This window comes from Amphiura filiformis, chromosome 14, assembly GCF_039555335.1.
Source record: "Amphiura filiformis chromosome 14, Afil_fr2py, whole genome shotgun sequence".
Classification (NCBI taxonomy): Eukaryota; Metazoa; Echinodermata; class Ophiuroidea; order Amphilepidida; family Amphiuridae; genus Amphiura; species Amphiura filiformis.
The window spans coordinates 54347999-54420087 of record NC_092641.1 but is presented as its reverse complement, the minus strand read 5'-3'; the positions used below and the strand labels follow the sequence as shown (position 1 = coordinate 54420087).

The following is a 72089-nucleotide window of genomic DNA, read 5'->3' as shown; positions in this document are numbered from 1 at the left end:
TTGGTATTATTGAACATAATCAGCCGAAATGGGTAGTATTATACATTGTAGGTGAGAAATATAAACGTCCTATTAATTATATCTCTCTCTTCCATAGAGTCATATACTTTATATATTTAAGGTTACTCTTATAGTAAACTTGTTTTCCATGTACTTAAAGTTACTCTTAGTAAACTTATATTCCATTATATTTCTATAGCAGGGATGACCAACCTGTTGCAGTGTCCAATGCAGTCCACAAAACCAAAACCATTCATAAATTTTATAAGTAAGGAAAATTAATATAAATAAATGAAACTAAATGGGAACATAAATGTAGCCTCTATTTTTAACATTATAGTTTTACTGTGTTTGTATATAGTGTTATATTTAGTGTACCATATATGACCTATTTAGCTCTCTGGGTGAATGCGAGTGTTATGAAATTTAATTAAAAAAAACAAAAACAAAAAACAACCCACAATACATCCCTGCCCACATGGTTTTCCTTTGATTGGGCAATTCAAGTTAAATTCATATACCCCCCTATGGAAGACACAGTCTGACACAGATTCCAAATGGAGTCACCCATTCAGGTAGCCCTATTTCACATTACACTCGCTGTACTGTGTGGAAGATTAAGGTCATGTCTTCCATACGGTGTCTATGGATTTTAACTGGAATTGTCCATTTTTAACAATTTTACGTTGGAAGTTCTGAGGTACACATGTACTCAAGTTTCGTTTGGTAGAGATGTGCCTCTGAGTCTGACCCATGTTTACACTAAATTGTCCAAGAAAATTGCACCCATTTTTACACCAGAGATCCAGATTTTTGTCACAATGTCACAAAATGTTTACAACATTTTATTTGGTGAAATTGAGGTATTTTCTTGAAACATCTGAAAAATGACTCATGTTTGTACCAAAATTGTTGTAGAAAAAGCAGCTAATTAGGTCATATTCAGTATGTATATTTCTCTATATTTTTACTGCATGTATTTAATCTGTATTACTAGTAGATGATGATTATTGTAAGATAATTCTGGTGAAACATCATTAAGAGATACTGTGTAGCCCTTTTGAATCGACAGGGATGGTGGCTTGCACTCGGCAATATATGAAAGTAGCAGTTTTAGTGAGATATTTGACATTAGAAAGAGTCCCAAAAGGGGTGACCTGAGAAACTTTGGGTCAGACAAGTAGTCTTCTCCCAATTCTAACAAAAATTGTCATTTTCTAAGATATTTTCCCAAAATGTATTCATACATAAAACGGGATAATGGGTTGGCAGCATACCAATAAACCCACCAAAAGGGATACCGGTAATTAGTAAGAAGTTGGAAACTAAAATCAATATGGCTAAGCATCCCTGTCACCCATTTTTAGTGAGTAGTACCTCACCCATACCACATTACACCCATTACCCCTCTGATATGCAGCCTGTTGAGAGGTAGTCCTTTTCAGTAAAGGCATCATATGAGTAACGATAGTCCCAAATATGCAAATGAAGTTATGGTTACTGGCTAGAGTTGGGGTAGCCTTTTGCATATTGGGACTATCCAGATGATGGTGGATGCGATATCGCTATTTTAGCGTCGCCATTGGATTAACACATAATCATGAAATCTTCACAAACAATTCTAAATTTGTTATGTGGTGTCAAAGCAAAATTATCTTACTCTAAAACCGTTGGGGTTCTGCAAAGTACCCCACTGCAAGTATGTTAATTGTCCATTTATAATCGCTAACCGTGTATTGTGAATGGGGCTGTCAGCCCTGTATCTTCGCCAGCCTCGTACGTCCGTGTTGCGTGTCCTATGCCGCCTGGGACTATCATACATGTATGAGTATTGGCATTCTATTATATATACCAACTTGTAGTGAACAAAGTAAACCTTCTGTTTCTTTCCTTTTATTTTAACAAGACCAGCATGTTATCTTTTACCAAATCCGAATGTCACTGATTCAAACAAATATACTACCAGCATTTTTACGGTTGTCCATGGTGTATCTTTTGCATCTTGATTTAAATAGGTCATTCAAAAATTTCTGTCTTAACTGTCATAAACTGTCATGTAATTTCTCAAATTATTTTATTTGTCTCGTGCATGAGATCATTTTACAAACTTGAAAATTGTTGTAGTAGAACTTTTTGAATGATCCTATTTGATCAACCAAATTGTTGTCTTTTATTTGTTTGTCCAATCACATTTCAATTTTGTCTGTGTCTCCAGATTACCCAGTGTCGGTAACTCCCCCGGCCCGTCCCACCATGCAGACCGGACATCACCGGCTCCACCAGGGTCACCTCAACTAATCAACTCTCAGTCAGGGCTAGCTGCCAGCATAGCAGCGGGTACAGCGGCTGTAGCCAATGACCAACAGGATGGTCAACAGAACAACACAACTCCTAGTAATGTACAAGTGAAAGAGAAACCCTACACACAGGTGAGTCTGACCAGAGGTTGCTGTCATTGGGCCGTTCCAGTTGAGAACCATACACCCTCCTATAGAAGACATGATCTTAATTATCCACACAGGGAGTGTGAATTTTAAATGGGGTTACTGAATGGGTGACTCCATAGTCTCCATTTGAAATCTACTGTCTTAAATAGGGGGTGTATGGCTTTTAACTGGAATAGCCCATTCTGTCATTTTAAGTAAAAAGGCAGTAATTGCAAACCAGATACTGCCTTCTTAAGTCCGATTCAGACTCCATTGCTTTTAAAACTGAAATCTAAGCCAGCTTTTTATGAGCTCGGCAGTGAAGTTTTTCATTGTGCGGTGGAAATTTTGTCAGTGATATCGTGGTCGTGCACACTTGTGATTGGCTGCTGGAAAATCAAGGTCGGCAGAATGACCATAAAAGGAGATAGAGACCCCACATGCTTTTAAAACATTGCAGCACCATGCGGTACATTTTAATTTCATTGTGCGATGCTGCGATGTTTTTACAGTAGAGTCTGAATCAGACTTTTAATGGGAGACAGGTGCTATTAGAAGTGGAGTTGGCAACAGATATGCCAAGTGAAATACATAATAAAAGAGAAACCTGATTTCTTGATTGTAAACTTTGTTGCTCTATCAGCAAACCAAGTTTTTCATCAATAAACCTTGTTTTATGGTTGAGAAACCAAGTTTTCAAGTTTTTGGAAAACTTGTTTTATCGACCGAGAAACCAAGTTTGTCAAAAACTTGGATTTTCAAATCGAAAAACTAGGTTTATCAAATTGAGAAACCAGATTTCTCAAATGTGAAAGGCTTGGTTTTATCAACTGAGAAACAAAAATTTTCGAAAAACTTGGCTTCTCAATTCTAAAGGTTTCTCTCTTAGATTGTGCATTTAGTCTCCATGTACATCAGCACAAAGACAAAGGTTTAAGCAGGATCTAAATAGAGAGGTAAAGCATATCTTAAGAGTCCCAACATCATCTGTAAAGGACATAAAGCACATAGGCTGTATCAAACTGTTGCTATCCATTGGTTTTCAATGTACAGCCCAACTTCTTTTATATATTTGTGATAGACCAAGTTTATTCAAGGTCAATTTTAGAACGATAATTCCCGTTAAAATCATTAGGTAAACTAAAAACACACACTAAAATGACGAACTATGAACTAGAAACACTGACTTCTGGCTCACTTCCGGGTTTCTGATCCATATTTTCGCCAATTATTGACGCTATTATCGACCATGTGCGCAACTTGGTAAGCTTACTACACAAGATAGCATGGAAATATCGGCATTTTTTAAACATCTTGGTTGAAAAAAGTGGTGGGGCGTTTATTTGAGGGGGCGACTATTTGACGAAATACGGTAAGTGAAAAATCTGGATAAGGGAAAAAAAGTTGTTTGATTGTCCTCATCTGACCAACCCTAACCTGGAAAATCTGGAAAAAAATGGTTGTGTGTGAGCTGTACAAAAGAATACCGACTCTTTAATTGTTGAAATTCCAGAAAAAGTTTTATTCTTTCAAACATTTTTGACATTCCAAAAAGGTTTTTTTGAATGGTTTCTTTACACTTCTAAAATGTTTTGAAAACATGAATAAAGCAATATGCATTAGAAAAATATACCAATTCACACCAATTGGGCTATTACTTTTTAGAATACATGTATTGGAAATCTGATCGACCAACCCTACTTTGAAAATTTTCTGTAATGTTTACATTGTAAAAAATTGCTATACAAGCTGAAATTTGTGTAGCCTAAATGGGGAGCATTTTGCTCTGCTATACCAGGTAAATCCGCTTTACCCTACCCCTTGGAGGGGACTAATGGACAATCAAACAATTTCGATTGGTAAAAGTGAATTATGTGGAAGTGCTAAACTCAGTATAGGGCAATAACACTGAAATCTAGTATTTTAGGTAAGTTTTATGTCTGGTTTATTTTTTAAATCAAATTTGATAGCAGGCAAACCTCAATATCTAGCAGAGACACTGTGTGGATGTGGTTACAAATTTGTTTATAACTAGTTAGTGCCCCCAAAATGATTATCATGACACTGAGATCAACTTGTAAGTTCAAGTGATTGATTGTTTGCTGCTATCTCATAGAGTGACATTAAGGGATTTGTACCTAATTGATATAGTACATACACACTAGGCCCGGGTTGCCAAAGAAATTCAGCCCAAATTGTGGAACAGATTGATGAAAAAGTAGCCCAATTTTTGTCTTAGCCATTGATTTGTTTGGGAAAAATTACTTCGGTCAGTGTTTAAAATGTTTTAAAACGCCACCCAACTGGCCTGTGACACTAGGAAGAACAGATTGATTAAGTGTATTTTCAACTGATTGAGTGTCCCAGGTTAAAGAAGAAATAAAACAAACAAAAAACTAGAATAGCAAATGGTCACAAGTTGCAGGGGAAATCATCAAAGGTGGCCCAATTGGGCTATTAAATCGCAGATCAGGCAACACTGACAAGGCCTAGCCTAGTTTGGAACAGGAAATTAAGTAAGGAACTTAATACTTGACAAATTAAATTGATAACTTGCGACAGAGTCATTGTAATGACTAACTCAATACTGTCATGCGGATTTGTTTTGTTTTTGTTGGGAAAATAAGCATGAACCAGCTCTGATTCAGAAGCTTTTAATGTTTGATATGAGGGCCAATGGGCCTTTCTCCTTGCTCTGTAAGCCTAATACTTAGCAAGAAATGACAATGACAACTAGTTGAGTCAAATAATAGGATAGTGTAAAACCCTAGTGATTTATGGACACTTTTAAACCTCATTACTTCTTGAAGTTATTGATCTAATCTATATAAAAGTGTCATATTTAGAAGGATAAAAATCTGATAAACTGTGATATCAGATTTATGTAAAAATACTTAGTTTAAAAAAAAAATCTTTAAAAACAATGTGATTTGACCATAACAGCACAACAAAATATTTGTGATAGTATAATTTATTGTGTTTTTATTACTTTTCAAAAACTAAATGTGACGATCTAGGAGAGCATTTGTTAAATATTTTTATAATTTGACCTACTTTTTAGTATTTCCAGAAATATTCTAACTCAATACTGTCATGCGGATTTGTTTTGTTTTTGTTTCGGAAATTAAGCATGAACCAGCTCTGATTTAGATAATTCTCCATCCGCCACAGTTTTGATTTAAAAAAAAAAGATTTTTAAATTAAAAAACTTTTAAAAAAATCAAAGAAATCAGAAACCCTGCTTTGTTAATCAATCAATCAATCAATCAATCAATCAATCAATCAGTCTTTATTTCATTCAAAATACAACAATACAATAACAGCAAAAACAACACATTTGAATGAGGAGATGCTCAGAAGGCCAAAAAGGCCTGAACAAGCACCCCTTAACCTTAGCCTAAGTTTCTTAATTTGTCTAATAAAATACAATTACATACATACAAACACCCCCCCACCCTCTTTCATACATTCATGTAGAACGAACTAAGCAGGAAAAAATGATGAATAAAGAACATGCAGAATATAAGTGTAAGACAAATTAGGATTTCATAACATATGCCCACGTATATCGCAAAAGAAAGCTGACATTTTGTGAATATAGTATAAATGCTAAGAGATCATATTGGCCGATGGTTTGTATGGAGTGCCTCCCAAGCGGTGACGGAGGAGACTAAGATTCAAAAGCTTTTAATGCTGATATGAGGGAAGTTGGATCTTTCTCCATATTCTTTAATACTTTGCATTGGGTGCTTAGTTGTCACTCAAGATATTATATTGGGGTGTTTATTAGGGGTGGGGTACACTTGAGTTATACGTATAGCAGCAGGTTTAAAATACATTTATATTGTAAACAGCTTAACAAATTTTTTCTCACAAGTAAGCCTATTGATTGTTTTGTTTATATCCCAGGTCAGCGCCAGAGAAAGCCTTGAATTTGTGCGAGCACGCCAACAAGCCGAGCACACAGCGTGCTCAATGGCCCATTATGAGTTTATAAGCGAGAACGACTATGATGGGATATCTGAAACTGTCAACGAGGGGCAGATGAGTCGCAGCCAGAAAGACCGCCACCACTGCCTAACAATAGGCAACCCGGGCCCCAGGTGAGTGTAGGATAGTCATCAAAGAAAGCCACATTGGAATATTCCAGTTGAAATCCTTACACCCCCTATGGAAGATATTACCTTAATCTTCCATAGAAGGAGTGTGAGTTTCAAATTTTTTCTCTATTTGATATCTACACCCCCCTGTGTGGGAGATTAATATCATGTCTTCCATAGGGGGTGTATGGATTTCAACTGGAATAGCGCAATGAAGTGAATTAACACTTCCTACAAGCAAGTTAGATTTTTGCGAATCCCACCCCAGTGTGAATGTTCAATCATAGGCATATACAGCGCTCGAAATAAGGCGCGTCCTTGCGTCAAATACCCGTGAAAGTAGGCGCGGACCCGCACATTTCCTAGGGTACGGGTCCGCGTGACCCGTAAAAATTAAACCATGCAAAGAGCAGAAAATCCTAGTTTGAATGTTCCACAGGAAAATCTGGTTCACATTATAGGTCCAGCTCCCTGAGTACACTTTCATTTTAGTTTCCCATCAAGTTTTCAACCCGGGTTTTCAATTTTCTACAATCTACATACCGTGATCGCCGTAGCTAATTCTTTCTTTTGAAATATCAAAATTGGCGAGGACCCTTGAAATTTCAAAGGCAAGGGTCCAGAGAACCCTTTGATTTTTCTTCTTATTTCGAGACCTGGGCATATGTGACCCATCACATCGAAACACGGCAGTTGTCGGAAAACCACATTTAAAGATAATAAAGAAAAAGGGCCTCGATAAATAAAGAAAATAATAAGGAATTTGAACTCTATTTGTCACATAAAATCACCATTCTACATGCGACATTGATGAAAGAAGTATCATTTTAAAGCTGAAAAGCAGTCCTTTAACTTGGCAAAGAAACCTACAAGTTCATTTTTGACGACAACTGCCGTGTTTCGATATGATGGGTCACATATATCATACAATTTTGATTACAAAATTAAGACAAGCCATCAATTGAAGCAGGAGTGGGACTGTTCTCGGATTATGTCCTGTACCCTATTCTCAGTTTGTCAATCTGCCATTCACGACAGAGGCATCTGATAAGTAAATCAACCATATAGTGGTTCGGAGGCATGGCTCCAGTTAATAGTGAAACCTATTTTAGAATTTTAAATCTGACCTTCATAATATCAGGTTTGTTGATGATCAATGCTGGAAGGCTTTGATTTTGTTGGCAAAGAAGGTTTAAAGAAAATTGAGATTAAGGTGTGATCTTGTTGAAAAGTGAGATAGAAAGAATTTTTGCTGTTCTATGAACTTCTTAACAACCCCTTGTCGTTAAAAAAAAAAAAATATACATAGGATTTTGTAAAGTTGGTGTCAATTAAAAGCAAGTATTAAAGGGCAGATTTTCATTACCTTGGTGTATATCACCTGTTGCATCTAAACCCATCGTATGGAATCTATTATAATTCTGATTACAAATTGAGAGAAAATTGCCAGAGCTCCTGTACATTCCCCCTACTTCCCATCATTATAGTAAGCCAATAGTGTAATCAATCAAGATAGCCTTGTTTTATATTGATGGACATATCCTGATCAGGGGTGACTCAGTACAGATTTGTAGTATATGCATTAAACTTGCCAAACTTGGTTGTCAATTGTCCATATATGGATGAATCCACTTTTCCTAGAGATAGAGGGTTTTGAAGTTTGTTATTGTATAGAAGGGGTCATCTGAAAATATTGTTTAGGTTTGTTTTGTGATAAAACCATGACAATTTGAAATATCAAAACCCTGTATTGTAACATACTCCACATATAACAGGTGTTACTGTTAGTAAAAATTGTTCTATTGCAGTTGCAATCCATACCCCCCCCCCCCCCCATGGAAGACATTAGCTTAATCTGCCACACAGGGAGTGTGAATTTCAAATGGGTATACCTGAATGGGGGATTCCATTTGAAATCTACACCCCCTGTGTGGGAGATTAAGGTTATTCTTCCTACATTTGTATAAAAAATTAATCTGGTCAACCATTGAAACTTGTGTTTTTTAGATCAAATCACTGATGTTGCAACCAAAACCTTTGGTTTTGAGCTCAAATTGGATGGAGGGAGGCCCTAAGCCCCCACATTGTTTTCCAGTGAGGAAAATTGCTTGTTTAGCATGTTCAGTTCACTGAGTTAACCACTGTTGCCAATAACCAAGATCTGCACTATCAGAATGGTGGATTTTGAATTTTGAAGCTAGCACAGGTTTCATAAATTGTATCTACGGATTTTCCAGAGCAAAAACAAAACAAACAAAAAAACATCAAACAAATTTGACACATTTTGGGGACAACTAAAATGTTTTAGCAGAATCTAGCTTAGCTTAGAAGGACAACCTCCATTTTCCCCTTATATATTTCGGACACTGCTGCCAACCAACATCTGTCATCTTTAGCTGGAGTGGATCAGATTATACCAGGAAGGTCACAAGAACAATAATACTTAAATAGAATGTGTGTAATACAGGATATTTTATTTGACGACTTACATATAGTATGATTTGAACTTAGTAGAGTGCCCCTTACACGTCATGGTAGTAACAGTTGTTAGCAATCGCTTTAAAGTTATAAGCCTAAAGAAAATCTTTCCATTGAATTCAACCTTTCATGTTTAATTGAGTTTAGGCGTCTTATTGACTCGCACAACTGGATCAACTAGTAGTTCTTAGAAAATGGGAGCAACTTTGTGGTTGCCTCCTATAACCATGCCTATTGCAGAGGGAAGATGTGCAAAATCTGATTTTCACATTGTAATGTACCCGAATAAACTATATATTATACCCTGCGAAAAACAAGACCCAAGGCGCTGTATTTGAGATATTTAATAAAATCTGCCTAACAGATTCACCAATACTCATTCATGATACTAGGCTAGAGTCCAAAATTTACCGTTTTCTAAAATCCATTTTCCGTGTTGTAATCTGTGTTGTAAAATTTGTAAATCCGTGTCATGAATGAAGCTTAAAATGTATAAACAATGATATTAATGTCACAATAAAGTGTTCAATATCGCGATTAATATGCTCTGATTGGAATATTCTCACAATAATAGGCCGACTATTACAATTTTTGAAGGGATATAGGGGGTCATGTCTTGGTAATATACCTTTATTTCGGTATTATTAAACAGTATTTTTATTATAAAAATTGACATACACAACTCATGATTGTTTTTAACATTTATTTCTCTTATCTTTAAAACAATTTTTGTCACATCATACCAAAATGTCATTTTCCGTGTTGTACCTCCGATTCCGTGATTTTCTTCCGTTTTCCGTAAAAGCGGAAAACTTCGGACTCTACCCAAGGCACTGTATTTGAGATATTTAATATAATCTGCCTACAGTCAGTCTACTCTGAAGTACAAAGTACCGATGCGGACGCATACCTGCAGCAGAGACGCGGCACTGCGCACTGTTTACGCTCTGTATACGCGCGTGTTGTCACTTTGTACTTCAGAGTGGACAAACTGTATCAGATTTACCAATACTCATTCATGACCTAGGCACTGAAATGAATGGGCTATTCCAGTTGAAATTGATTCATTCACCCCTAATATGGAATGGACTATTCCAGTTGAAATTGATTCATTCACCCCTAATATGGAATGGGCTATTCCAGTTGAAATTGATTCATTCACCCCTAATATGGAAGACATGATTATGGACATGGTGCAATCTTTTCCTGTTCTTTTCTCTGGACTACCATTAAAACAATGTTTCCAAATTTTGAGTTGTGCTGCTCGATCAATTTTTATGACAGGCAAAAACAGGTATAGTAATGCCCCATATGATAGTATAATTACATTTCTACTAGTGTGGTTACCACTATTCACCACATTTTTGTTCACACTATCTAAACTTAAACATACCTCTGGCGTTAAATTTGACTGGGAAATTACACCCCTTTATTCTCCCACATAGGTATTGTGAATTTCATATGGGGCTACCTGAATGAATGACTCCATTAGAAATCTACACCCCCTGTGTGTGAGATTAACGTCATGTATTCCACAGGGGGTGTGTGGTTTTCAACTGTAATTGCCCAATGTTCCCCTTTGCCACCACTATCACATTGCCAACTGTAATTAAAAGTCTGAAAATTGACCTTCGTACTAGTATAATAGAATTTAAATCCATGCAGAAACTGGTAACGTCATACCCTTCAACCTTGTATATAAGGGAACAATCCAAAAGTTCAATGACGTCCTATAAACGAAAGTCCTTTGATGGGGGGTCAAAAAATCTGATTACGTTTTTAAAAAAAATAGTTAAAATATTGGTCAAAGTTGATCTTTTGAGGTTGGAATTTTCAATATTTTACACTTATGTTACAGGGAGGGAGGAAGGGAGGAGGTCATGCAGCCTCTTAACGAAAGCACTTTCCTTTATTGGACATCATCAAACATTTGGGTTGTTCCCTAACATTGGCAGTGATAGTGGATGAATTTGTCAGCTTATATGGCATCATAGTGATTGATAGGTTTGGCAAGGATTCAAATTACTCAGAGTATGAGTGCATCAGCCATTTATTGGTTGACACAGACCTTTATTAGGTGTCACTAGGCAGTACATGGTCACTTTGATAGAATCCATAAGTGCCAAACTGGCTTCTGGACATTGAGTGGTACAGATTGTCGGTAACCATTGTGGCCCCAAATTAATTTTATTGACCATTTCAAACAAAAAATTTAAGGACTTGTGCTAAGAATTGCATACCCTAGACATACCAAAATAAACCTTTGCAGCCAGGATCAACCCTTTCAAATATATATGGGTAGCACACAAGGACAGTTAAGCTATTTGGGTGGTTTTTCATAAGGGTCAAAAGTCCGATCCTCCAATACAGCATGTACCAACGGTCATTCTCCAATTCATCGGTCAGGGGGTAGCAATCTAGACTAAATCCTTTGTCATCAACACTGCGCATGTATGTGTATTATGTTGGACTCATGAAAATATTCCTGAGCGACTTTGGTCCTGCGCCATACCAGGACTTCCTATCGACGTCTGTGTCCTATCGCACCATTATGACAAGGTTGCGCTCTGCTATTCTAAAAATATGTGTTAAAAAAATACATTTCGTCACAACTTGCGCAGTCTCTGACATAACTGTGCTGACCTAAACCACTGGATACCGGATTTCTCAGGTGCCAACCCAGACACTTGACGATGAGGGGGCGGCAGTCTTGATAGCAACCATGGCAAATTGGCTATACACTGTAAAAGACAGTAGCACTAACACCGCTCTCTTTAGTCATTATACTGGCTTGAGCATTTTGTTTGAGCCTGGTCCCATCAGGACCCAAGTGTGTCTCCACATGGAGCGACCATTTAAACAAACAAACAAACATGGATTGTAGGCGGAGGATATTTGTCAGTATGTTGTGATCACATTGAATAACTTCTATTTTGTTTATGTTTATCTTGTAGCAGCAGGTTGCTAGTCCACCTCCTGGATGGCAGCAGGCGCCAATAGCAAGAGCAGCATTGTATGAGGAAATCAATGAAAACGATAGGCCACAGCCACCGCCAGGTGCAGCAGTAGCAGCAGCAACACCAGGTAATGATACTAACCCCATGGGCACTACTTTCTTCCTGACAGAGCTCCTGATTGGTTAATTACCTGATTAACCAATCAAAATAAAGCTTTTAGATCTCCTCTTCAGTCCTACTGACTATTCTTACCATAGCTCTGATTAGTTCAATGGTATAGCCCTCTTTGTAACCAATCAAATAAGTTCTTAGAGGTTGATAATTCAGCTGGTACTGTCCATGCAGGTTTCTGGAAATGTCATTGAAATTTTAAAACCATCAAAAATCATGTAAAGTCATGGATTTTTTATCTTATTTTGGTCACAAAGAGTTAGTATTGTTGAAGTCATTGACAAAACTTATGAAATTCTGGAAAAGTGAAAATGCAAATTTATTTAGTGTACAAAAGAGAGAGAGAGAGAGAGAGAGAGATTATTCATTAAGAGGGTCATACTCATACTGAACACTAGAAAAGCACGAACAATCTCATAACATGTTATACTCAGCGTAGTGTATATGGTCTCTACACATGCTGGGTGATTGTGAATAGAGTAAAAGGCACTTCATGGGTTATTCCAGTTGAATTCCATACACCCCCTGTGGAAGACATGAACTCAATCATCCACACAGGGGGTGTAGATTTCAAATGGAGTCGCCCATTCACGTAACCCTGTTTGAAATTCACACGTTCATATGGAAGACATGAGCTCAATCATCCACACAGGTGGTGTAGCTTTCAAATGGATTTGCCCATTCCAGGTGACCCCATTTGAAATTCACACTCCCTGTGTGGAAGGTTAATTATCTTGTCTTACAAAGGGGGTGTATGGATTTCAACTGGAATAGCATATTGTTGTATTCTTTGATGACTATCTTTGATGGTTTTCTTTGATAGCCCTATCTGGCAGTCATCAGTGTGTGGTTTACTTGATGAGTGAAGTGACCTTTAAATTTGAGATATTTCTGTGATGATATAAATTAAATTGTTTGTCAACTTAACTTTGCAGCTGCTGACGCTGATGAAGAAGATGATGATATGCAGCCCTATGCAGTCACCCAGAAATCCACCAGGCAAACAACTCGCACTGCCCAAAGAAGCGCCCCCAATGCCACAACAGGGGCAGTGTATGCTCAGGTTGACAAAGATAGAGGAGCCTCAGGCAAAGCCTCGGATCTGTACTCGCAAGTCAAAAGGCCCCCCGGAGGAAGTGTCCGAGCCGCTGGGAATCATGACATGAGGTCAAATGTCGAAGGTCCTCCGAGCCCACCTGCACCTGTCATGTCTACCAATCAACCGAGGGAAACGGATAATGAACTGTATGCCAAAGTACAGAAGATGCCCTCTGTAGATGGAGCGCAAAAAAGGATTAATGGGATGGAAGGTCATGGGGTCACATTGGGGTCATCTCCTCCAGAAGGAGTGGGACCTGACCAAAGTTATCAATCCATTGATGAGGTCATGAATGAAAATGGTGATCATAATGGAGTCGGGGCAGCAGGGTTGGTTTACGTGAGCCAGAATTCTGGTAAGCCACGGAATTGGAAGCCGAAGGAACACACTTATCAAGCTGTTGATAATAAGAATGTACATAAAAAAGGGAAGAAAGAAAAGAAAGATAAAAAGAAGGATCATCAGAACAATAGGACCCCATCACCTCAGCCACAAACTAATCCTTGGAAGCCTAGGTTTCCAGTACATCAGCATTCTGGTTATGAAGAGGTCAATGTGAACAATGCGCCTGTGCTACAAACGGTCGATAACGCCAACAAGAGATCAAGGTCGCGCACAAATAGCAGAGAACAAGTTCGGGTCAACGGTATCGGGAATCAGGAGACGAGAGTACGCACCAATAGCAGAGAGCAAGTTGGAAAACAAGACATGAGGATACGCACCAATAGTAGAGAGTACATCGGGAATCAGGACACCAGAATGCGCACTAACAGCAGAGAGCAAGTTAGGGTGAACGGAATCGTGCCGCAGCAGGGGAACCGATCACGAACAAATAGTCGGGAACCGGTGGTGCAAGATACAAGGGGGATAAGTCAAGAAAATGGGAATAATAATTGCAGTCAAGTTGAGTATTTCTTGCCAAGCTATGTGCAAGAAACAAGGTTATAAAAAGCACAGGATTGGAAGCATTCCCATCATGCAATGCAGTTTCCCACCCACCATTCAATATCTTGGGAATGAGACCGAACTACGCCATTGCCGATACACGCATTGTGACTGTGTATGCTTGACAATTCCAATGTGCACAGTGTAGATCTGCTCAACGTTGATAACATCACTCAGTTTCTTTGCAAAGAATCCTGGGAATTACTGGAGAGGTGAAATTTCAAATCAAAGTGCATTCTGGGAAGCTTGTAATTCATCCTCTGGTAATGAAGTTAATCAAACAAATTAAGAGAAACATTTCTTGCCTGTATGGTATACACAAGGCTCACATATGTGACTTATAATTATCTGGGCAAAATGAGGGGAAAGTTAAAAAAAAAAAAAATGAAAACAGATTTTACTTTTAGAATGTTTATAAAGTCCAATATTTCTTTCAGGTGTAAACACCTTTCAAATCACAAAAGAAAATGTATTTTTTAAGCCTCAGAATTAAATTTAAAGATGTGTAAGCATCTAGTAGGTCCATAAAATATCTTCAACAGGAGGAGTATGAATTTCAAATGGAATGAACTCATTAAGCAGCTCCATTTGAACTTAATACACCCTTTGAGAAAGATTCAAGCTGAATACCTGAATCTGCTACAGAGGGAGGGTAAGTTTCAAATAGAGTTGGCTAATGTGCTCATACCATTTGAAATTCATATGCCCCCTGTGGAAGATATTTCCAAAATCTTCAATGTGGATTTGAAATGGAATAGCGCAATAGGTTACATGACCAAGAGGAATGAGTCTAATGTGGGCAATTTTCAATTTTTTATTTTTTTCTAAGTTTTTTTGTTCATTATTCATTCACACTTCAAAAATTCTCTAGCATGGTCCAACCCATTCAAATTGGACTTCTGGATACACATTTACATGTGATTTTCTAACTTAAAAGAGATTTTGGCATCAGAAGAAAGTTCATATTTTTAGGCCTAAAATATAATAATCCGTTTACTGCGTTTAGTTGTTTTGAACAAAAAAGTGATAGCCTCATCCCCAAATGTGGTATACCACATACCGTTCTATGGGCTCTTGTGAAACATGTTTTTACTTCCAATATAAAAACGGCTGGTGCAATTTATCTCAAAACTTGGGAATTGGATTATTTTGGTGCAAGCCTCAATGTGAAGTACATAACACAATACGAAAAAATCTGACTACCTACATTTTAAAGAACAAAGTAAAACATAAGAATGTACTATTGCAGATATCTTTTTACAAATTAAGCATTCTGCTAACCGTCCAGCGCATATTATATTGCACAAGGTCCTATGCACACGGGTGATGTCTGGTGCCTATATGCGAAGGTTAACACTTAAAAGGAACCTTCCGAACGACTATATCACCAGTGTTTATCAAAATTTGAAATCAATAATTAGCGACATTAGGCTCATTCCGCTTGATGAGATAGATGAAATGAGAAAAACAGATCAAATATGTTAAGGTCTTGTAATTTGCACTCCTCTGCACATTCACATAACTCTGCTTCACAGTGAGGGATACCATAACTGTCAAATTATTATCGTAACTGTAGTGGAAAAAGAACTCGAGTGCATAAGGTATCGTCTATCAAAATGCATTTTAACAAAAATCTAAGCATTCGGATAGATAAGATTGTGATATTATCAAACAGAATTCTTAGGAACTGAAGTTAATATCAATTGGAAATTAAATTTGAAATCAAAATCAAAATGACCGAATAGCAATTGGACTCGAGCACTTTTTACACGACATTCAATTTGTCAAATGTAGATAATATGTTTACAATGTAAATAGTTTGAACAAATACGCAAGAAATTATATATATATTATACAGAAGAACCAAAAACTCAAATATATGATTTGAATATTCATGTACCTGTAGTGTATACATGTAATTTAAGTAGTAATTATACTGTTTTAACACAAAACTGAAACCACCGAAAAATATCAACTCTGTGAATCAGTTGGGCTATTCCAGTTGAAATCCATACACCCCCTATGGAAGACATGATGTTAATCTTCCACACACGGGAGTGATTTTCAAATGGGGTTACCAGAATGGGTGATTCCATTTTAAAATCTACACCCCTTGTGTGGGAGGTTATGATTATGTCTTCCATATGGGGTGTATGGATTTCAACAGGAATATCCAAATGAGTCAAATGGTCTCTTTATATTCAAAGCATGTCACAAAAACAAACAACCGCAAATACAGTCTGCCATATCTAAACTCTTTTGACCTTTTAGGCTATTCCAGTTGAAATCCATACACCCTGTATGGAAGACATTACTTTAACTTCCACACAGGAGATGTATATTTCAAATGGAGCTATCCATTTAGGTAACCCCATTTGAAATGTGTACTCCCTGTGTGGAAGATCAAGGTCATGTCTTTCATAGGGGGTGTATAGATTTCAACTGGAATAGCCTTTTGCACAGTCATCTCAATACCAGGTTCTATATACAAGGTTCTCCTAATGCGTGCGTAATTACATCATAAGCTTTGTAAAAGCCTTTTGGCATGTTGCTAGAAAAGCAAAAATGCAATTTTACACACGCATTTACAAGGAGAACCTACCATATTCCTCAAATAAACGCCCCCGGGGGAGTTGCATTTTCCAAACCGGGGGTATTAGAGGTAATTTTTAGCACAGCAATTCCTGTTAAAATCATTAGGTAAGCTTAAAAGTCACGCTAAAATGACAAACTAGAAACACTGACTTTTGGTTCACTTCCGGGTTTCCGATGCAGATTTTCGCCAATTATTGCTGCTATTATCGACCATGTGAGCAACTTGGTAAGCTTACTACACAAGATAGTATGGAAATATCAGCATTTTTGAAACACCTTGGTTGAAAAAAGTGGTGGGGGGGGGGCGTTTATTTGAGGGGGGCGACTATTTGAGGAAATCGCTAATTAAGGAAGTAAGATGGCAGATCCGTAGAAAGGGTCAATTAGCATTTACATAGTACATGGCTTACTGTTTCATCTAAAATGCACGCTTTCCTTAATCAGCACCTGTAGCAAGATTTTTGATGCATTTCCAAATTTAAAAAACAAACTAGACATTTGTATTAAAATTGTTTTATCAGTAAATGATATATGGTGCACGAACCCTTTTTTATTGCAAAATTAATAGATTGCAAATTTCTCACAACTATGAACATGCAAAAAAATATCTACCAGAATACGATTTGTGTATGTACCAGTTAAAAAGAATGTATTTTTGAAGAAAAAAGTGATTGATATATAATAATGAGTAATTATTAAGCTATTTTTAAGCTCATTATTATGAGAGTAATCATATGTGAACTATATTTAATCAAAAATGTAATGATGAATAGTGTATTAAATTTCTATATTGTAAACTTGTAATCTGTGAAAACTACTGAAATATTGGGCTAGTCGGGTTGAAATCTATACACTTCCTATGGAGAGGTGGGTCCACATGGGATAAAATCTGGCACATACCCTCCTAAGATTCCCTAAAACACAGGAAATTAAAGCTAAAAAGCTAAAATCAAGAAAAATCATGCCAAGTCAGCCCAATGAAAATGATAGCTGGATTATCCACCCAGCTACATACACTTTTAAGTACATATCATTAGATTTATAAAGTTTACTTCGAGGACTGTTAAATATCAAAAATATCAATTTTTAATCATTTGCCATAAAATTTGTATTACATTGCGAATTTAAAAAAAAAATCAAAATTATTTGATATCAGAATTCCTTAATGATATGAAATTTACACCCTCTGTGTGGAAGGTTGAAGGTCATGTCTTCTAAAGAGGTGTATGTATTTCAACTGGTATAGCCCATTGCCACCATGAGCTGTGAAAGAAATAATGTAAATGGATATTTAAGTAACAGATGCAAATGCCCATATATGGTGTGATCAAGCAAAATCAGTCCGAACATATTCAATTTTCAGTATTATATGATTGTAAACAGCATTTGCAAAGCTACATGTTGTAGAAAACCCAAGATATCAGCAGTTAAAAAGAGTTTCCCAAACAATAGGAAACAATTGGCTATATCTCAAAATCAATATTTCCAACTGATTTTGCTTGATTACATCACATTATATAAAGAGTAAATACCTCCATAACAATACAGAATTTACAGTTGGCATGTTTCACAAGCAAGGGATCCAAATTGGACTATTGCTGTTGAAATACATACACCCCCTGTGGAAAGTGACACTCACAGTATAGAAGATTAAGGTCATGTCTTCCATAGGGGGTGTATGGATTTCAAGTGGAATAGTCCAATTTTCCAGTTAGTCTTTGAACTGACAATTTGGGCCCAGATGGTACCATAGAGAGAGGAAAGGTGGCCTATAGCAAAACGTTAAGCAGTAACATTGTAATAAGATTAAAAGCCCAAGATCAAAATGATCAACAATTGCATTAATACTGTGAACCTAATGTGTCCATCCTCATTTTGCGTAAATATTTTAAGGCCCTTCACAATTGAGTCTTAGTTTCCTGTTTCATGGTTGAAAACAAGGGATGAGGCTACTTTTAATTATTAATTATTAATTATCTATTATTTTCTTTATTTTAAAACAAGTGGTCGCATCCTACATCAACATCAGAACATGCATTTAATTATTTTACAACTATGTTTGATTTTATGCATAAGTAATGGTAGAGTTATGTTCTTTGTTTATTCATCATTATAGTTGATACAAGCAAAGTCAGAAAGTAGCAAATGGAAGTCATTAAAAGTTATTTTAAAAGAGAAAATCCAAAATAAAAATAAAATAATTAAATATTTTGCAATTCTCTACTTTGGACGCGCGCGGGAAACAGGAAACTAAGAATTAATTGTAAAGGGCCTAATGGAAAATTAATATATTTCATTTAATACATTTTCCTTTGACATTTAAGTTTCCGACTCAAAATGAACTGTTTTTTATTGCTACATGTATGAGAAGAGGGCATGATTATTGTTTATAATGCCCTTAATTCTATTAATGAACCTCTAAATATATTTAATAGATAGATACCATTACAAGGCTGGAAACCAACACAGAATTGTAAGAATCTGATTGTTTTAAGGAGAAAATACACCAATTACTCTCAATTTCATTACATAGCATATTTTTAATTTTTATGTTTTTATAGCAGCTGTTTATATCGTTTTCTTTATTAATTTGCATATTTTTTGCTGTGTCAAATTCATACGATTAAATTATAAGTAATAATTTAATACATAGAAATTGTTTATTGTACAATATTATAGAATATCAAAATGCAAATAGATATATTATGATTTCTTTTGGTAGCTAATTCGATACTCATATGCATTACAACTGAGAAAATAGATGCCAGTAACTCATCTTCATATATGGAAGTTATAATACTAAATGTATCTGTAAATTTATGAATGAATCTGTCACAGATATCTTAAGTTTCTTACTTTTTTTACAAGCGAAGTATTCATTATTGTTCTTGTTTGAGCGGGCTATTCTGTTTAAAATATGTCATACCACTGTGGAAGATTTAAGAAAGGTCTTCCACAGAAGGAGCATGTTTTTCAAATGGAATTAGCTTGAGCTAATTATTTTGAAACTCATACTCCCCTTGTACAACCTTCACAAACGTACCCTTGTATATGGCTTTACCTGTATCTTCCACAACTGGAGTGAGTATTTCAAATGGAAGTTACTCAAATGTCTATTATGTTTGAAACCCATACTCCTTCTGTGGAAAACTTAAGGTAATTCTTCCACAGGGGTAAGGATTTTAAATAGAATAGCCAAATTTAAGACATATGCCTGTTTGTGTACATGTAGGAGTAGGAGTAATTCTTCCACAGGGGTAAGGATTTTAAATAGAATAGCCCAATTTAAGACATATGCCTGTTTGTGTACATGTAGGAGTATGTTTATGTCCATGTGAGAAACACAAAATTTCTCCTGTGCCAATCTTTATATAAGGGAATTATTTTGAATTCTAGGTTTAAGTCCATGCAGAGAAATATATATATAGTGCCCACATGTCCATTATGTGTTTAAAATGTTGTTAAGATCCATATAGTATATCAACTAAGTATAAGCATTGCTCCACTGATGTGATTGAACTCAATACCAAAGCATAAAAATATGAAAGCAATGTTAAAATGTCCTTTTTGTACATTATATAGATATTGTTAACTGCTTACTTTGATGATCAAAGGTATTTTAGGCAAAACTTACTTTGTAGTGGGTGCTGGGTGTTGATTTTGGAAGACAATCCAGTGGGGCTAACCGCTAACATCCGATAGCATTATGCAAGGATCTACTGGGCTTTCCCATTTAAAATCCACACTCTCCCTGTGGAAGATATTGGAAGTATCTTCCAAAGGGGGAGTATGAATTTCAAATGGAATTAGCACAGCTGTTAAGGTTGACTTGAATTTTGATAATTGCAGAAGGCCAATAATAGCTCTGCTCAGGAGGGCTACCATGAAGACATTGCAAATGGGCTATTTAAGTTGAAATCCATATACCCGCTGTTGAAGACATGACCTTAATCTTCCACACGGGGTGTGTGAATATCAAATGGGGTTACCTGAAATGATGATGCCATTTGAAATCTACACTCCTTGTGTGGGAGATTAAGGTCATGTCTTCCATCGGGGGTATGTGGCTTTTTTGTGTGTGGGAGATTCAGGTCATGTCTTCCATCGGGGGTATGTGGCTTTTAACTGTAATAGCCTAATGGTTAGAGGAATGAAATGAAGAAGCCTTTTAGGAGTGCACTGATAGTGATATGATAACGGTGGCATCACTGTCTAGTTTCTTTCACTGCCCGCCAGATGTAAGTTTTGCCTAAAAATATACTAGTCTTGCACTATAGTATTAGTCCAGTTATACAAGACTTACACATGTATTGTAGGCCAGCTCTGAGAGTGTAAACACAAAGTTTGTTAAAGAGAATTTAGCACCGTTTAGAACAGGGTCCCAGATATGTATTCGCTTGTCTTTAGCTACAAGCAGAAATCTAAACATCACAACAATTTTAAACCGTTCCTTTTTGGGGAAGACTACATCTCAAGATTTGTGTACAAATTTATAAAAAAAAAAAATTCCACCAAAAGAAGCCTAATTATGTTGTGTGCATTGGGCTATTCCAGTTGAAATCCATACACCCCCTATGGAATACATGAGCTTAATCTTCACATGAAGAATTATGTATTTCAAATGGTGTTACCTGAATGGGTGATTCCATCTAAAAGCTACACTCCCTGTGTGGGAAATTAAGATTATGTCTTCGATAGGGGGTGTATGGATTTCATCTGGAATAGCTCATTTGGATACCTTACATATGTCAGTAGCCCCAATAGTGTATGTGGCACCCATTTGAATGAAAATATACAGATTCAAAAGTTGCACTCAAAAGTATTAATATCACACACTCACCAACTGGTTAGTTTGCTACATGTAGTGTTGTGAATAGATGATATGGGCTATTCCAGTTGAAATCCATACACTCCCTATGGAAGACATGACCTTAACCTCCCACACAGGGAGTGTAGATTTCAAATGGAGTCACCCATTCAGGAAACCCCATTTGAAATTCACACTCCTTGTGAGGGATATTAAGGCAATGTCTTCCATAGGGGGTGTATGGATTTCAACTGGAATAACCATATGCCTTTGAATGTACAGGATAGTCCTTTTGTACTGCAAGAGCTAATTCTCTAAAAGGAATAGAACAACCCTATAAAAAATCCTGTATTGTGTAGAAAGTTCAATGACCTGTTTATATAATCTGTGCAAAATGTGCCAAATTCAAAATTGATACAATAAACCAAAAATCATTTGACGTTTTGAATGTCTTTTGATTTTCCTGTTAAAATTAAATGTTTATATAATATGGGAAGGTGACACATTTGTATATTACTTTAAATTATGTTAATTTATTTTAAGGGGCTGTCTGATAATCATGTGGCCCAGGCGGGGAGGATAATGTTGGGGGAAATGACATTGTTGGCAGGGCAAGGGGGTGGGGGCAGGAAGCAATTTGGCACATCATTTGGGGCACAAATTGTTCAGTAAAAATATGTAGAAATTATAAGCAAAATCACTGCTCATATGCATAGCTGGCATCATTCATTTTGAGTTTGAAAGTTGTGTTTCACTGTTTGGAAATTTTGCCCTCCTATCCCCAGGGACACATAATTATTACACAGCCAGCCCTGTACACTTATATGACTAATTGAATTGCAAATTTCTGTGAAATTACACCCAAGAAATATAATTTAAGAATTGGCATCTACCTGCATTATGATGTCAGAATGGGCTATTCTGGTTGATATCCACACACCCTGTGGAAGACATGACCTTAATCTCCCACACATGGGGTGTAGATTAATTTCAAATGAAGTTACCCATTTTGGTAACCCCATTTGAAATTCACCCTTTCTGTATGGAAGATTAAGGTAATATCTTCCACAGGGGGTGTATGGATGTCAACTGGTATAGCCATTATGTTTGTATTGGTATATGAAGATTTTTATCATTTGTACAATTTTTTTTTTCTTCACATGAACAAGGAGTCATAAAGTTGACAAAAATGTGCAGAAAATATGAAATTATTTGGACATAATTATTAAGACAATTTTAAGGTGCATATTTTATGTAATATGAGGTATTTTGTAGTGTAAGTTATTTTATTTCTGGCCGCCTTATTTATACCTGAAATTATATCGATGGTTGAGTGCAAAAAGGTGGCAGGTGCTTTGTAATTTTAAGTCCACACTCCCCCTGTGGAAGCTTTTGAAAATATCTTCCACAGGGGAGTATGAATTTCAAATGGAATTATCACATTAACCAGCTCTATTTGAAACTCACCTCTCTGTGTGGGAGATTCAGGTTGAATCCTCATCAGGTGTATGAAATTCAAATGAAGCTGCCTAATGTGTTCATTCCATTTGAAATTCATACTCCCCCTGTGGAAGATATTTCTAACATCTTCCACAGGGGTAGTGTGGATTTTAAATGGAATAGCCTTTGTGCATTCAACAGAATTATATTATTCTATAGAATGGGTATTCTGTTTAAAATCCACACACCCCCTGTGGAAGATTTTACTGCCATCTCAATTCCAGTTATGTATCTTATGTTCATTCCATCCAGCTGGAATTGTTTCCTAGTTTTATGTTAAATTCAAGTTGACAATTGTTTAAAATCCACTTGAATTTGGCAAGTGGAAAAGGTGTAGAAGATTTTGGACTCCCAAAACAAAATTATTGAATATTGGGCCAAATTATGCCAAATTCAAGTGGATTTAATAACAATCGTCAACTGGAATTTAACATAAAACTAGGAAATTCCAGCTGGATGGAATGAACATAAGATACACAACTGGATTTGAGATGGCAGTAAAATTTGGACTAATTTAAACTGTTGAATTTGGTTGGAATTCCAAAAACTTGCTCAGTGGGGGTGTGACTTTCAAACAGAATAACCCTAATGTGCTTGTGGCACCATTATGCATTATTGTTATACATTGTAATTATTGTATCTTGTATATTGATGATATCACCGATTGATGAAGAAATAAAAACTGTATTAAAATTGTTTACAGTTGAATGAAAATGATGAGATGTGTCAAAAAACTCTTTTATTTTATGTTGCATCTGTATTTATTTAATTCTTGTTTGTAGCAAAAAGCCTATGTCTCAGACCTCTAACTTAAAGGGTCATGGTCCAAACATTTCATATACTGTTGTCTATCTTTCATGGGGCCTATCATTAAAATAATGTTTCTTAAGTTTGAGCATTAGATTGATAAAAGTCTACCTAGTTTACTTCAGGGACTGCCAAATGTCAAATATCAATTTTTAGTTATTTGTCATCAGTAAAAGATCATACATTATGGATTTAAATTGACAGATTGGAGATACGCCACAGCTTCGAAAATAACTGCTTTGAAAGTAGAGTCCACCTGACTTTATTATAAAATGGAGTCGCCCCATTTGGGTAACCCCATTTGATATCTACACTCCCTGTGTGGGAGATTAAGGTCATGCCTTCCATAGGGGAATAGATTTCAACTGGAATTGCCCATTGTTAAATTAGCCTTACTTTTAGATTTCAAAATGACCATATATCCCTGTAAATTGCAAATGTCAACAACATAACAAATAACACATTCTAAATAATTATGTTAATTATAATTATTTATTCTTTTCTATATACATAATCTTCAAATGCTGTTTTTGTTATAAAAAGAAGATAAAGAAGATCAATTGTGACACAATCTGGTCCATGGGGGCCAAAGGAGGCATTTTTGAAAATTGAGTTATTGTAATTATTACATTATACATAAAATATGCTATCATTTACTGAAAACAACAAAGGTCTAACTTCAAAGTTATGAAGTTTTTTGATTTATGTTTTCTTATGTATTTTATTGTTTTTTACTCCATATTTTTACCTTTATCTCAGTTTCAAATTTGCCGCCTTTGGCCCCCATGGACCAGATCGTGTCACAATTTTGCAGAAACGTTATATCCAAGAAATATCAAGGGCTCCGAGTGTAGCACTCTGCCGACGACTTGAGATGAGTCTGGTATTTATTCCTATGATGTACGTATGTCACTGTACACAAGTGCTATCTGTACTAACTGAATATAATTCTATGAGATCTGGTGGGTCCATAGTCTTGCAAATTTTCAGTTTCCTCAGCTCAAGTCATGACATCTTTCTAACTCACTACATAAATTGAAATACAAAATTATTCCATAGTCATAGAAAATATCATGTTAGCAAAATATACACATCATTTTTGTATTGTTACAAAACATATTAAATACATATACAGCTATAGCATCTTGCATATTTGTTTGTGTATAAAAAATAAGAATTGTTATCAAATTTTGGGCACTGTAGAACTTTTTCATTGCACATAATTAAATAAAAATATCTATCAAATATGATAAGGACAATGAGAGTTGCGACTAATACCTACAGAATACAACACAATAAAGCTGAATTTATACTTGATCGCTGAGCAATTGAGATGCACCGCTTTTGGTAAGCAATGAGCAATTGTCGAATTGAGATGCATCGCTCGTCACTTTTGCATTTATAATAATCACGGCGCTCACGATTGCAGACGATAATTGCAAGATTCAAAAGGCCACTAAATGCATTTTTAGACCATCCGTTGCTGTCAATAATTATTGCTTTGAATTAATTCATTTCAGAAAGTTAATGATCGAGAAAGGTAAATTTAATTAGCAAAATATTCATAACCTCATTAATAAACGCGGCGCGCTTGATCCAATCATATTTTATTATTTGCAAAACGCGAACGCAAATCGAGGTCATTAATATCTCACAATTGACCGCAAAATGCGTAATTGTTCCAATGTCGCACACAATTGACTTCGCGTTACTCGCCGTGATTGCGTCCAACAAACTCTGGCGCTGGCTGCCGTATTTGGATTGCGGCGCTACCATATTTGCACAGATTCTGATACGCACTTTTGTTATTAGTCGTTCTGTTTTAGCCTGATCGATTTTTGGAAAGGGATGATGTAAAAATCATCTATTTTTATAAACTTTTGAGCAAAATTTTGTGTTATTTTGTAAGGTGAAGAGATTAAAGTGACGAAAGTTATGAATGAGGTTAATAACTTTGCATCGGTAATATATCGGGCATTGTGAAAAATCTAAACATTTTGCTTTGAACCTCGGAATATCCTCGGGCTACGCCCCTCGGGATATTCCTCGTTCCAAAGGCAAAATGTTTAGATTTTTCACAATGCCCTCCAAATAACCGGCGCAGTTATTAACCTCTAAATAGATCCAGTTGACAGCAAAATGATTGGTTGATGCATTCACATGTTAATCGACATCACTCGGGAGTTGAGATTTCTTCAACTCGCAAAAGCAACATCGTTTTTGCCTCAGCGATTTGTATCGATTGATCGGCTCGATGCTCTGAAAATGTAAATAAACACTGAAAATGTGTGAGAATTCCTTCTGCAAAAGCGATCAAGTATAAATCAGCTAAACTAATGCATTTCACTCATAGACTAATAATACTACAGAGATGCCATAGAGGCAAGAGAATGACCATTGGTAATAGTGACCCTACTGTTTAGAACAATATCTGAAACAATGAATTGACTTGCAAAGTACATTAAACGTATCTGGACAATTTTTATCCGGATATCTTGGTTATCTAGATGAATGATTTTCATAGGAAAACATGTTTGTAAATGCCATGACACCTTATCATTATGTTCTAACCCACTGCAATAACAGCTAACTGATGTATATACAGCACTGTGTTATACTCAAATCCCAATTAAGATGATGTCGCAATTTCAATACTTTCGACATTCAATGCAATGTTACACATAATTCGCTATATCGGGTTTGGTACAATTCTGGTTTACCCTCCGCACCCTGTGTTTTAGGTACAATTCTGGTTTACCCTGCGCACCCTACGTTTTAAGGTTAGGGTTAGGGGCTAGGGTTAGGACTAGAGTTAGGGTTATATTTGTTTGCAGGGTATACCAGAATTATTCCTCAGGTTTATTTATTCACTTATCTGGATTTTTCACATCTTCAGCCCATGCTTGGTCTCATCATGTCATAAGTGAGATTGGATTGTAATAGACCGTCAGGAGAGAGACATTTTGGTAGACGAACGAGGTACCAATATCTAGCCACAGACGTGTGTAGGGGGTCACTTGATATTAACGGAATGGCGTGTCTGCCGGGTTCCACCCACTGTGTGTGCCCCTGGGGGCCCTCCAAATAGCTAGAAAAATAGGTTCAGGGTAGATGAGGGTGGTACCATTCAAAACCACCAGCACAGTGTGTGCAACGTTCTCCATATATCAACATCACAAACGGCAGACATTTTAACTTCTGTCAAAGGCCTGTCAGACCCCCCAGGCCCCCCTGAAAATCAGCCAAACATAGATGAGCAAGGTACCACTTAGGAACAATTCCAAATGAATGAGTGTAGTGTATAGAATACTAAATGGACAATAACAGACACATAGTCCCCTGCACTACCGGTATCAGACACCCTAAAGTACCGCCGCGGCCCCCTGTTTTCAACTAGCCTAGGCTAGATATTGTAGATACCACTCAAAAATAATCTTAAATGAACAAACATAATTCATAGAACACGAAATAGGGTATAACAGACATTTTGTCTGCTGCAATACCGAAAACAGACACTCCAAAATGAACCACTACCCCCAGCTTGCCAACTAGTCCGGGCTAGATATTGTCGATACCACTCAAAAATAATCTTAAATGAACAAACATAGTTCATAGAACATGAAATAGGGTATGACAGGCATGTTGTAATACCGAAAACAGACACCCCAAAATGACCCTTACCCCCAGCTTGCCAACTAGCCCGGACTAGATATTGTCGGTCCCGGTTGTCGGTACCACTCAAAAAACTTAAATGAACAAACATACTTCATAGAACACGAAATAGGGTATGACAGACATTTTGTCTGATGCAATACCGATACCAGACACCCCAAAATTGTCACCTACCCCAGCTTACCAACTAACCCAGCATATATATTGTAGGTACCAAAAAAAATCCTAAATGAACTGACCACACACCCCCACACACACAGAATTTACACTAAAGAAAACATATTAAACATTTCAAAGAACTTACTCAATATGCCTCGAAAATTCATGATTTCAAGAACATTTTAATGCAGTTATTCACTTTGCATCAGAATAATGAACATCTTAATTCCAAATCGTCGGCAGAGTGCTATACTATCGTAAGTGACATTGTTGGCCAATTTGAGATGTTGAATTATGGAAGGCCATTAAAATACACATTTTAAACCAGGTTTTAAGTTTTAAAATTGCTTAGTTATTTTTTAATCAATAAAATAAGTTCAATGCAATTTTATTAATGCCTGCAAGACTAATGTGCCACTTACGATAGTCTTGCACGCTAAATTTTGTTTTTCATCTGCTGCAAGACCATCGTATGTGCAACATACGATACTTTCTTGGACCTAAACAACAAAATCACGGAATGCTACACTATCGTAAGTGCAAAACAGTCTCTAACACATCACTGACTGTGACGGCTAAACGCGATGTCACCAAGCTTGCTAAGTTTAAATATGGTGTTCTTATTTTTTGATTCAGTAATAAATCTTGAGAGACAACATTAGGGCAAAAGGTTTCTTGCTATTGTAAATATTATGTGCCTAAATAAATTAACAGTTGGTAAGTAACATAAAATGACAAATATTGGACATTTGAGCTGATATTACGCATATCCTAATAGCAGTGGCCGATACACTATCCTATGTGGCACATACGATAGTATTGCACTCTACACTTATTTCTATTTGAGTGCAACACTATGGTATGTGCCACTTACTTACATCTAAATCAATAAATAATTTATCTATTTATTAACTTTAACAACATTTATATAGTTAATTGTTAAAATTAAATTGTTTTACATTCCCATGTCATTTTATGGCTACTGGGAAACAAACGACTTCGCAAAACACAAAAAATGCTCCTCCGGTAAAATTGTCCAAACTGCACTTACGATAGTGCTCTGCCGACGAAATGGCTCATGTTGCTTCCAAAGTTTAAACTCTATGCATGTGTAAATTCGGGTATACAATGTAGAAAAACATCATTGAAGATGCCCTGTGCTCATTATTTAAGATACACGAGATGCACAAAATGGAACATATAGTCATGTGAATGCAAAAGGTCTTAACTGACATTTTTAGCTAAATTGACTTTTCTGTTAAAACACACATTTTCACAAACTTTCACACAGGTTTCAAATCAAAATAGTAAACAATATTTTGAGAGAAAATAGGAGGTTGACATGCCCACTTTCAGCACCATGGATCCAGTATCCCCCGTTGTTGTTGTGAAAGAAATAGGTAGAATATGCAGATACGAGTCACCAGCTGAGAACAGTAATTATGTCCCCTTATTAAATAAGTTGATTAGATAACTGAAAGATAAATAATAAGTTGACTAGATATATCAGTGTGATCGGGGCGAGGACAGTGATGTCAATTTTGGGAGGGGTCTGGTATCAGCAGTGCAGCAGACAAAATGTCTGTCATATCCTATTTCGAGTTTTATGAAATGTGCTTGTTCATTTAAGACTATTTTTGAGTGGTACCGACAATATCTACTGTAAGCCAAAAAATTAAGGTACTAGTTATGTTCACCTCCTGTATATCCTAAACAAAGACAGATATGCCATAATTGGAACCAGCAGCCAATAGTTGCATCTTGTATCTCGAATTTAAGATCTTATTCGTTGAAATAATGTTTAAGAAATAAAGACACAGCGATCCCAAAACCCAAATAAATAACAATTTAAAAGCTGCAGTTTGCTGCATTAAATACCTTATTGATTTGTACACAAAGCGTTCGTGAACAAGAGAACTAGCGCTGCGCTTCCATATTTGATTAGCACGCGTTAAAACTAGCGTCGTGCTTTCATTGATTAGAACACAAATGTGCAACTTTTGATTTTGTTTCTTCATTAGGTTTTTAGATCACCGTTTCTTTAATTCTCAACCAATTTCAACAGATAAGGTCTTAAATCAGAGCTAAAGAGTACAGGCATTGACTGCTTTAATTTTGACATATTTGTCTCTATTTAGGATATACAGTGGTGAACATAACTGGTACCTGAATTATTTGGCTTACTGTAGTCCAGGCTAGTTGGCAATCTGGAGGTGGGGTCCATTTTGGGGTGTCTGTTTCGGTATTGCAGCAGACAAATTGTCTGCCATACCCTATTTCATGTTCTATGAACAATGTTTGTTCATTTAAGATTACTTTTGAGTGGTATCGACAATATCTAGCCCGGGCTAGTTGGCAAGCTGGGGGTAGTGGTCCATTTTGGGGTGTCTGTTTTCGGTATTGCAGCAGACAAAATGTCTGTCATACCCTATTTCGTGTTCTATGAATTATGTTTGTTCATTTAAGATTATTTTTGAGTGGTATCTACAATATCTAGCCTAGGCGAGTTGAAAACAGGGGGGCCGCGGCGGTACTTTATGGTGTCTGATACCGGTAGTGCAGGCAGGAATAATAGACAAAGGGATAGGCATCATAGACTGCTGCCCTCTGTTGAAATATGTATCCTAGGTCTAGACAATAGGCGGATTAGCGGCCATTTTGTCTTCGACATGATTTTATTCACGTGTCCTTATACTTTAGTACACAAATATAAGTTAACAGGTTTACAATATTAAAATTATATTTTGAATATGCAATATATTCTGTAGTAAATCGATCAAACGACGGTGATTGTTCAGGTATTAAATGCTTGATAAAATTAAACTGTCTGACCAGCTAGTATTCTCCTCCGCCGTCAGTGTGATTCCAGACACTCCACGCACCGTGTTGCGAAGGTGGAGGAGACTAAAAGCTGTATTGACAAACACGCATGCGTTAAAAAATATGTAGCCTAGGTCGAACAATAGCGTGACGTAGTTTCCGGCATCGTTCCTATGCACTTTCACCCTCCTGGTGCAGGGGACTATGTGTCTGTTTTTGTCCATTTAGTATTCTATACACTACACTCATTCATTTGGAATTGTTCCCAAGTGGTACCTTGCCCGCCTATGTTTGGCTGATTTTCAGGGGGCCTGGGGGTCTGACAGGCCTTTGGCAGAAGTTAAAATGTCTGCCGTTTGTGATGTTGATATATGGAGAGCGTTGCACACACTATGGTGGTAGTTTTAAATGGTACCACGCTCATCTACCCTGAACCTATTTTTTTAGCTATTTGGAGGGTTCCCCCGGGCACACGCAGTGGATGGAACCCGCAGACACGCGCCATTCCATTAAGTTCAAGTGACCCCCTACACACGTCTGTGGTCAGATATTGGTACCTCGTTCGTCTACCAAAATGTCCCTCTCCTGACAGTCTATAAGTCAACTCAAAATTTCTAGCAGTACATTGTTATTCTCCCATTGTGCTATTCCAGTTGAAATCCATACACCCCCTATGGAATACATGACCTTAATCTTCCAAACAGGGAGTGTGAATTTCAAATGGGGTTACATGAATGAGTGACTCCATCTACACTCCCTGTGTAAGAGGGGGTGTATGGATTTCAACTGGCATAGCCCATTCTGCAAATTAGCTCAAATTATGGTTAATAATACACTAATTGAACATAAAAACTCACATATTATCAGGCTAAGAATGTTACATATATTATTTATGAAAATACTGATAAGCTTTTATGGTCTCTATCTGGTATGAACGTTTCGACAGTATTTTTTGTGAGGCATGAGAGCACACCAGACATATCGAATTGAATTCTGAATACGAGGAATGTCCTGATGATATCAAATAATTTTGATCATTTAAAATTCGCGATATAATAAAAATTTTATGACAAATTATTAAAATTTGATATTTTTAAAATTTGTGATATTTAACAGTCCTTGAAGTAAACTTTCTAAATCTAATGATATGTACATAAACTGTATGTAGCTGGGATGAAAAACCGATGATCAATTGAACATTTTGACCTTTCATATATTGAAGATATGGATATTTTCCCCAAAACACCAAAAAAAATATTAGGTCTTTTTCTTCGTATTCAGAATGCAATTCGATATGTCTGATGTGCTCTCATGTCCCACCAAAAATACTGTCCAAACGTTCATACCACAGCCCTTTTAAGCTGTAAAGTTTTATAAAATTCTCATTGGCACACTTTTATTGCCTATTGCCTATAAGTTGGCCTGTGACTTCTCTGGAGTTTCTTGTTGTTTCTTTTCTCCAGATTTCTTATAGTTAACATCTAGCTTGACATTTGTTCCTACCATCACATCTTTGTTCTCACCGTTCAGATAACTCTCAAGTTGCTCTTCAAATGGCAGACCTATTGAAGGAGAAAAGCAAAGTAAATGAATAGATTGTTACAACAGGTATAGGTTAATGAACGCGTATTACTTGTTGGGAGATAAATTAGACATAATAATGCACGTGCGCTGATGTTCAACATCAGTGCAAGTGCATTATTTTGTCCAATTTCTCGAGCAACAATCACTTGATACAGTAACCAAAGAACTTCAAGGATGAAAAAGACATGATCAGACTTTTGTGCCATGAGAATCACTTTTGCCGCCTTGTTTGAAGCTGTTGAAGGCTTTGAATTGAAGGAGAGATAGCACACAAAACCTATTGTTCCTATATTTAATTCTCCGACATGACATGTACATTTGAAAACAACAAGTGCCTCCTTCAGGCATTCCATAAGCTATAACATTAGAAACTACTCCAATGATAGTATGCGATGTTATTAGGCGGTCGCTAAGGTGGGAGCTTCTGCAAAGTACACACATGCAATGACACAATGCCTGGCATGTACCTTTGCCTGAGAATTAAATATACCATCAATATATGTTTACTTTATTCATACATACCAAATTGTTTGCATATAAAAGCCACCGCTGCACCATTGTTGATCTCCATAGCTATATGAGGGTCTAATTTACCACGTGTTTTCAGTAGTTTACCAAGAGTAGAGCTTACAAGTAAAGAAAAGTCTGACTGGTTCTGATGACAAGTTCCTCTGAAACAAAATAGAAAAGAACTTTGATTAAAAACATTTCTAACAATACTTGAGATATGTAACTGGCATTATGCATTAATTTATAAGTTACAAAAATGAAATTTTCAAAAAGAGGATAGATTTTTTTGACCATGCTTAACTTACTTAGGGAATATTTTCAAATTATTACAAACTGAATCCAAAAAGGGTATGTTTTGCCCAAAACTGGCAAAACTTGTGTGTAACTTTGTCTTGCTTAGGGGATCACATATCACCTTAGATTTACACAAATATTTGTTTACACAACAACAACAACAGCAACAACAACAACAATAACAGCAACAATAACAGCAACAACAACTACAAAGCATGACTAAAATATGCACCTAAATTATTTTATAAAATTTGTATATCAAAAGGATGCACTTGTCGGCTGCTACATGTGTCTCATTTCACATAATAACTGGGAATAAATACCAGACTCATTTCAAGTGGAGGTCACATCAAATCATCGCCCAAGTCTCATGGCTTATTAATACAGAGAACATTCCATAACCATGGCACTTGGGGATGATTTGAAGTGACCTCCACTTGAGATGAGTCTGGTATTTATTCCTAGCAATTATGTGAAATGAGGCACATGTAGCAGCCGACAAGTGCATCGTTTTGATATGGATGTACACATATATGTTATTCAAACATACTGGACTGGTACATCATTCACTAACACACTGCCAATTTTCCTAAATATAAAATGTCCACTCCATAGCAAAGGTATACTTACAATATAGTAATGACTCTCCTATCATCCGTGGGCTTCTCAAAGTCATCAACCATCCTATGCATACGTGCTATGTTGCCTTGCCAATGGAAGGTCTCAGTGTTAATGAATAGTAGTGGCTTTGTGATTGATGGGTACATGGACCTCTCTATTGGGTATAACCATGCGTCAAATATCACTCCAAATCTGAAACAAAAAAATGAGTTAAATTGAAGTTCATTTCGTAAGATTTTTAGATTGTGAATATCAAAGTAGCACCAGGATGGATTGCGATAGGTAGTATTATTAACATCTGTTCAAAATAGAGATACAGTGTGGTCTTTATAAAAATCCAGGGAGAGTCCATGTATTTTACATGTTCAGGGGGGGTACATTCTCAATTTTTGGTGGGAATGTTCCCCCGGAATTTGGAGGTGGTGGGTCTTTGGGAGCTGACAGGGTATGGGTAAAAGGGGGATCTTTCAGAGTTGCAAACTGTCAAAATTAAGGGTCTTTCTTTGGCTTTCTGGTTGAAAATCACCTGGAAAAATGATAAATTTAGGGGTCTTTTAAAGCTGAAATGATCAAAACCAGGGGTCTTTCAGCACTGTGTTTTTGGTCAGGAGTCTTTCGGAGCTGCACGGTCCAAAACAGGGGTCTTTCTGGGGGAGCATTCCCATATGGACATTTTTGTTTTGTTGATTTCAATGCAAGGAATGATCAATGTAGGGGTCTTTTAGAGCTGAAATTATCAAAATCAGGGGTCTTTCAGCGCTGTGTTTTAGAGCCGCATGGTTCAAAACAGGGGTCTTTCTGGGGGAGCATACCTGTATGGCCATTTGTATTCAGTGCCCCCTACTCCAGTTGATATCCATGCACTCGCTGTGGAAAACATGACCTTAATCTCCCAAATAAGTGTAGGTTTCAAATGAAATCCCCCATTCAGGAAACCCCATTTAAAATTCACACTGGGAGATTAAGGTCTTATCTTTCATAGATGGTGTATGGATTTCAACTGGAATAGCCACTTACTTGAATCTGTCATCGTTGACAAGTGACACTAGAGACGTAGCTCCACCAAAGGAATGTCCTGCAATGGCCACCTTGTCCATATCGAATTTATCCTGAAATAAAAAGGTTACCAAAGCGACCATGCAATTAGCACAAACGGTAATTTTGATCAGTATATCATAAAACAACATAAGTAACTTCATTTTAAATTTAAAAAGGCTATCACATCATCCACTCTTTACATTTATACGGTCATGCATGATTTCCAATTTCAAGTGAGTAAAAGTTTGTATGGAAATAAAGCTATCTTACACTACCCACAATGCATTTCTTTCCTGTACTGTTTTGCTATAAAAAAAAAAAGGCGAGTGATTTATAGTGCGCTATATATATGCACAGGCACAACCCCTAGACGTTGATCCACAAGCCTCAGCACACTTGTGGATCAAGTGATAAGAACAGGGGTTCAAATTCGCAATCAATTGCGGGAACCAGTTTAGGTTCTCGCAAATGGCTTTTGCGAGAACCTTTGGTTCTCATCAGAACCAGGCTTTCGATTCCCGCAAAATATTGAGAAAAAAAACCCTGTAAAATCATTACCCTATAAATAGGTGGGAATTTGTATGCAACTTACTATAACATTATTAATAACAAAACCAAGTTAATTATCTTTTTTTTTTTTTTTTTTTTTTTTTTTGTGTTAAAAGCAGTTGTTTCAACTTTGAATCCTGAAAGTAATTATAGTTTACCGAACGTAAAATACTGACTACACTGTCCACAGCAAGCTCAGCAACTTTCTTTAAGCTTATTAAACTTCGACTATCGCTGTGGCTTACCTATCGTGCATTAATGAGACCTCAACATAACATTCATGTATTTTAAATATAGTGCAGTTTAAAAGGTTTTACACCCGTATGAGTTCTATTTTTGGAGAATTTGAGGCCGCGGATGACCCAATCTCCTACTGCTAGCTACGCGATGAAGAGATGTCAAAACATGAAAATATACCATATACCGCAATACCCCTAATTTCACTTGATTTATTCATACCTAAATTTATTACAAATTTCCTTAAATGTTCGCTGAATATTGCTTTTAATAGCTTTTGTATGTACTGTTATATGATTCGCAATTTTAAACCATATCTTTTCAAATGAAATGCAAATTAAATTAAATTAAATTAAATTTATTCCACGTATTATTTTGTACATCGGGTAAAGGGTGAGCACGTGTGTAATAAAATGACGACGTCATTTGCCCGAGGTCATTTGACGATTAATTATTCATGTTACGATTAATTATTCATGTTTACCAGACACTTTCGTAAGAAAGAGATACCGTGATTGGTGGAAATAGGCAAGGTGAAAGTGATACAAACCAATGAAGGAGACTTTCATTACTAGCGAGGTCACGGCTATTATTATGGGGGTGATCGTTTGTAAACACTAAAATTACATGGGCCATGGATTTCATGCTCACTGTGCTTTCTGTTCGTGATCGTACAATAAATTGACAGCTAAAATGATGAAATCTTTGCCTTTTCCCCCAAACATTTCAGAATTATATATTTTTTTATGCACTAATGATGTTATTAAGGTGAGCACATGCGTGTAATAGTTATATAATAAGCTTTAAATTGACATGCCATTTAACGATTAATTATTCATGTCATGATTAATTATTCATATGACCCGACTCTTTGGTAAGAAAGAGTTGCCGTGATTGGTGGAAATATGTGAGATGAAGACCAATGACATAGACGCTTTTATTACTAGCGAGGTGCCGAGGTCATATCTATTATTATGAGATGGTGGGTTGTAAACACAGGCCAGGGCGAAACTTTCACGCTCTGTACGTGCGTGATCGTACAATATAAAGTAATCGACAGCTAAAATGATGAAAACTTTACCTTTTTCCCCAACATTTCAGAATTATATTCATGGATTAATGAGATTATTAAATCACATTTCCGTTGCAGTAAAAGAAAAGGTAAAAATAACACGAAATGTGATCTTAGACTTCAAAGCTTGTGCGCGAACCAATTTTGGTTCGCCCAGTTGCAACCCGGCGAGAACATTCACGCGAGCCGGTTCGCGGGTTCGCGTCGGATTGGAAACCCTGAAGAAATACCTCAATTGAAAGATCTCTCTCTTTCTCCCTCTCGCTCTTAACACACTCTCTCTATCTCTCTCTCTCTACACTCACCTTAAACATGGCAGTATTGAGCTCATTGTTCATTGCATTGATTATCTCTTCACCTTTGTTTAATTTCTCCATCAAATTCAGGGCTAAAGTACACTCTTCAGCCCGCTGCGTTACCTATAAAAGAAGAAGAAAAAACCATGAAGACATAACGACCAACCTTTAAGGTCCCCTTAGCAAAATGGATAAACCACAGGATGTCTTTTCTTCCAGTATCTATCTAAAGCTCCATGTAGACACACTAACTTATTTTTTGGGGGGGGGGTGTATACACATGCGCAGAAGGTCGATTTGTCTGTAAGCTAGCGAATCATCCGCTTAAATACACTGATTTGAATCTGCCACTGCATAATCCAACATGGCGTTACTCTTAACTTGAGATGAGACAGACCATATCAGCAATATACCTGTTGGATATAGATGAGCTTTGTACAGGGTACAGGTAACCGACACAATGCATTACATGCACATCAGAAATGCAATCATTTATGTATGTATGACCATGTGATGACAAACCACATGACAAACCATATATAGGCACACTATACTAATGCCCTGTGGGGTAAGATTTTTTCCACCCCGATCCTGGCATTCCACGAATAATACCAACCCTGATCCATCCAGAAAAATTTGGAACCCGCCCGATTCACCCCCTCTAGAAGACATGATGTAAACCCCCACACAAGGGGTATAGCTTTCAAATGGAATCACCCATTCAGGCAACCCTATTTGAAATTCACACTATCTGTGTGGGAGATTAAGATAATACGATGTATTGTTGGTCGAAGCAGCAACAAAAAATGTAGTTCACAGAATCTTGCGAATGGTAGTGAGCTGTAGCAAAAATTGCATTGCTCAATTCAGCAAGCGTGTAGAAGAATTCAAATATCACAGATATACTTTTGTAGGTCCTGTGGTTCTTGAGTTATGTTGTAAAGAGGGCTGAAACAACAACACTTTTGTAAAACGTACTTAACTCATTAACAACAATAAATTAAGCAGGTTTTCAAAGTACATGATTTGTAGAATGAACTTTTGCAAAACACCAAAGTATTATTTTTCAACAATATATTGATTCAGATAATGAACATAGATTTTTTTTTTTTGCTGCTTCGACCAACAATACCTCGTATAACCTTAAGGTCATGTCTTCTACAGGGGGTGTATGGATTTAAATTGGAATAGCCCAGTCTTACCTGATTGTTCCTGAGTTCAAAATCTTCATTTGGTTTAGCGAAATTATGAGGTATCCAATCTTGCACCATACCAGCACGAGCGCCCTCACTTGCCTCGTCTTCTTCATGATGTACCTCCTTGAATACATATGTTGCACATGCTGATCTATCTCTGTGTTAATTTGCATTTCAAATAAAAATATAAAAGCCTTCAATGACACAGGATTTGACCATAGATATCTTGTAGCTCAAGTTGTGTAATTTCTTGTAACCCACAGGGCAGAATTAACATCAGCAAACCATTTTAGGTGTAACTGCAACAATAACTGTCCTCCATAGACACCCAATTTTAGATACAAGTTGCTTCACTCCACCCAGTTGTACATTAATGTACAATGAGGAGCTGATAGAGATTCTCATACCGGTGCCATTATAATAATGTAGCAGCCACATGGTGTGATATATGCTAGCGGCAGCCAGGGGTGTCCTCTAACTTTTTTGGCCACTAGCCAGTCCGGCATGTAACTCATCAAATTTACCAGCCCGACAGAAATTGTACATGACTGACAGCTAGCTAGAGCCACACTCAATAGTAATATTTTAAAAGAAGCACAATTTGCAACTTAATGAGTTTTTGAATGATATTTCACTATCCACAATGATTCACACACACTTTCAATCAATGCGATACAGTATCGTCAGGTCCGTGCGCATATTTATTTGGAGGGTGCGGGACTTAAAAAATGTTGACCTTTTTTCGAATGAAAAATTATGCTAATGCCAAATTTAGGTAAAAAGCAGACATAAAACCCCTAAACATTGCCCTTATCATCCTCTATTTCTTACCTGCCAGTGGGCCTGGTGTTCAGGTGGGTGTTATATTTTAAAAAGTACATCCCTAGAGGCAGTACGGAAAAATGTAAAGCACTTTAAACAATTAAAATGATGCTATAAGTTTGTCAACATTTAATTCATACCTGTGTTCTACAGCAGCCACCATGAACCCCCTGGAAGCCAACTCTGTGCATGTACTACTATATGCTGTCCTACATGCACCAAGACCATGTGAGAATATGATTAGTGGCATCTTGTCTTTCATCTCAGTGGCAAGGGGGGCATTCCATATTGCTGGAACCTTGTAATCATCTGTATCAAGGAGAAAAAAGAGTAATGCGATTAGCAACAGGAGCTTAATGTGCAATTAGGCCCTATCTTGAACTATACTAGAAATTTCAATTTGAATGAACACAGCTTAAAGGGCAGGTCTATTGCAAAAACAACATCATATCATTGGCAAGCTAATATTATGAGGACAATGAAAATGACTCCTTTTTTGAGAAAATAAGACGTTTAAAATTGATATTCCGCCAAAACTAACTTAAGCGGTGAGTTCCTTTGATTTGGCCTAGAAAAAAGGTGACGTCATGAAATGAGATGTGCCCGCTTTGAGAAAAGGGACTATAAACGCTCTCAATGGACAGAACATATACTGTTGTTGTTCACAGAAAAAAACTCTAAATTAAGTATTACAAATTTAATGGTTTTTAAACATATCAGCCGCTTCTTTTTTTATATATTAGTAAATTGTGATATTACAATTCATATGTATATCAATATCATGAGAAATATTAGGCCTAAAAAATAAATACATAATTTGAGCTTAGAATTTCATCTGAGACTAGCATATAAACCGTGTTAAGTCCACAAACTCATGTATCTGATTTCCCTGTATATTGCTATGCTATAGTTGGATATAGTTTCAGTTGGATGAAATATTTCGAAGCAAACGCATAGTAACAATACTGTGTGCAGGGACCTGGCGTACTAGACAATTTTGAGTGGAGCTTCAATATCCAATTGTCAGTCAACCACCAGTGCCCTGAATGGTGCCTTGTTGATATAGCTTGGAAAAAAGAATGTGCATGATAGAAAATAGTTTATTTTTGTTTGAGCTGGGCAAATTGAAAATGAATAAATGGTCCATTTCCAGTAACATAAATGGAAATTATTTGATTAAAAAGAAGCAAGCCAGTGCACACACAAACCTATACCTAACAGGAATGACAACGCCATAGATGCCACAGGAGCCGACACATCAAATCCTATGAATTTGGCATAGCCTCTTGCGTAGTCTTTACTTGGAAGCCATGTTGTGTACAGGGACTTATCCAGCTGTTGTGCAGGTGAGTTGGTTGGGTAGAAGAGTCTACAAAAACTCCTGTGATGTGAAAGAAATACAATATAAAATAATATCGTCACCAAAGGGCCTAAGTCATTATTACATGTTTCTCATTTGGAATTTTGATTTTCTGAGTAATAAACCCATAATTAATCAAATTTCCTGCCGCATTCTTCATTAACTTGCATATATATATATATTCCACAAGTTCATGAAGAATGCGGCTGGAAATTTGATAATTACGGGTTTATTACTCAGACAATGAGAAACATGTAATAATGACTTAGGCCCTTTGGTTATGAGGGTGACGATATGAGTATCCCAATAAATTTGCTGGAACAAATACGAAACACTCAAAATTTGCATAACCCCCTTCTCCCCCGGCCACAACATTGTTAAATACTGAAAATCATAAACACAGTCTGGACAGGTAAAATTCCCAACGATTGGATTGATAAGGTCTTATCATACCGGTATTCAAGAAGTGTTTTGCAGGATGATCCTGATTACAGAGACCATAAATAAACCCCCTGATGGAGGAACAATGGGGATTTTGTAGTGTCCGAGATACCACGGTGCTTGTGCTTGTTGTACAGCAAATTATTGAAAATATAGGGGAAACCTGTACACCGATACCGCTCATTCTACAAAATCCGGTGCCAATAGCCTTTTTTCCATTCTTTGGTCCACAAACGCTTTGTTGAGCATTTAGGGCATCAAATATGTTGTTTTTCTGGTAGAACTCAACGAGATCTACACGGACATATATAGTTTTCCATACTTTAAATGCTTTCTTCAGCCTGATTAACCCTTGCAAAGGCTCAAAAATCGCTAAAAATGTGTTTCCACTGGTTAAGTGTCACATCTAACCCTGAATATTTTCTTTGAATAAATGCGATTTCTTTACATATTTGTTGTTTTTTAATTGGATAACGCACCATCATATTGTTTATCAACATTATTTTTTAGTGATTAAAACGTCTTTGTGTAATTCTAAAATAAATTGCACCAAAACGCTGTGAGCTACGTTACCCCTTTTTAACACACGTTATTGGAAAGAAGTAAAACAGAGGTATCAATGTAATTTGCGGTTTTTTAAAGGAAACACTCATAGGTTTTTAAAAATCCCAGTAAAAATCATGATGCTGTAGCATTTTTGGCATAGAAATGCTGTAAACATTGAAATTTCGACCGACCATGTTAAGATTGGTGAGCTACGTTACCAGGATTCTATAGTAGGCCTATGCACTTGTATTACACGTACTTCCTAATAATATGTGAAAGCTACCAGTGGTCGAACCCCATTTATATTAGAATTAACCGACATAGCGTTCTAACGTTCGCAAATCACATTAAAAACATTAAAAACCAGCGAACTACGTTACTGTGAGCTATGTTACACACTCATTTACGCATCTTCAAAACTTCTATGAAATGGTGAGATCTGTTTTACATTTCACTCAAGTGATCTTTAGTTTGCTTTTTATGACCTTGAATTGAGTAAAACCAGCCCATTTTGTAGTCGGTAACGTAGCTCACATTACATTGAGTGTTAGTATTAAAAAACATCATGACTTCCTGAAAGAAAAATATGCAAGTGGTGTTGGCAATTTATTACATCTGAAAGTAGTGATACATTTACTCTTAAAAAACACAAAAAGCAGGTCTTTTTGAACAACTTTTATTTTTTCAATTTTTATAGTTGATTGGCACCGGATTTTGTAGAATGAGTGATACACTCTAATTTTGAGGCATTTGATACCATGGGGACCCATCCCACAGGATCTCTACCTATGTTCCACCCATTGCATGAGACTTCAGTATGCATGTAACATATATTTGTAGTATGCATGCCACTTTTGATAGCTTTCAATTTTACGCCATATCTTTTTATGTTACTTTGGTCCACTTTTGTGCGACTTTCTTTTCCAAACTTTATTTCCCAAAATTGATGGAATTCTATGAATTTCTATCAGTGTTAAAATGAGGAAAGTAATTTTAGCAGACAATTTTGAGAATTCACCACAACTCCTACTTGTGACCACAGAAATGGCTTAACTCTGTAATCCCCATAAGAAAATACAACAATTTGACATTTGGGTCACTCCATATCAAATCAAGGAGGCGCCCCACCTGACCCCCTCAGATTTGCTTCATATTTTAGTCATATGTTGTACCTGTAAAAATATTAAAAACCTGCAAATTTGAGGTCTGTAGCTCTTACGGATTTTCTGTGGCAGGCATTTAAAGTTGGAGTAGGGAGGTCTAAATTTGGACCTAAAAGTTACCCCTTAAATAAATTTCATCTTTGGGAGTTTGTGCCTTCTTTATAAAAAGAAAGAGAGGTCTGAAACTTTGCATACACACTAACTGCATGCCCAATTTGTCAAAAAATAAAAAAATAAAAAATTCTGTAATTCTTGCGTTGTGTCACGGGGTCATTAAATATGCAAGAAAAATGTAATGTTTTGTAAACTGGCAAGTTTAGCCCCCTTAAATTCACATTTTTTGTCAGATTAATTAATTTTTTTTGTCACCGATGCTATATATAGGATGAATACAATGCATACCCAAAAAATTGGGGTCACAACTCATTTACATTTCGAACAGCGCCCTCACGAAGATGAAATTTATTGCAAATTCAACATTTTCAGGGGGCCCAAAGTCGATGTGGTCCACCTTCAAAATTTATAAAACATCACTTTTATATAACTACTAGTCTTAAATTACAACTTTGCTAAGTCCCAGTAATTGTATAGGTTGACTTCATATAAAATGACAAGCCCAAAGTTGACCATTTTCTTATGATTGCATGTAGTGCAAATGTGCCGAATTCGGAAGGCTTGAAAGTCAAATTGGCCACAATATTAAAAATAAATGATTAGATGAGTAGTTATTGGCCCTATTTACTTGTATTTCCATTTCGTTTTCAATATATACAGATTTTCTATGGTAGCCATTTAAAGTTGGAGTGCAGCGCCCTCACGAAGATGTTTTGTAAACTGGCAAGTTTAGCCCCTAAATTCACATTTTTGTCAGATTAATTATTTTTTGTTTCACCGATGCTATATATAGGATAAATACAATGCATACCCAAAAATTGGGGTCACAACTCATTTACATTTCGAACAGCGCCCTCACAAAGATGAAATTTATTGCAAATTCAACATTTTCAGGGGGCCCAAAGTCGATGTGGTCAACCTTCAAAATTTATAAAACATCACTTTTATATGACTACTAGTCTTAAATTGCAACTTTGCTCAATCCCATTAATTTTATAGATTGACTTCATATAAAAACGACAAGCCTAAAGTTGACCGTTTTCTTATGATTGCATGTACTGCAAATGTGCCGAATTCGGAAGGTTTAAAAGTCAAAATGGCCACAATATTGAAAATAAATGACTAGATGCATAGTTATTGGCCCTATTTACTTTTATTTCCATTTTATTTTCAATATTGGGGCCAATTTGACTTTCAAGCCTTCCGAATTCGGCACATTTGCACTACATGCAATCATAAGAAAATGGTTAACTGTGGGCTTGTCATTTTATATGAAGTCAACCTATACAATTACTGGGACTTAGCAAAGTTGTAATTTAAGACTTGTAGTTATATAAAAGTGATGTTTTATAAACTTTGAAGGTGGACCACATCGACTTTGGGCCCCTGAAAATGTTGAATGTGCAATAAATTCCATCTTCGTGAGGGCGCTGTTCGAAATGTAAATGAGTTGTGACCCCAATTTTTTGGGTATGCATTGTATTTATCCTATATATAGCATCGGTGACAACAAAAAATAATTAATCTGACAAAAAATGTGAATTTAGGGGGGCTAAACTTGCCAGTTTACAAAACATTACATTTTTTCTTGCATATTTAATGAGCCCGTGACACAACGCGCAATTACAGAATTTTTTTTTTTTATTTTTGGACAAATTGGGCATGCAGTTAGTGTGTATGCAAAGTTTCAGACCTGTCTTTCTTTTTATAAAGAAGGCACAAACGCCCAAAGATGAAATTTATTTAAAGGGCAACTTTTGGGTCCAAATTTAGACTCCCCTACTCCAACTTTAAATGGCTGCCACAGAAAATCCGTAAGAGCTACAGACCTCAAATTTGCAGGGTTTTAATATTTTTACAGGTACAACATATGACTAAAATATAAATCAAATCTGAGGGGGTCAGGTGGGGTGCCTCCTTGATTTGATATGGAGTGACCCATTTGGACACCAGAAACTTTACGTAGAAAGTCAAAAAGTGTCGTTTGGTATATCTTGATACAGAAGTTATCATACAGTGATTGATAGTATTTTTTTTTCAAATAAAATGTCTTTTCTATAAAATTTATCGCTGCGCCATGCTGAAATATGTTGCATGTACTTGCTGTTTTGTACAGTAATTCATTGTAAAGGTACTGTCAATGATGGTCACAGAATTTGGAAAAATACATTTGCCCATAACTTCGCTAATTTTTGTCCAACAGACATGGTTGACCCCTCATTTTTAAAAGTTAAATTTCAAGTTATCATACAGTGAAGGTATCATACAATTAAAAGTTATCATACAATTAAATTTTAAGTTAACCTTTCTAAACACAACAATTTCAATGTGAAATATCATACTTGAAAATTTGATGATCATACATACCCTGGGGGTATTTATAATGGGTCCACTTTCAAATTCTCAGTAGCACACTCCTATACTACCCAAACCAAACTTGAGTACCCTCCCCCCACCCCACCCCCTGGACTTACCCATCAATTGTACGGTTGGTCACACATAATATCGGAACAAGCAAAATGGAATGTTACATTCCTACCCCTTCCACACACACACCCCCACCCATGTGCCATTACATTCATTGTACTTACCCATCAATTGTATGGTCACACATAATGTCAGAACACGCAACATGAAATGGTCCTTTGCCAGGCTTCATACAGGTGGTTGGATTATTGGTTAACGGCCACATGATGAATGGCTGTGTACTGGAAGGTGGGCCTGAAGTAGCTAAGGTTGTTGATGCTAGAGGAATACACAGAGTGGTTTGGTTTCTTGCAGATGCTGATTGTAATAATGATCTTTGTGAAGCGAAGTTGAATGTTGAGCACTGCAACTGGGTCTTTGCTGTATGGCTGTGAAACAGGATTCATTTGAAATATATAGCAATGAATTTTTGTTGCCAACTTCCTCTTACAAATTAAGATGTTTAATATTTTGCACTAATGATGATGTGCCATCAGCTCAAATTACCTTCAGCCAATCGGAAGCCATAATATATTTTTATGAATGAAATTGACCCCTTTCAAGAGTAATACTCTTGCATGATGGTGTTTTTTTCGAAATGGGAGCTGCCAATTTGGTCTTCACATGTTTCCGATCTCTATTACATGTATATCTATCGGTTTCAAAATTACCTTTTTGTTGCCATGAAATCAAACACAATTTTCAATAGCTAGCAATACTGGGATCTCAATTATTTTTAAATTTAAAAGTTTCATGTCAATCAATCAATCAATCAATTTTATTTTATCGCAATTGCTGGTAATGATTGCTGCCTTTTTAATCCCCTATTTAGTTATTCATGCTGCTCATAGACCATCCTTCTGCTACTTGAGTGTTTGGGCAACCGGAACAGTTTTGACAGGTCTTTTTGTCTACCTCTCTGTTTGTAAATTCGCCAAATATGAAAGTAACAAAAACACCTCACTGTGACAGTCATAACTTCATAACCGACATCAAACACAGATTCAGGCGCAATCATTATTGCGAGTCGCAACTGTTGGAAACCATGGAAGACCTTGCCTTCAATGGAAAACGCATAGACAAAACAGTAAAGAAGGCCAATTCTGTTATGGGTTTGGTAAAAAGGAACATTTATTCAGCACCCAAAGAAACAAAGACTCATGCCTATCAATCAATTGTGAGACCTGACCAATGCTGTACCTCTTCAAGTTCCAATGTGTAACAGGCATTATAACTACGATGAACTTTCGATGGTCAATTTAGGGCCAAGAGAGGTACTTTTGCCAAGGATACTCAATGTGCAATCAAGCGTGTGGTCTTAGTGTTGTGTAAGAAACTGACTGTGGAAGAGGTGATGCACATAAACAAAATGATCTGTAAAAAAAATTTAACTGACAAAAAATTATGGACATTTGTCCATCTCTTTCCATTAGTATCTTATTGTGAAAAACTAAGTAGTTGAGGTGTTAGCTCAATATGCAAGGAAAATATTTCTCACGATGACCCCATGTTCACAATTTGACCCTCCTAGCTAACTGAATAAATAGCACGTTTTTTTCGAACTTTTCTGAATCTGATTTTGATTTGAAAAGGTCTATATACAAAAACAGGAATGAGGAACTCTATGTCACCACAGCAAACAAAAGGCTGATTCTATTGAGGAGTACTCGCACACATCAGGCATGTTACAAATACTGAAGAGAAACAGTTCTCATATTTCCCAAAAACTTAGCGACTGGAACGCCCTGCCCCCCAATGTCACCAAAGCTACTTCAATAACACAAAAGATCTAACTGATCCTTACCCTCCATTGGTGTGACACTCAACGGAGTCGGTGCAAATTACAAAAGGAAGTACAGAAGCAGAAACATGACATTCACAATGCTGTTGGAGGTGTTACTAGACTCTTCGCAGATGATTGTCTAATTTATCCTAACATCAATTCTAAGGCAGATGAGGGCTGCTACAGGCCGATCTTGACAACCTCACTAGTTGGGCTGATACATGGGATATGCGCTTTAACGCTGGAAAATGAAAACGATGCGAATGAGCCCGCGAATGAGTCGCAAACGCAACCCTGGTGAACCTTCTTATGAAATGTCTGGCACTCACAGATTCTACATACCTCGGATAATCATCCAAAATGATCTTGGGTGGGAAAAACAGACTCAGCATGCAGTCACCAAGGCAACAAGAGTCTTGAATTTCATCAAGTGCAATTTCTACATGTGCTCCAAGTCTGTTAAAGAGAGGCTTTATCGGACGCTGGTTCGGCCACACTTAAAGAGTATGGAGTTACTGCGTGGAAACCATACAAAAATTGTCACCAGTCTGCGTTAGAAAAGGTGCAACATAGAGCTGCAAGATTTGTTCAAGGTGACTACAAGAGAGTCAGCAGCGTTACAGAAATGTTATGTTCTTTTAGATGGGAAAGGCTGACAGACAGATGGGAAACCCACCAAGTCACACAACTTTACAAGATCATCAACCAAGACATTGACATAGATTCATCCGACCACCTCAAACCAAAACTTCAAAGAAATAGGAGGGGAAACAACACTCAATTTGATATACCACACTTCACATCTACGGCGTACAGCAATTCTTTTTTTCCACGTCACGGACCACAATACTATGGAATGACCTACCTCAAGAGTAAGACATCATTGACATCCCTACCCACAAGACCTTCAGAGACAGCTACTTGGACTACATAAAAGACAAGAATTAGACAACCACTCCTAGCGACCTCCTAGCAAAGCTCCCAAGAGGAAGATTCAGGAGGAAACCAGCAAAGTACAAAGTAAGCAGGGGTTGTAAAGTAAATGTTTTATTACTTCCGTGGTCCGAGCTGTGCGCCAACTTGCCGCCAAGCGTAGACGAGCGTACACACAGAAGAAATAAACAATCACACTGATTGGCTGATCAACACACTTCACAGTGTCAGCACCCTGTATTATAAATATTTTTTTCCATACAGCTCAATACTCCGTTGAAATCAATTTGACACAGTATGCATTGTGTTAGTGGACGTGCACCTGGATGGGCTAAATGCGTTCCTTTATACCTATATAGTATTTATGTCATTCTCAAAATTAAATATATCTCAATTTTTACATTGCATTTCAAATTTTTTACATTAAAAATGCAGTAAAAGATATCCACAGCAAGCTGCAAGGCCCCGCTAATTAGTGTACTGATTTTCGAGTGAGTGTACTGGAAACAAAAAACTCTGGTTTTACCTGAAAACAAATTTTTTTCTTGTAATAGAAACATCATATGGGGTACTAGAGCATACACAAATCGTAATAATGTGTAGAATATAGAAACGCTGTGGTATCTCATATGATAGTCATGGTATGCTTAGCCTGAGTCGCTCGGCATATCTCGAACAAAATCGCGATGCGTAGCTGTTAAAAAACGAGAGGATTCGCTGTACTATCACGGCAATTTTTAACATGAAGATATAGGGATGATGACGATGTGCACTTGACAACAAGCCGGTTGACCCATTGGTCGTCGGTGCGGCGCGTAGTAGGTGACCTTGTCACTTCTTCGCGATCGCAATTCACCAGCGCATACCGGACCACGGAAGTAATAAAAATTAACTTTACAGGTGTAATAATTAATAAATATTAAAGGGCATTTCGTGATCCACAGCCTCATCCCCCACTTTTCTCAAAAAAAGTTGAGATTTTTATATCACTGGAAACCTCTGGCTACATAATGTTTATGTACAAAATATTTCTTGCAGATTAATTCGTTTAGCAAAGATATCGTGAAATTTGAATTTCGTTCTGGTGCACCAGAACAAAATTACAACGTATTGTCTATGGAGCAGTGTAATACACATAATCATGCATAACTCGCAAAAGCGCAATATCGGAATCAACTGAAATTTTGGGAATATGCTTTTTTCGTGGATATGTACTGAAAAATTTCATAAAAAGAGGATGCTAGGATCACGAAATACTCCTTTAATATACTAAAATGCAGAAAACCTTAGACGAGCGCGTATTGTAAGGATACATCGCGTATAATGCGGTATATACTGCGGCCGTTGCACGCACTTGTCTCTGATTGGCTGCTAATGCGAATTAGGCGATATATTGTTGCTGAGTGGAAATTTATGAATGAACTGTGCGCCGTACGCGTTGTTAGCGCCGAATTTGCAACATCACGGTAGTCGCGCTCGTAAAAGGTTTGCTGCATTTTACTTAGTATAGATGAAATTGTAAACAGTAAAGCTTTACCTCCAAAAAGTTGTTATTCGTGTATAAATCTGTCTTACAAAAACATGCATAGCAAGCCCGTGCTTATGGTTACAGTCAGTTATCCATCATATCAGCAGGTTCATTTATACTGGAAAGCTTCTAGCACAAGTTTACAACTTCAAGATACTAGTACCTCAATCACAAATCACATGCAAGTCAATGTCAACAAAAACAGCTGATTGATTTACTTCCGGGGTTAGCATCGAAAAACCGCTAGAGGGCTCTCTTCAAAATGGCGGCTGCTTTACCGGTCGAATGCAACGTGCATCCAGTGGTTTTATTTAGTATTGTCGACTCTTATGAACGAAGAACTGATGAAAATGCCAGGGTGATTGGAACCTTACTAGGTACGCTACATTTTAGGTGTAAAGATAGTAGTTTTACTCGCTCACGATGGCTTATTTTTATCGTTTAAACGTAACAGCTTGTTACTCCGAAACGTGGAAAAGGTGTTGAATTCTGCACCTCCTGTAACATTACATGTACGCATTATAACATCATGACATCTTACTAATACTATAAATAGGGGAATGTTGTGGGTATGTATATAAAGGCTCCGTCAGTTTCGATCCAAATGTCGCCAAATTCATACAGGAGATCGAGGAATATACTGTTACTGTAAATAATTAATGCGAAAATTTGGTTGGAAATGGTCAAGAATTGGCCTCAAAAATTCAGTAAAAATGTGAGTTTTTCGGGCAAATATATAGCCGTTGTATGTTTACGGCCTATGCCAACCAACACGTCCACATGTCTAGCATAAACCGCGCCATCGTTACACAATCAAACTTGCCCCATTGCCACTGCAGGATTTTGCAATAGAAGCTACCGGGAACCAAATTACATGGACCGGCAATGGCGCCACTGCACGACCCCAATTGAAACCAACCAGTCCACCTAATTAATTATTCATGACATGAGCCCAGCACATGACCAGATTCGGCAGCCATCGGAAAAAGCCGAGGTGGATTTATGAATGAAAACAAGCTTTTATGAAGATCCGGAAAGTGCCGATTGATGATTTTCGGAAAATTAAAGATGGCGGGCTGTCACTACAGTTTTCAGAATGGGAATACATGCTACCGAACGGAAGTTATAGCTGTTTGAAAAATGACTTTTTACCAGCATGAAAACACACAAAATTTGTGAGTGTCATAGAAGCTTAAATTTCATCCTTTCGTAACTTGATTTAAAAATTTGTTATGGTAAAGAAGGAATTAGTTTAGCGTAAATGGAAGTTTGTTTCATGCAGTCATGCTCTTGTTTACATTGCTCGGTCGTGCATTTCCTTGTTCGCAAGCAATATTCATGATGGTTTTTCTCATGAAATTCTACCAAAAAGTGACCAATCTCACGCACGTGATTGGCTGGTTTTGAGCATGTGATAGTCATTAGTTATTTAGTAGTAGTGCTTTTGCTCATTTGCATAGATGAAATTCGGTTGGCAAGTTTGATTGTGCGTTATGCATCAGTCGGCGTACACAACGCGACACATACAAAACTGCTCCAATGACACTGTACATAATTTCGATCGGCAGTCTGGGCATGCGCAGATTGACATTTGCATAGCTAATGAGCTTCGCCCACATGCACAATGGCGCACACCATACCGTACGTTTTACCATTGAATTATCGTCCACATCAAGCATTTGATCCATGCATATCGATCGTGCTTAATCACTTCCTGGTAGTGCTTGTTGCTGAATTCGGCACCAAAAGTAAAATATGACTCTCAACTTTACGCTAAAAACATACCCGATTGCTGAAAAAACCTCCTTATATGATAGGAAGTAATCAAATTTTGACAGTTTAATTTACTTAGATTTTGCAATCCCGAGTTCCGAGCTGCAAAACTGACTCGAAACAGCGATGAAAAAATTGCTGTAACTTTGGTAATATTTGTCCAAATTCGCCGGGTAAAAAGTATCAAGCTTGATCAAAACATATAGTGCTGGGCTCACATGTACAAGATAAGACGACTCCGGAAGGGTATCGTCATTGGTTTGCAATGGGAAGTCAATGTTTGCCAATCGGGATATCGATTGATTCGCCCAGCGCTCAGATTTTCCCAATGACGCATGACGTCATAATGAGCGGCGCTGTTTATTACGAGTTGCCTTATTTGGATAACGAGCTACCGTATTTGGATACAATAGATAATTTATGTCCGTTGAAATTCCCTACACAGTTTTGTATGTGCGCGCATCACTTGACTTGCATGGGTGCGCATATAGCCAATTCATGAATTTGCGTACGGTACCGATACGGTGTTATGGTATACGGGATGTGATAACAGGATTAGGCCTATGAAGACTATAAATATCGTAAGGGTATGGGAGGAAGGAAGCAAATATTATTAATAAGGACGAAAGAATAAAATAATTAATGGGCAGATTAAAAAAAAAAAGAAAGAACAGATTTAAAAAATCTGGGGCAACAGGGGTTAAATCAATCAATCAAATAAATAAAATGGGAGTTACGGAAAATTGCAAGCTGAGCAGCAGATATTTAAAAAAAAGAAACTGAAAAGAAAGAAAGCAAGGTCAGAATCAATCTTGATTCTTACAGAATAAATTTGCTGGAATCATTTGATTCTCGCAAATCAACTTCTGTGTAAACTACAAAAGTTTGCGGGAATCAACTTTGATTCACACAAACCTGTTTACAAGAATCGATTCTCTATCTGATTCACGCCGAATTTCTGACCCTGACTGAGAAAGAAGCTAAATTATGTAAGAAGGGACAGGTCTAGAAAAAAATTCCTTTTGAGTCTACCTGTTCAGTAATTCTTCCTGTTTGAGTGAACTCTCCCATTTAATCATCTAGCGGGGTCCACCCGCGTGAAGCGCGGGTGTCCCGCTAGTTTGAATAAATAGTCATAAAAACATATTTTATGCAATTATTTAACTGCCCTGTATTATTCTTCTATTTTCCAGGAACAAACATTCAAGGGATCGTTGAAGTAACAAATTGTTTTTGTGTACCACACAATGAATCAGAAGATGAGGTAAGCTTTAACATTTTACTATGAGTACAGGGGCTACAGGGCCTTTCAGTTTAAGTCAATTTTCTCACTCACACTCACAGAAAATACCAATTTGCATGCCTTTGTCTTGACTTTGTAATTATTTAAAGTTGATTCCCCTGACTAGAGTGTGTTGTTATCGTTTTTCGGTCGTACAGCGGTGCAATTTTTTGCACTGGAGGTTAAATTTATTCTGTTAAGGCCTAAAAAAATTTGTTTGTTTGCCCTTTCCCGACCAACATTCCTTTTAAATACCGTATATACTTAACACTAACTTTACAAATGCGCGCGATTTGAAAAAAAAAGAAATGCAGAAATTTTTTCAATTTAAAAAAAAAATTCAATTTTTTCCGAAAAAAATCGGCAAAAATCAGTTGTTTTTTTCTCAAAATACCACAAAAAAAAAAAAAATCGCATTTCGCATTTGTTTTAAAACTACTTGTGAGCTTTGAGACAAACCTTTTTTTTGCCTAATCGTAGGAGCCTTGCAATCTTTTCTTTGAAATTTTTATAATCAATGACTGTATGTTTGCTTTTGTAGGTGGCGGTTGATATGGAGTTTGCCAGGAATATGTATGAATTACATAAAAAGGTCAACTCTTCAGAAGTTATTGTAGGATGGTAAGAAATAAAAACTGAATCTGTATATACTGCTCTTGTCTGTCTGTCTGTCTCTGTTTTCTTTTTTCTAGTCTCCTCTCATGATTGCCCACTCTTTTCCTCTCACGTTCTGACAGTTCTCCTTCATTCCTGTATTATTTGCTGGTTAATTTGAGTTTACTATTTTCCACACTGTAATTCAAGATTATAATTTAAACTTGGAACTTCAGATCAAAATTAATGTACACGTCACTGTAGTCTGCAATTCAAAGTGCCACCATCTAAAGATTGAGAATTGGTATTGATATTTGTAAAATACTTTGGAAGGAGAGGTAGGCTATACAGGCACCAGTGCAGCTTGTTCTCCTGAGTGGTTTTGACACCACAATTGTGAATTGAAACAGAAATGTACGTCAAATTTCAGAATAAGTTTACTTTTACCTTTCACCCAACAGATCACAAAAACAGGTGCATTTGACTTTTTTCAAGACTTTTTATTCCATAAAGATCAACCAGGTATCATAGTGTTGGACCAGATTTATTTTGTGATGTGATATCTTAATTTAAAAGTTTTATTTGTTTGTTTCTGCAGGTATGCAACAGGGCCAGATATAACAGAGCATTCCCTGCTTATCCATGAGTACTATTCCAGAGAATGCCACGGACCAGTGCATATAACAGTGGACTCCACTGTGACTGCCCTTAAAATGCCAATCAAAGCATGGGTTAGGTAAGGAACATCATATTTTATAGTCCTTGGACAAGAATGGAGAAAGTTTGAAAAGTAAAAAACAAATGTCCGTAGTTGAGCAGATAAGCGGACAGTGAGGTGGCATGTAATTCTCATGTGCAATACAAGCGGTAACCGTTCCAGTTTTGACTCAAATACTAGTATGCTATGTTAGCGCATCTTGATACTAATAAATCTGAATTTTGATGATTATCCTGAATGGGCTTGTATGCTTTCTTTATGCACCATTTTGAAAATGTAATACATTTAATTTTTGCCAGGTTAGTAGAAGTCCATCTTGTAGAGTTCGTGACCAACTCATAGAACAAAGATTTGAAAAAAACAAGAGACATTTTTGTGTGACAAAACCAAGTGAAATTTAGACTCTTTGCAGTCTTCCAAAGAGTCTAAGCCCAACCGGAAACCCATCTCCTGAAAGTGGTCAGATGATCCACTTTCAGTTCATACTCTGATGAAGTCTTCTGACGTCTGAAGGACTTAAATATTGTAGTGAGTTAAATTTCACTTGGTTTTGTCACACAAAAATGTCTCTTGTTTATTTAATCTACAAACCTGATGAACTTATTCAATAAAGATTTGAAAGTTATTTTGGGATCTTTGATTGATTCTGAATCAATTTAGCTTGGGCTCACCTCCTGAAACTTCCGGGCATTCCGGGGAGGGGTCAATCATGGTTACATGGGGGTCAAATTTTCAGAATGCTCCAATTATGTCAAGTAATATATCAAATTACTTGTGTGGTCATGAGGATTCCAAAAATGTACAGTTTGTTATGTGTCAGACCTTTCAAGAGGGCGCTATGACGAAAAATGTTCATATGTCAACAACCTTTTTGAATTCTGACCAATTTTGATTTCGGTGATTTTGGTGTCTAATTATATGTTTTCTTGCATGAGAAATGAAACTAAGCAAATTAAAATACTATACAAGGAATCGATGAAGTTTCAGGAGGTGAGCCCAAGCTAAATTGATTCAGAATCAATCCCAAAATAACTTTCAAATCTTTGTTCTATGAGTTGGTCACGAACTCTACAGGATGGACTTCTACTAGGTGGTATAGAACCATGTGTGTGTTTTTTTTTCAAAATAAGTCCATGAAGGGAATTCAGATTTAAAGGGTAAACTGACTTTCTCCACTTACTTACTGGAATGACTTGCATTAGGCGTACCTAATTCATGTATAAACACCCGGGCCATGCAATATTTCGAAAGGGGGTATTTATTGGAAGCAAATTTTAAAATTGCAAAGTATGACTTGCTTCTGGTCCATTTCCGGGTTCAAATCCATTGTGGCGGCATCATGAAAACAACATATTATCGCAGTAAATATTACGAAATTGCATCTGTGCATCTTTAGCAAGTTTTGATTTACTTTGAGTGAAATTCTAGTTCTACCATAACTTGGCAATGGGCAATGACCTGGATAAAAATTTAAATTAGAATAGGTTTTGTTCCCCCCCCCCCCCGATGCAATTTAGCGATCATGTTGGCCAGCACTTATGCCAATTTTTAGCTTACTCCCATGATATAGCAAGCATGGAAATTTTTGAATTCGGTCGCTTTTTCATTGATAAATTTATGGGGGGCCATTTATTAGACAATTCGCCCATTGCACGGTTCCGCCATATGCGAGCTAGAGCCTTGATCTGGCAGCATGCATGAATGGGAATTGAACCAGTCATATAACATTGCGTAAAGTTACGGCATACTTATGGCTGAACCGTGCAACAGGCGAATTCGGTATGTAACCTAAGAATGTATAATTTGTTAAGTAATACTTCGTGTTAACATGTATGGTATTTTTTGTCCACTGCAGACAAAACATGGGTGTACCAGACAAGGCAAAGGGCACAGTTTTCACACCAATTCCAGTGAAATTAACTACCAGTGAACCAGAAAGAGTAGGATGTAAGTCTACCATCAGGCTTTGTCGTTTGAGGAGAGCTAGAGCGATTGCTCTCCATCGCTCCCCTCAAATAAAGCTGAGGAGAGCTTTTTATTGCTCCCCTACCTTTGGTGTAACAATAATGACCACATATATACAGTACAGTAAAAATGCTCTCCTAGTGAGCTCCTGTAGCACTCAAGGAGAACGATTAAAAGCTCCCCTGGAAATTTCAAATGGCAAAGTCTAGGTTACCATCCCACCTGCTAAAAACAAAATAAGGTCAAAAAATAGTTTGATTTTCTTTTTTTTTTGTAAAAATTACAAAAATTACAAAAAATTTTTTTTAAAGAAACAAAAGAAGTTAAGGCCTTTATCAATATCATACTTAATTTACTGCTTAAAATGTGTGTAAAAAAAAAAAATTTGCCGACTAACCTACCCTAATTTTTTTATGTTACGTCAATCAAACAATTTTTTTAGGCTTAAATTTACTTCAGAAATGGTGGTCATATTGGCGAAGCAAAAAGAACTGTATTCGCCCCTTTGTACGGATCCTCCATCTTGTTATACCAAAACGAGGTTCACCCTGCAAACGCATGAGCGAAATGTGCATTTTTGTATCTGGCACTTTTCTTGCAATTAAAGCGTGCATTTGACAGGTGTATGCACACACGTACAGTACACACTTTGTGAAGAACCTCAATTTGAGATGACCGTGCGATTGGTGAATATAAGCCAGTTTTTTATCGTTGTGATTATTGTAGAATGATGAATAACGGTACTATCAAGGATACATACATTGTATTTTTGTCCTTCTGTAAAAAAATCTAAATTGTGAAAAATTACATTTGGCTGTTTCTTTTTTTGACTTTTTTTCCTTTCATCACTCGTTTCATTTCTATGACATTTTCATTTCAGTGGATGCAATGATTCGTGGGGTCAACTCGAGTAGGCGCACAATGGATATTTTGAGTGACTTGCAGCATGTCGCTAAGGCAACAGGGAAACTTCAAGATATGCTGGACATTGTCCTCTCTTATGTAGATGATGTTGTGGTAAGTATTAAAACCATGGTTGCCAAATTGGTAGCCCAAGTGGGTGACTTTTGCCCGGGACTTTTGAAGATTTTCCCCTGTGACTTTTGACCATTGCTTGTCCCATGGAAACCAATGGTTAAGAAAAAATTGGCTGACTTTTCATCAGCGGCTCCCGAGATTTCCTGTCCCTTAGAAACTAATGGTTAAGAAACAAATTGGGTGACTTTGATCCAAGATTTGGACTAGGTGGTAACCCGGAATAAAACAACAAAATAAACACCATGAAACAAGTCGGTTTTCTGTAAATGATGCACATGTTTTCTGATGTATTTAATTTCTTCATCGTTTACATTTTGCCCAACGAAGGGAATCTGAATAGGTGACCCCATTTGATATCTACACTCCCTGTTGTGGGAGATTATGATCATATGTTCCATAGGGGGTGTATGGATTTTAACTGGAATAGCCCATTGTCTGTAGGGAATGTCTTTTGGAATTTGCAGGAGAGCATTAAATAGCTCTTCTGGAACCTACAAGGAGAGCTGTTTGGAGCATTTACAATATAATGTAAGGAGAGAATGGTCAACTAAGGAGAGCTATAAATCACTCTTCTATATCAGATTTAAGGAGAGCAGTAGAGAGCAATTGCTTTCGCTCTCCTCAAAAGGCAGTCCCTGTAATAACAGTCTGAATATATACCTCCACCAATAATGGACTAATAAAGACCTGCAGTTGTGTTAAGTGAATAATTTTGAAGCAATATTAATTTATTGTTTTTTACTATTGTTATTTATATACTAGGCTGGCAAGATTCCTGCAGATAACCAGGTTGGACGATTCCTCAACGATCTTGTGGCCAATGTACCCAAAATGGACCCAGATACATTTGAGGAAATGCTTAATAATAATATGAAGGTGAGTAATTATAATATGTTAGCAATGTTTAATAAGCTCTGTATATCAGGGTTTTGCCAGTTTTACCCGGTTTAAAGGCAGCAAATACTTGCAAAAACTAGACAAAACTAGAAGAAACAATGTAGTTATGAAATCAAACATTTAAATGGAACACAGAAGGTGCATAAACAGCAAAGCACAACTTTTAATAATTATTCAACATACTTTTTGTCTCTTCAAGCCCTTAAAATGAAAATGTTTTGAATTCGATATAATAATAATAATAATAATAAAAGATTTAATATAGCGCCTAATGCAAATGCCTCTAGGCGCTTTACACAACCAGAAATAGATTAAAATATCTTAAGCTACAAACAAAGAAAATTTAAGGGCCTAACAAATACAATTTTTTTTCTTTTTAAATAATAAACAAAATTTTATACAGAACAATATAAACAAAATGAAAATGTCATAATCCACGCCGCTTCCCATGAGCTAAAAAAAAAGCAAACGAGGAGGCACGACAAAAGGCACATATGAAGCGACGAGGAGAATGAGTTTAGAACATCATATTTCATAATATCAATAAGCACATAATAAGCAAATATAAATGTAAATATACACAGAGTTTAAAATAGAATTGCACTACAACCCAAAAAAACAGCATTTCCACATAAAAACAATCAAAAAGCTGTGACCGGCACAGACGAAAAACATGGTAAAAGCCCTGGAGAGGAGAGGTTGCCAGCACATTCAGATTCACTCTCAGCAATATTTCAAATGTCTTGCTCCCTAAATAGAAAAAATGGGCAGGGTTTGACTAAATATACACAAAGCAATTATTATCACAAAATACAATATAGCAATATAATTTAAATATACAGAAAATTATAACAATCAGAATAATACTAGCATTCAAACAGCGTATCGAGCATATCACACCTTGCCGCGAAACCCGCACAGGAGAGAAAATGCGACAAAATTGAGAAAGCCCAGGAGAGGAGAGGTTGCCAGCACATCACTCTCGACGAGATAAATATCACGCCCCATAATTGGCTGGGTAATCATTGGTATTGCACGGAACATAATACATTAGAAACAACATGATAATATACGAAGCAACATATAACAGTGGATGGAACATCAAACCGTGGCATGGCAGGCACAGCAATGGCAAAATTAAATGGGCAGGGTTACTCAGAATAAACAACACATGAAGAATAAATTGCGCACATAATAATTGATGAAAAATGAAATTACGATGCATCACCATTGAAGTACTGTCTAAAGAGATGTGTCTTCAGTCGAGACTGGAAAATGCCGAGAGTAGTACGGTGGCGAATTTCACTGGGAAGATCGTTCCATAATTTTGCGGCTGCGAAGGCAAATGACCTGTCACCATAGAACTTTGTAGATGACTTAGGGAGGACAGTTTTTATGGTCTACTGAGCTCAGCAATGCTCTGCTGTCTTCGATAGCGCATTGTATCGGAGAGGTACCTGGCTTTTATCAAAGCCCAAACCCATTAAAGCCTGTAGCAAACTCTTTTAGGCTCCGCTCAATTGACAACTCTGCTCGATACAAAGCATTGACCAAAATATCGATCGAATCAATTTTACGACCATGCTTGAATTAACAACCCCTTGAAACCTAATTACACCACTTTATGTAAACATAAACTTACACACATTATTTACTTTCTATTGAGCGCAGACACGACCAGAGACATGCTTATTTAATGGCCACTTGAGTAGTTGATGAGTGGGTCATTATGTACTTACTGAACACAAAGGAAATTGATTTTGGTTTTACTATCAACCGTGTTTATAATCCTGCTGCTCTGCTGAACGCTCCGATAGATATCAGCAAACTCGTGTACTGTTCGCTTGTTCCTATCGAACGCTCTAGCGTACATGAACCATTATCGAAGACAGCAAAGCATTGCTGAGCTAAGTAGACCATAAAAACTGTCCTCCCTTAATGACTTTCAGTCGACATTCAGCAGATGATCTTGGCGATCTTGTTGGTACATAGACGTGAATGATGTCAGATATAAAAACTGGTGACATGCCATGAAGAGCTTTATATGTAACAAGCATGATCTTATATGCCACTCTTTGTTTTATTGGCAGCCAGTGAAGCTCTTCCAGAGCGGGTGTGATATGCTCATGTCGCGAGATGCGCAGAGCAAGCCTTGCGGCCACGTTCTGAACTTTTGCGATCTCGCGATCCGGCAATCCATACAACAGCGAATTACATGTATCAAGTTTAGATGTTACGAAGGCATGAACCAACTTAGTGGTTGATTCGCGAGTCAGATACTGCCATAATGCACATTTCAGTTACGTGCATTGTACTATAAGCAATAAAAACCCATGCTTTTTATTTCTGAATTTGATACAAGTTTATAAGAAAAATGTCTGTCATGTTGCCTTCCAAAAATCTTTCTGGAAAATATTGAAATATTTGTTTGACTTAATAATTTGTGTTGAGATGAAAAAAGTGAAAAACTATACATTATATGTTATGTTGTTTTAACAAATTATATAAAACACAACATTGTTGATCAAGAATTGGACAACAATAATGAATTATTTATTTTTAGTCATTATCTAAAATACACAATCCATACTTCAATATTATTCGCTAGATTTTGGTACAATAGTAAAAAGTTACTCAGGTCAATGTTGCAGTTAAATTAGTTTTTTGACTGCTTGTCAAAGCTATAAGATACACAGAAGTGATTAGGGCATTTTCCATTAATAATAATAATAAAAAAAAGTATTTTGAGCACTTATTGTGCTGATATTTCACCCAACAAATGTTCACAACCACCATTTTTCTTTCTCGTTTTCTGTCTCCAGGATCTACTGATGGTGTTATACTTGTCCAACTTGGTGGAATCCCAGATGAGGCTCAATGAGAGAGTGACAATACTGGCACAGGAGAAGGAGAAGGCATCGATGATTTAGGATACAAGACAGTCACAATACTATAGTCTGGTGTAAAGTGGAATATGACCCCAACTCGTTTGTTGATCTTATACACCCTGTCCAAAGTCATGTTAAATCTTTCTGAATGGTATCTAGTACAATAAATTGACAACATGACCTTTGCCCCATTTGTGTAAGATTAGTGCATTTTGGGTATGTCATGTTCCAAGTTACACTGGACAGACTATAGAGTACATGAATGTTAACCACAGACAATTGCCTGTATTCACAAAGAGGCATCATCTTCACTCTTCATCAGTCTTGGACTAAAGTTTAAATCAAGTTGTCAATGCAGTGATGCCAGTTTTCACAAAATATCCTGATTTCGGGAATTTTTCTCAGATGATCCAATACAAAAAGTATAGGCAAAGTACATTTTTAGGACATTTTCAGGCATTTCAGGATTTTTGACCACAGTGACTGGCACCTCTGCAATGTTACCCTCAACAGCAGATTGGCTATTCCAGATAAAATCCATACACCCCCTACGGAAGACATGACCTTCCACCCAGGGAGTGTGAATTTCAATTTGGATGCCAGAATGGGTAATGCCATTTGAAATCTACACCCCTGTGTGAGAGATTCAGGTCATATCTTCCAAAAGGGGTGTATGGATTTCAACTGTAGTAGCCCAATTTCTTCATAAAGCAGGATTTCCCCATGTTGGGATGATTTCTTGTTACTTACCTATGAAAAGCTCATTTATTCAACCAAAACAATTCAGAATATCTCCGCAATTTCCTGTTTCTTTATCACTACCGTATTTAATATAAAGTGAAATTACAGAAATGGCACTGTTTTTGTGGGAGGAAATAATGGTGAGATTCTGAAAAGTAGATTTGTCCAAGACCAATGTCATTGAATACAAAACTTCTCTTATGGCATTCGGCTGTTACAGTTTAAATCACACACTCCCTATATTATATATTGTGCCAATCAGAGCTATGGTAAGAATTGTCATTAGGGCTAAAGGGTAAGCTGAAAATTGAATAAACTTAGATCCATTTTAATTGGTTACTCAGATGAGTTTATCATGTAATTAACCAATCAGTGGTACTGTAAGAAAGGCATTAGTGCCACAGGGTTAACTCAAGTGACATTCTCTCAACTTCTGGGTGTAATGCATTTGACACAGAATCAATATTTATTATAAGAAGTTACACCATGGTGAAACCTAGAAATGGTGGAAATAATAAAAATTATTTCATAGAATTTAACTAAAATTTTCTCATGGATGTTTTCATTGCTTGTTTGAGTACATGCGAGCAACGTCAGGATAATTGGGCTAGTCTGTTTGAAATCACACTCCCCCTGTGGAAGATTTAGCTAAAGTCTTCCACAGAGGGAGTATGGGTTTCAAATAGAATAGATAATTGGGCAACTTCCATTTGAAATACTTCCTCCATTTAAGGTAAAGGCAATACAGGGGCAGTATGGGTTTCAAAATAATTAAAATAGTTTTTAATGTGTTCAAATTCGGCATTTTTTTGCCCTTGGAGAAGTATTGCGGTTGCTTTTGTTGCAAAAGGCAAATATTATCAATATTTGAACTATAAGGCAAAAAAAAGATTATTTGCTTGTCCTCTACTGACCGACCCTAATCTGGAAAATGTTTTTTTTTTACTGTACAAATGAATACCTGCCCTAATTTTGGAAATTCCAGAGGTTTTTTTTTTTTCCTTTCAACATTTTTGACACTCTGAAAAGTTTTTTTATTACAGTTTCTACACACTTCTAAACTGTTTAAAAACATGAATGAAGTGGTATACAGTAGAGAAATATCCCAGTTCACAACTATAATTTATGAAGCTAATTAAGGGATCTAAAATGGCGTTTATTGCGTTTCGACAGTATTATTTGTGGGACATGAGAGCACCTCAGACCTATCGAATTGCATTCTGAATACGAAGCATGTCTTTCTGATATCAAATAATTTTCATTTTGTGAAAATCACAATATAATGCAAATTTTATGACAAATTATAAAAATTTGATATTTTTCAAATTTTGATACTGTCCTCAGTAAATTATATAAATCTAATGATATATTCTTAAAGTGTATGTAGCAGGGAGGAAAAGCCGACGGTCAATTGAAAAGTTTGACCTTTCGTATTAAAGATATGGATTTTTTCCCAAAAAGACCTAATTTTTTTTTTGGTGTTTTGGGAAAAAAATCCATATCTTCAATACGAAAGGTCAAAATTTTCAATTGATCATCGGCTTCTCATCCCACCTACATACACTTTAAGTATAAATCATCAGATTTACAAAGTTAACTTCAAGTACTGTTAAATATCAAAAATATCAATTTTAATGATTTGCCATAAAATGTGTATTAAATTGCAAATTTCAAAAAATCAAAATTATTTGATATCAGAACGATATTCTTCAGTATTCAGAATGCAATTCGATATGTCTGATGTGCTCTAATGTCCCAAAATAAATACTGTCCAAACGTTCATACCCCAGCCCTTAAAGGCAGTCATGTTTTGGCTATGACCAGGGACAGGCGATTTGCGCGGAAAAAAATAGCAAATTGCGCGGAACTGTTTTTTTCAGTGCAAATCATGTATCCCTCCCTAGGAAAAAAATTACGCGGCATTGCGCGGAAAGAAAGTTCCTCGCAAATCGCCTGTCCCTGGCTATGACCTTTAAAAAAAAAAAAATTTTTTTAACGACAGACCGACCTAATTCTGAAAAAGTTGTGGAGGACAAGCAAACAATCTTTTTTTTTTTTGGGCCTAATATTAGGGGTAGGTTAAACAGCCTTTTAAAAAGGGTGATGTTTCATATTTCTTAGGGAACAGGCTTATTTGATGCAGTATGATCTCCTGAGCATTTTGACACCATTTTAATCCAAATCGGCCAAAAAAATGAGTTGGTGCCGGCTAAAACAAGTATTTGGACAGGGGGGGTCTGTGGGGGGTCTAAAAATCAATATTTTCAACAACAATCATTATTATATGCCTAATTCTGTTAAAGTTGGTGCTGATTTGTATGTAATTGATGTCTAGAATTCCATTTATGAAAGTTGCATACAAATTGGAGTTGTCGTTTTCATAAAATGGCTGTTTACGTCCAAATATGGATGTGAGGGCGCTTTGCATAAAACACGCTTTGCGTTCTTTTCACAAATTTTTTAATGATGCCATCTTGAAGATAATCACATGTGGCATATCCTCAAGAAATTTGGGCATTATAATGCTTTTCGTTTGACCGTGGCACCATTTTTCGTATTCTCAGGAAGCCTTCCATTGAAACGCATTACGTTTGAAAGTGCATTGACCCTGTACAGTTAAATGGGGCGTTCTATGAAATATTCAAATGGCTGCCAAAATCAAACCGTACTATGTAAACCGCCCAAATTTCTTGAGCAGGTACTAACTATGATTATCTTCATACATACATCATTGAAATTTCCGTTTGAAAGATTGTTTGCATGTTTTATGCAAAGCGCCCTCACATCCATATTTTGAAGGAAAACAGCCATTTTAAGAAAATGACAACTCCAATTTTTATGCAACTTTCATTGATGGAATTCTAGACATCAATTACATACAAATCAGCACCAACTTTAACATAATTAGGCATATAATAATGATTATTGTCAAAATATTGATTTTCAGACCCCCACAGACCCCCCTGTCCAAATACTTGTTTTGGCTGGCACCAACTCATTTTTTGGCAGATTTGGATGAAAATGGTGTCAAAATGCTCAGGAGATCATACTGCATCAAATAAGCCTGTACCCCTAAGAAATTTGAACATCAGGATTCCTTAACCCACCACTACTAATATAATCGAATCAACTAATCTGGGATATTTTCACATCCAATTTTAATGTGTCATCAGCCCTACTGATCCTCTGGTGGCAAAAGTTCATTGACCTGTGAAATGGTGTTGTATCAGTAGGGCTGATTATGCATCCAGAATTGGATGTGAAAATTTCCCAATTGTAAATGTATGTCAACAGGACAATTTTGATAAAAAGTCGTATTACGGCATTAAGTTCCTCATTAAGTTCTCTCACTTTACCTGGTATAATATTTCGGCTTAAAATTGACAGAAACCCTTCCTGACAGTTATTACTAATATTGTAATAGGCCTGTTATTTCAGCATTATAGGTAATTATAAAAATAGGGAAATCATATACATTAGGCCTATCGTTTTAACTCCCTTTTTATACAGGTCTTTATTCTTTCCCTTTTCTGTGTTTCATCATGTCCTCAGCTACCGTGATCTTTACATATATCCCACATTATACTATTGGTAAATAATGTTTTACAAGTCCAATAATATTATTGGACTTCAGTCTTCAGTCATTACTCCAAAATAGCAGCCTTGAAGGCTAAACTAGGAGGAAACTTGCCGGTGACCTCTCGGCCAGTGCAGTGTCAACTCAAGGTGCAGAATAAAGAAACTCAGGAGACGGGTGCCATCAAACAGGTGTAAAATACAGGAAAACGTGCTGGTGCGGATGCTGTGCTGCAATTTAAAGACTTCTGAGGCTGGGTGGTTGACGCATCTCCCTAAGAACCCCGCTAAGAACTCGGAGTGCTGCCGACCGGAACGTCTGGATGGATGGAGCATTGACTGCAACTGAAGGGAGTCTGTTCCAGATTCGGACCGTCCGTGGATAAAATGAGTAGGCCTATCCAAAGGCATCTACTTTTGAGCTTGATTGTTGGTACTTGAAGTTGTGCTTATTACGGCTTGAAAAAGTTGAAAGTTGGAGATATGGCGGAAATTGGATGTTGACCAGTTGGAATTGTATCTTGTAGAACATGGTAGCTTGAAGGTTTTGGACAAGAGGAGTTACCGGGGTTGTTCTCCAGTAGTCTGCATGCACGGGGTTGTTCGCCGATAGTCTGCATGACTTGTAAAACATAATTTACCAATAGTATGATACCTAACAGTCCTGATGAACTTATTCAAGGAGATATCCCACATTACTTTCACCAAATCCTGGAACCTTGCTTTATCTTCAAAAATGGAAAAAAGTCGTCAAATTTCCTTTACCTTCAAAACACTCCTCCTACGCCATGTAGAACTTCGGGTAGCTCATTTTGTCGAGTCTATCTAGAAAGGACCCACTTGTCCGTTGTGCTATCTAACGGGTCCTTTCTAAATGGACTAGAAAAACTGGGCTAGCCAAAGTTCTGTATTGCGTAGGGAGGAGTGATACGTTTTATCACAGCGTGAATCAGACTTCGGAAAGGGTGAATGCAGTTGGACATTCGGCATAAGGCGTTCCATAGGCGTAGATCCCGGGGGCTGGGGGTTAAATCCCCCAATATTTTGCTGTGGGATTCCCCCTCCCCCATGTTGACGGCTGTATATGGGTTTCTGACCAAGTTAACCTCATATTTGGCCATTTTAGCTCCCAAAGTTATACTTCAAGTTCCAGAAATATTTTCCAACCCCACCCCCAAAAAAAAAAGTCAAAAAGAAATTACGCCACTGAGGCGTTTAACGTATACGGGGCTCGCAATCTCAATAAATTTCTATATACGGGGAGGGGAAACATCTGGAGTCGTATAGTCGCTATTTCCTGGGTTCTCTGATCCTGTTTGTCGCGATGTAACATCTAACCCCATATAAGGCTCTTGTTCATAAACGCTCGGTACATTCTGGTAGTCAGGGGTTTCGTTCGGTACATTCTGGTAGTCAGGAGTTTCGTTCGGTACATCCTGGTAGTCATGGGTTTCGTTCGGTACATTCTGGTAGTCAGGGGTTTCGTTCGGTACATCCTGGTAGTCATGGGTTTCGTTGATCCAGTTAGTAGTGCTTTGTGTCTCCGATCTGGTGGGGTTGAAGTTAATCTGATTGTTGACTGCAAATCTATGACGGCTGCAAAAAAATGTATAATATAGGCATATATAATGGACAAATACTTTTATTACTTCTAAACTAATAAGATAAGTGGAAGCTGAAAAAGGTGCGTTAATTCCTTCGCATAATATATTCATTACATTATTCCACCAGGGTGTGACTGATGTCGACCACACCCTGGATCCGGCACTGCCGAACTCTAACCTTTTCGTAATCATTATCATTCGTAATATCACAATGTTCATCATGACCAATGATCATTATCATCATCATGACCCATTATCATCATCATCATCAAAAATCAACATCATCATCGTTATCATCATCATTAGCAGAGTAATAACTTCATCATTATCATCTTCATTGTCATCATCGTTATCATCATCATCACCGCCAACATCAACGCCACCACTGCACTACAAACACCAACACCACCAACGAACCAACACCCACCACCAACAACAGCTAACAACCAACAACTTTAATAGGCTGGTTCTATTTTTGGAAAAATCGTGTTCCATTCAGGAAGTTAACGTAATTTAAAAGCTGCCAACCAGCCGATGTTAAATCGTACGCTGAATTCGAATTTGTTGTCTGCCTAGTTTTAGACGTGACCCCTCCCAGTAGTTTGAGACGTGACCCCCCCCCCCGGCTCCACAGGATAGCAGGGAAAAATATTTTGTGCTTGTACGACAATTGTTGTGCAGGGGTCAAAGATCAAAGGTGCTCAAAATTTCGTAACAATTGCGGCAAATTGTTCGTCTAGCTTTAGATGTTTCAGAAAAAGAACAGTTTGCACTATATCTGTGATATCTGGTTAAGGTAATCATAGGATTCAATAGGTTTCAACCCAGCAAGCAAACACAAAAATGTTTTTGAAACGTTAAAGCGTATTTCAAATGTTTTGCTTTTGGTCAAAACTTTTTAATAACATTTCAATGTCGGGTTATATAAAGGTCATGAAAACATTTTAAAAACGTTTCATATAAAAAAAAAATCCACTGTAACAAAATTTTAAGAATATTGTCAAAATGTTATTGCAAAATAAATTTGGCAAATATTTTTTGCAGATAATCTTCTCAATTCTTGTAACATTATGGTAGAAAGCTTTGCTTTAGGTTTTCAAAAAATTTATGTTTTCTCAATGTTATTAAAATGTTTTATACCTTAAGGCTATACACGATCTATTGTCGGTCGAAGCAGCCAAAATATCGATTTTAATTATCAAAATCAATATATTATTGAAAAATAACACTTTGATGTTTTGCAAAAGTTCATTCTACAAATGTATAATTTGAAAACTTGCTTGATTTATTGTTGTGAATAAGTTATGTGCGTTTTACAAAAGTGTTGTTGTTTCAGACCTCTTTACAACATAACTCAAGAACCACGCGGGTACCTACAAGAGTATATCTGTGATATTTGAATTCTTCTACACACTCGCTATGAAATGATCAATGCAATTTTTGCCAAAGCTCACTACCATTCGCAATATGCTGTGAACCACCAAATTGCAACAGTTTAAAATAGTTGCTCACCTTATTAACCCGACATTTAAACGTTTTCTGTAACTTTTTACTTACGTTTTGTGTTTGCTGCTTGCTGGGAATGGTTTTTATTTTATTTTTATTAATCATATAGCCTATCCTCTGAACTTCACATCAGAGATAGTGCAAAATTTTCTTTTCCATGATTTAGATGAACTTGAACAATTTACCTACATTTAAAAACAGAGCAACTTTAATTTTTAACCTCTGTAGGTCTGTAACTTGCAATGTTATATTTTTTGTGATCTTGGGACCAGTCGAATATTAAGTTGATGTGTTTTTGAGTGAGATTAGAGGATATTTAATGTTAGCCTAATATGATCATCTGAGACGAAAATACCTAGGTATTTTCGTCTCAGATGATCATATAGGGGCATCTTTGGGTACTTTTTAGGATGATGGAGTTCAAATGCAACTTGGCAGACAAAATACCGGGACAAAATAAATTCGAGTTCAGCATACCGTAAACCAAAATAAGTTGGTTGTCAGCTTTTACCATGTATGTGTGTATATACGCACACTTGCTATAACTGATGGATAAATAATCACGCATTTCTAGTTTACTTACTAACGGCGATGAGTAAAAATAACCAAAATGATCAGAATTTCAATCACTACAGCTGAAACTGATAAGCCGACAATGATATCTGTGAAATCAAAACAGAAACAAAAAAGAATTGAAAATATCCAACAACACTTTTATCAACTACTTTCACGTATAATATTTTGATAATTTGAATATTGACTGTAAACAGAAGACACGGCCCTAATCTCCCACACAGGGAGGGAGTGTAGATAAACCCCATTTGAAATTCATATTCCCTGGGTTTTTTTAAAGATTATCATGATTATGGTCAACTTAGATTGTAACATCCAAGGAGGTTATACAAACATGGAGATTCAATATATTACGTAACGCATTCTATCTTCTTTTCATGCTAAATTAATTAGGCCTATTGATAAAGTCCGACAGACCCTTCTGCTGACCTGACAGCGTATTTAACGCTTTATCAGGCCTTTGAATGTGAACTTCGACGTCTGTGGTGCAAATTATTATTTGCCAGCAGCCATCGGCTTTTACCAGTAGCGTATATTTTTTTTTGACATTGAGGGGGGATGGGGGTTGGAAAAAAAACTTGAAGTATATTACGTGAATCCAGCACCTTTTGGCGACAGAATAAGTTTATGGTATTAATGCACGCTAAACTGTTGCCATATTGAAGTTAAACCCTGGGAGCTAAACTGAAGGAATGTGGTGCCAAAGTGGAATAAACTCGCGCGAAGCTCGCAAAAATTGGCACTTTAGGCTAAAATGACCAAATATGAGGTTAAATTGGTCAGAAACCCCCATATAGGCGTCAACATTAGGGGGAGGGGTGTGTGATTGTATGGATCATCCCCCTAGCAAAAATATTCGGGGATTTATACGCCCGGGACTCAATAGACCGGCTCTTGTCGTTATTGTTGTTGTTGTTGTTGTTGTTGTCGTTGTTTTTGTTGCTGCTGTTGGTGTTGTTGTTGCTGCTGTAAAGAGTTTTATCAGAAACATTTAGTAGGCCTATTACCTTTTCTTTGCTGTTAGCGCCGAAGGCTTAATTTCTTTCTGCAACTAGGCCTATTTATGGCCCACTGGGTGATGCCGGGGCCGCTGAAACCATAGGTCGTAATACACCTAACCTTTAGGGTTAGAGTTTCGGGTTCACCATTTCACCCCTGGGTATAGATACAATCTTACCGCGCAGGCCTCCGCTATAGTAAAAGCGCCTTGTCCAAGTATTGCATAACACGATGGTACGGCGCCGGGGCTCGAACCCCGGGCTCGAACCCGCAATCCACCAATTGCAAGGCAGAGCCCGTACCGCTGCGACACCGTGCCCTATACTTACCCCGGGGTACTTGAGATGGAGACATGTTTTGTTCATTTGTTACACTAGTCAGTGATAAAGTCTGCTGAGTAGGGGTTGCAGTTTGTGTTCCAACTCTAATAACAGAAACGGTTACTATTGCTTGACTGCTCAGAAAAGACGGTGATTCAACGAAACAAGTTACTAAATCGTTATTATTATCCAGCTGAAGCGAGAATAAATGCAGTTTCGAGGACGATGAGAAGCCATCCGAAATATTATTGACGATTTTAAAGCTTAATGGAAAACTGTCATTTGATACAGGTTTCCCGTTGTAGCTCCAGTATATCTGTGATATGTATGGCAAGCCAGAACCTTCACATGTAAATATAACAGATGAGTTTTCAACCACAGGAGAACTGGAGCTGGAGATTTCGACAGACGGACGTACGCGTAAAGGAGTGACACCTGGCACACAGGACCTGATCTCTTGAAGAGCTGGTCCACTGGCTTCACATGTAAATGGAATACCATTGTCGTAGGCTGAAAGCTCGTAAATAAACTTGTTGGGGCTCGTAGCAGTAGACAATTCTTGGGTAGCTCCCTTATACCACGTTAAGTTAGGTAAAGGGTTTCCTCCGGCCATTTCACAGGTGAATTCCACGGTAACAGTATCGGCAATACTCATAATGTTTAATGGTATTTGGTTTGAAGAATAGCTGCATCTGGGATTCGATTCATCTGGTGGAACTGATGTGATGTTGAGCGAATGAATGGTAGCGATTGAAGTTAAAATTAGAAAAAGTAACAGCCTTAATCCTGAAAATGATCTATTGATATTCATCTTGACGATAAACGATATATGATAGTAGGCCTACATCACTGATTCAACTACGGCAGAGTTAGGCGGATCCAGTCCCGCGTGACAGGTGTATATATATCTCTGTGTATTTCACAATTTTATTCGGATACATATAGGAATCAGAAATCATGAATCATGGTAATCAGGAATAATCATGATAATGAAATGTGCAGATTTATTTTTAATGGGGACATGACTTTTTCTTTTGAAGAATGTACCAAATTTAATTGTTGTCAAGTTGTTATTGGATTCGTCTGCCGCGGTCCAGTGATTTTAAACATGTCGAATAGCCCTAGGCTTACTCTCGATATCGGTATATACCTTAATAAAAATTCCCTTTAAAGGGAAAGCCAGCCTCAATGTAGAAGAGGTCTTGTAATTAGTTTTGGTCAATGTGAAAGGCATTTTTAGGATCACGCTTACATCTACATGACAGTCCACCAAACCATCAACGATGAGAACATGCACACTGAAACAGCAGAAAACATTAATTCCTAATCTCATGTCAACTCTTTTAATTCATTACATGTACTCCAAATTGTTCTGGTCTGTTTGTTTTGTTGTTGTTGTTGTTGTTGTTGTTGTCGTTGGTTTTTTTGTCTTTTCAGCTTTTTACCCACGATATCTCAATTTCCAATTTTGTAATACCAGAACTTACGAACTCAATATCTTCGCTTAGGAATGTCCGATTTCACTGCTTTCGATATATACACTGCCGGTTTGAGTTAACTTACATGTACATTTTATTTTAAAATAACTTAATTAATTCGCAATGTATAGTTTAAGCCTACTATATTATAATAGATAGTGGCCAGCACATTTATAAAGGACTGGTTACTCACTACAATCTTCACTCTTAAACTGTGTTTTTCTGAATGTGCTGATCATGTTGATTGCTAGTCGGAAACTCCTGCGAAGCTATGGACATGTCATCTTACATACTCCATTCTATAACAGTCTGCCTAGTGCCTTGTGTGTTTTCTCTTCAATCATTTTGTTGAATGTAATTTTATGAATCAAATAGTTATGTGTCATTTTATTTATAATAAAGAAGTTATTAAATTAATAAAGTAAGACAATTTATTTATCTATAAGTGCATGTCAAATGGGGTACATTGTTCAATACTATATGCATAAATTATGCCCATATTATAGCTAGGCCCTAAAAACTTTATTTTGCATCGGATTTTTCCGTTGAAAAGACAAAACTGATGTTTATGATAGCAACCATTTCATCAATAACATTTTGAGTCATTTTATCCATAAAACGACACAGGATATGATAGATAACTACTTTCACATCAATATGGTCCATATGATCACAGATTGTTGAGAATCTGTGATATGATCCGGGATATGATGAAGATTTTGATTCTATAGATCTGTTATCAACATGATATCACGCTGTTCAGTGGTCAAGGAGTAAGGACCCCGGTCAAGGACACTGATATGACATCATAGGTGATGTCAGATTTTCTTCTGCTGACCATATGATGCTATATATATTAACTATTATTGTTACATTTAGGCCTTTAAACTTTTAAAGTCATAATTAATTAGTTCAAACATAACTTTGGTAATACTCACTCGTTTTCGTTCGTTGAAACGGCAAAACATACTTACTTTTCCTAACAAATCGAATTAAAATATTTAAAAAAATTTAACCACAAAAAGTAAAAAAAAAATCATTCCAATAC

At 36.8% G+C, this 72089-nt stretch overlaps 4 protein-coding genes and 1 long non-coding RNA gene across 8 annotated transcripts in view; 3 read left to right on the top strand and 2 right to left on the bottom strand.

Moving 5' to 3' along the window:
* LOC140170311 (uncharacterized) overlaps positions 1-13200 on the top strand; it is a gene marked incomplete at its 5' end in the record, with an annotated part of 33910 nt that extends 20710 nt beyond the window's left edge. Inside the window, 5 exon segments of one of the 2 annotated variants that reach the window (XM_072193679.1) lie at positions 200-268; positions 2216-2429; positions 6336-6529; positions 11959-12088; positions 13068-13200. In XM_072193679.1, coding sequence (XP_072049780.1) covers positions 200-268; positions 2216-2429; positions 6336-6529; positions 11959-12004 — 523 coding nt within the window. 2 annotated transcript variants of the gene reach the window in all.
* A 5619-nt stretch (positions 13201-18819) lies between these two features.
* On the top strand, positions 18820-23798 carry LOC140170309 (uncharacterized). Its single transcript, XR_011861522.1, has 2 exons — positions 18820-20811; positions 20863-23798. It is a non-coding gene; the product is annotated as an uncharacterized lncRNA (long non-coding RNA).
* A 7301-nt stretch (positions 23799-31099) lies between these two features.
* On the bottom strand, positions 31100-49280 carry LOC140170306 (platelet-activating factor acetylhydrolase 2, cytoplasmic-like). 2 transcript variants are annotated; one of them, XM_072193675.1, is made up of 10 exons: positions 49099-49280; positions 44971-45234; positions 39964-40136; positions 38896-39064; positions 37940-38090; positions 36747-36860; positions 34563-34654; positions 33555-33737; positions 32643-32791; positions 31100-32098 (listed from the first exon to the last, which is right to left on the bottom strand). In XM_072193675.1, exons 1-10 carry the CDS (start codon positions 49146-49148, stop codon positions 31947-31949), a joined length of 1497 nt encoding a protein of 498 aa, XP_072049776.1. In that variant the 5' UTR covers positions 49149-49280; the 3' UTR covers positions 31100-31946. The 2 variants fall into 2 exon arrangements, with proteins under 2 accessions (XP_072049776.1, XP_072049777.1); XM_072193676.1 differs by having other exon boundaries at positions 39970-40136.
* Positions 49281-49319: 39 nt separating this feature from the next.
* Positions 49320-61530, top strand: LOC140170308 (eukaryotic translation initiation factor 3 subunit F-like). The gene is made up of 8 exons (XM_072193677.1): positions 49320-49466; positions 52056-52126; positions 52686-52765; positions 53337-53474; positions 55312-55403; positions 56302-56438; positions 57222-57335; positions 60179-61530. Exons 1-8 carry the CDS (start codon positions 49352-49354, stop codon positions 60284-60286), a joined length of 855 nt encoding a protein of 284 aa, XP_072049778.1. The 5' UTR covers positions 49320-49351; the 3' UTR covers positions 60287-61530.
* A 3595-nt stretch (positions 61531-65125) lies between these two features.
* Positions 65126-70515, bottom strand: LOC140170305 (uncharacterized). 2 transcript variants are annotated; one of them, XM_072193673.1, is made up of 3 exons: positions 69573-70515; positions 68255-68333; positions 65130-66157 (listed from the first exon to the last, which is right to left on the bottom strand). In XM_072193673.1, the coding sequence occupies exons 1-3, from the start codon at positions 70372-70374 to the stop codon at positions 65812-65814; spliced, it is 1227 nt and encodes a 408-aa protein (XP_072049774.1). In that variant the 5' UTR covers positions 70375-70515; the 3' UTR covers positions 65130-65811. The 2 variants fall into 2 exon arrangements, with proteins under 2 accessions (XP_072049775.1, XP_072049774.1); XM_072193674.1 differs by lacking the exon at positions 68255-68333 and having other exon boundaries at positions 65126-66157.
* Between the last annotated feature and the right edge of the window lie 1574 nt (positions 70516-72089).

What these genes read in the sequence shown, in the direction of transcription:
- LOC140170306 (XM_072193675.1), bottom strand. Translation starts at nt 49,148, where the DNA reads ATGCATGTTTTTGTAAGACAGATTTATACACGAATAACAACTTTTTGG. An exon ending in TGTGACCATACAATTGATGG is followed by an intron (nt 40,137 to 44,970) that starts GTAAGTACAATG and finishes TTCACATCACAG; the next exon opens with GAGTTTTTGTAGACTCTTCT. An exon ending in GTGGCTGCTGTAGAACACAG is followed by an intron (nt 38,091 to 38,895) that starts GTATGAATTAAA and finishes AAATTAACACAG; the next exon opens with AGATAGATCAGCATGTGCAA.
- LOC140170308 (XM_072193677.1), top strand. Translation starts at nt 49,352, where the DNA reads ATGGCGGCTGCTTTACCGGTCGAATGCAACGTGCATCCAGTGGTTTTA. An exon ending in ACAATGAATCAGAAGATGAG is followed by an intron (nt 52,127 to 52,685) that starts GTAAGCTTTAAC and finishes TTGCTTTTGTAG; the next exon opens with GTGGCGGTTGATATGGAGTT. An exon ending in CTTATGTAGATGATGTTGTG is followed by an intron (nt 56,439 to 57,221) that starts GTAAGTATTAAA and finishes TTTATATACTAG; the next exon opens with GCTGGCAAGATTCCTGCAGA.
- LOC140170305 (XM_072193673.1), bottom strand. Translation starts at nt 70,374, where the DNA reads ATGAATATCAATAGATCATTTTCAGGATTAAGGCTGTTACTTTTTCTA. An exon ending in TCCATCTCAAGTACCCCGGG is followed by an intron (nt 68,334 to 69,572) that starts GTAAGTATAGGG and finishes TTGATTTCACAG; the next exon opens with ATATCATTGTCGGCTTATCA. An exon ending in ATTTTTACTCATCGCCGTTA is followed by an intron (nt 66,158 to 68,254) that starts GTAAGTAAACTA and finishes ATTTTTTTGCAG; the next exon opens with CCGTCATAGATTTGCAGTCA.